Source organism: Dipteris shenzhenensis, chromosome 10, assembly GCF_047967505.1.
Source record: "Dipteris shenzhenensis isolate YYH24624 ecotype China chromosome 10, Dip_SZ_1.0, whole genome shotgun sequence".
In the NCBI taxonomy this organism is placed as follows: Eukaryota; Viridiplantae; Streptophyta; class Polypodiopsida; order Gleicheniales; family Dipteridaceae; genus Dipteris; species Dipteris shenzhenensis.
The window spans coordinates 16322776-16394864 of record NC_141605.1 but is presented as its reverse complement, the minus strand read 5'-3'; the positions used below and the strand labels follow the sequence as shown (position 1 = coordinate 16394864).

Genomic DNA, 72089 nt, shown 5'->3' with positions numbered 1-72089 from the left:
GGTAATGGCACTATGCCATTCTGAACAATTCAATTAGTTTGCCACTCTCATTCTATGTATATGTTAGTGTCAAGTACATTGGCAGTAGTGCCATGCTAACAGGGGAGATGGAAACAAATGTGGGACATTGGCACAGTGCCACTATCGACAAACTCTCATGGATTACAATGTCACTCTCTATCAGAATGGCATTGGTGCCGATCTCCCACATCAGTTTCCTTGGACCTTGGGAGCCACCCTAGTCCATGAGAGTTTGTGGAGATTGGCACTGGTGCCATTCTCCACAATCTCAATTAGTTTCCCACTCTCATTCTATGTCTATGTTAGTGTCAAGTAGATTGGCAAAGCAGCAGTGCCATGCTAACAGGGAAGATGCAAATAGATCTAGGAACATTTACATCGGCATAGTGCTACTATCCACAAACTCTCATGGATTACAATGTCACTCTCTATCAGAATTGCACTGGTGCCAATCTCCCACATATGTTTCCTTAGACCCTAGGAGCCACCCTAATCCATGAGAGTTTGTGGAGATTGGCACTGGTGCCATTCTCCACAATCTCAATTAGAATGCCACTCTCATTCTATGTCTAGTATGTAAGTGTCAAGTAGATTGGCAGCAGTACAATGTCACTCTCTATCAAAATGGCAATGGTGCCAGTCTCTCACATTTGTTTCTTCAGACACACTCACACACACAGAGGGAGAGAGAGAGAGAGAGAGAGAGAGAGAGAGAGAGAGAGAGAGAGATGGGGGGGGAGAGGGAGAGAGAGAGACAGAGAGAGGGTCATTTCTAGGGAATTCTAGAAAAATCTATTTGAGGATCATTAGATATTACTATTTTAGGGTTTCATGGAATAAATTGATTTCTGTAAGTTCTATATCAATTTTGTCACTTCTCTATCAATTCTATCTCTGGTCTCTCTAGAAAGCTTCCTTGAAAATGATTTTCATCATCTATATGCAAGTTTGAATAATTTGTTTTGAATCTCTTTCTATCTTTTCCCCTTTGTCTCTCTGTGTTAGTCTCTTGTATCTTTCCCCCTCTCTCTCTCTCTCTTTGTACGTGTGTGTGTGTCAATTCTCTATCAATTCTTTCTCTCTCTCTCTCTCCCTATCTCTGTCTCTGTGAGTTCTCTATTTGTCCCTCTGGTTGTCTATCCCTCACTTCTCTAGTTGTCAGTTCTCCCTCTCTCATTTCTCTATCTTTCTCTTACAGAGAGAGAGGGGGGGATCTAGCTAGATTGAGGGAGACAGAGAGAGAAGAAGACGAATAGAGAGAGAGGGAGAGGGAGAGGGAGAGGGAGAGGGAGAGAGGGGGATCTAGTTGGGGAGGGAGATTGAAAGAGGTAGAGGGAGAGAGAGGAGGGATCTAGTTGGAGGGGAAGACATAGAGAGAGGGGGAGAGAGAGGGGGGGGATCTAGCTTGCTGAGAAAGATAGAGAGAGGGGGGAAGATCTAGTTGCTCAAGAAGATAGAGAGAGGGGGGGGAAACAGAGAGAGATCAAGACAGACAGAGAGGGGGGGTGTCTAGCTTCAGAGGGAGACAGAGAGAGAAAGGGGAAGAGGTGGAGCTAGAGAAGGAGAGAGAGGGGGGATCTAGCTACTGCAAGTGTACACACAGAGAGAGAGAGAGAGAGAGAGAGAGAGAGAGAGAGAGAAGGAGGAGGGGGTGGCATGGAAAAGAGCTAGAGTGAGAGAGAGAGATAGGGGGTGGAGTTTGAGAGAGGAGAGAGTGTACAAAAGAAAGTGATATGGAAATTTGGGAAGTTCCCAACTCTCCTAATCGCATTTTTTGGTACACACACACACACAGACACACACACAGAGGGAAGTATATTTTAGCCCCCTCTCTATTACATTAGAGAAGTGAAAAGTCTTTTTGGAACTGTGGTTCCATTTCTTGTCTATTTCAACTTTAGAAAACACATGTTTTTCTGGAATTAAATTTCCATCACTTGACTATTACACCATTAGAGAGAGCATATGTCCTCGAAAGTGCCTACTATGGCATTGCCTTCGTGAAAACAAGCGGACTTAAATCTGCAAGCCATGCCTAACTAGGGTTGGCATTGCAAATCTCCTCATAGACTCTCCTCACAACTTGTTTCGAATCTTTCGCCGACTTGTTCAACAACTCTTTTTGCTCCTGGCTTTCCTCATCTTCACCATTTTTTTCAATACATCTTCTAGCCACCGCCATATCCTATACGAAAATTTAGCTCTTTAGCATAAGAAGTACGTGATTACAAGAAGCAAAAAAGAAAGCTAGAGATATTCACCTCTTCTGCTGAGTTCAAATCAATCAGCCATGTGCATAACATATCCTCCTCAAATGATTTTCCACTCATGGGTCCATACAAAAGGGATCTAAGATAGAATTTGAGTTCAGTAAATGAAGTCACGTAGTAACTGGCCATTGTCTTGGGCGGAAAGTGAGAGAAGGAGAGTGAGGGAGCGATAGTGAGGGATGCCAAGTAAGCCGCTCCTCTTTCAAGAGTGATAGAAAGTGAGGGAACAGACAATGACGTAAAGTGAAAGAAGCACCCTTTTTGAGGCAGTCTTATCCTCAGACCACTTTTGGTCAATTATTTATTTCAACTTTTGTATACTTTATGTTGTAGATCACTTTCCTTCACCTCTATCACTCGTTTTTCCCAAGATATACGTCCCAAGAGAGCGAGAGAGAGAGAGAGAGAGATGACACTCTCTATCAGAATGGCACTCTCTATCAGAGTGGCACTGGTGCCATTCTCTATCACAATGGCACTAGTGCCACTCTCATTCTATGTCTATGTCCATAGTACCATGCTGATAGGTAACATGAGAATAGATGTGGAACATTAGCACTCTCTTTCAGGATGGCACTCTCTATCAGAATGGCACTTGTGCCACTCTCATTCTATGTCTATGTCAGTGTCAAGTAGATTGTCAGTAGTGCCATGCTGATAGGGAAGATGGAAACAAATGTGGAACATTGGCACTCTCTATCAAGATGGCACTCTCTATTAGAATGGCACTGGTGCAACTCTCATTCTATGTCTATGTCAGTGTCAAGTAGATTGGCAGTAGTGCCATGCTAATAGGGAAGATAGAAACATATGTGGGAACATTTATGCATAACATTTTTGAGACATTGGCATTCTCTCTCAGGATGGCACTCTCTATCAGAATGGCACTGGTGCCACTCTCATTTGGGTCAATCACACAGAGAATCAAATCAATGCCCACTGAAGTTAGATTGTAGAAAATTCTCCATGTGAGTTTGTACAAAATGGCACTTGTGCCAATCTCATGCAATTCATGTACCTCCTTATTTTGTCACTACTCCAGTCCTTTGTTTTAGGATTTATAACATAACTACTAGACCTTGAGCTTTAATAATGTGATGCATATGAATTATTTTACCTTGGACCATATGAGCCATCTTAATTCATAAGAGTTTGTGGAGAATGGCACTGGTGCCAATCTCCACAATCTCAATTAGTTTGCTAGTCTCATTCTATGTCTATGTCAATGCCAAGTACATTGGCAGCAGTGCCATGCTAACAAGGTAGGTGAAAACAGACGTGGGAACATTTATGCATTAATTGTTTGAGACATTGGCACTGTGCCATCCTCTATTAGAATGACCTTGAGCTTTGGTAATGGGATGCATAGGATTTATTTTACCATAGACCTTGAGAGCCATCCTAATCCATGAGAGTTTGTAGAGAATGGCATTGGTGCCAATCTCCACAATCTCAACTAGTTTGCCACTCTCATTCTATGTTTATGTCAGTGTGAGTAGTAGATTGGCAGAGCAATGCCATGCTAATAGGAAAGGTGGAAAATAGAGAGAATGGCACTGGTGCCAATCTCATTTGTGTCAGTCACACACAGAATGAGATCAATGCCCCTTGAAGTTAGATTGTATAGAAATCTCCATGAGAGAATGGGACTTGTGCCAATCTCATGCAATTCATGTACCTCCTTATTTTGTCACTACTCCAATCCTTTGTTTTAGGATTTATATCATAGCTACTAGACCTTGAGATTTGATAATGTGATGAATAGGAATTATTTACCTTGGACCGTAGGAGCCACCCTAATCCATGAGAGTTTGTGGGGATTGGCACTGGTGCCATTCTTCACAATCTCAATTAGTTTGCCACTCATTCTATGGAAGATGGATATAGATGTGGAGCATTGGCACTCTCTATCAGGATGGCACTCTCTATCAGAATGGCACTAGTGCCACTCTCATTCTATGTCTATGTCAGCGTCAAGTAGATTGGTAGTAGTGCCATGCTGATAGCGAAGGTGGAAACAGATGTGGAACATTGACACTCTCTATTAGGATGTCACTCTCTATCAGAATGGCACAAGTGCCATTCTCTATCAGAATGGCATTGATGCCACTCTCATTCTATGTCTATGTCAGTGTTAAGTATATTGGCAATAGTGCCATGCTAACAGAGAATATGGAAACAGATGTGGGAACATTTATGCATAAGATTTTTAAGACATTGACACTCTTGATCAGGATGGCACCATCCATCAGGATGGCAATGGTGCCATTCTCTATGAGAATGGCACTGGTGCCACTCTCATTCTATGTCTATGTCAGTGTCAAATAGACTGGCAGAAGTGCCATGATGATAGGGAAGATGGAAATAAATGTGGGACATTTATGCATTACATTTTTGAGAGATTGGCACACTGCCACTATCCACAACTCTCATGGATGAGAATGGCACTGGTGCCAATCTCATTTGTGTTAGATTGTAGAGAATTCTCCATGTGAGTTTGTACAAAATGGCACTTGTGCTAATCTCATGCAATTCATGTACCTCCTTATTTTGTCACTAGACCCTAGGAGCCATCATAATCCATGAGAGTTTGTGAAGAATGGCAATGGTGCCAATCTCCACAATCACAATTAGTTTTCCACTTTCATTCTATGTCTATGTCAGTGTTAAGTACATTGGCAGCAATGCCATGTGAACATTTATGCATTATATTTTTAAGACATTGGCGATCTCTGTCAAGAAAGCACTCTCTATCAAGATGGCACTCTCTATCAAGATAGCACTCTCTATCAGGATAGCACTATCTATCAGGATAGCACTCTATCATGATAGCACTATCTATCAGGATGATGGCACTCTTTATCAGGAGAGCACTCTCACCATCAGAATGGAACTGGTGGCATTCTCTATTAGAATGTTAGTGGTCCCACTCTCATCCTATATCTACATTAGTGTCAAGTAGATTGGCAGCAGCAATGCCATGCTGTTAGGGAAGATTGAAACAGATGTGGAATATTTATGCATAACATTCTTGAGACATTGGCACAGTACCACTATCCACAAAATCTCATGGATTAGAATGGCACTCTCTATCATAATGGCACTAATACCAATCTCATTTTTGTCTATCATAAAGAGAATCATGCATGTGAGTTTGTACAGAATGGCACTTGTGCCAATCTTAGTCTACGTTAAGTAGATTGCCAACAATGACCAACCAAAAAACAAGGTGAAAATAGATCAACCAAATGAATTACCCATTTCAAAATCATGTTCTAGAGACTATTAGTGGTTCAAATCTCCCCCAAAATGATCTTATTTTCTCTCTTATCTCTAATTATTAGTAGTATAAATCTTTAAATATAACTCTCTCTAATTGCTCATGCAGGAATGGCTAAGGGAAAGAGAAAGGTTTTAGAGGTGAGAACTTTTGATGGAATCTCTGCTGGAAAGGGATGGTAATTGGACATATTCAGTAGTGGACTGCAGCGGCTCAAGAAGATCCATTGTTTTGTTAATCTCCTAGAAACTTCATTTGAAGATGTGGGGGAGGTTAAAGAGATACTAGAAGCTAATGTCCAAGAAACATATTGTCTTGAGGTTCGTCTCGATGGTTCTACAATGTATCTTTTGGATCCCACTTGCTATGACAATGCCAGGATGATATCCAATATGGATGACTCGATGGAATCTAAGGGATGGACCATTGACCATGAGAATTTAAATAACACTCAAATCTTGGATGCCTTTTCTGTAGTGTTAAAGACTTTAAAGGAAGATGATGCCATTTCTAATAAGAGATCAAAGAAACTCAAGAGAATTGAAGAAAAAAGCAAAGAGAACGCTGAGGAGAAAGAGTCAAGTCCACTATCTAGCACTGGAAAGCTAAAGAGAAGGTGTTTGCTTAACAAAGATATGACTGGGGATACAAGCACTCTCGGTGACAAGCCAAATGTATCTGGAATAGAAGACAGAATATTGCCACATGAGAAAGCAATGAAAAATATTGATTATAAAGCAATCCAAAAGAAAATTGAAAATTTTGAGAAGAAGGATACTAGCTTGTCAGGATTTATGGATTATACATAGTATTTCCGGGCTTGAGTACGAGTTGTCAGTTTTGGTTGTGAATTGCCATAAAGCACCAAGTCAATATGTGTATAGAACCTTGACTCTTTCCTATGTCAATGAATTGGTACACAAATTTGCTACTATGTCAAAACACCCGGCAACATGTGCATATCTCATGCCGTTCCACATGCACTCAAACACTCCAACGCACAAGGATGAGGTACATAAAGAAATATTGTGGGAATATAGTTATTGGATTCTTGCAAGATAGCACTCAATACTTGCAGCAAAAGTTTTCATGGAAAGTGCACCACAAGGAGAAGTGTTTGTTGCAAGGAAGAGCTTCTATACAAGGAGGAAGTCACGCATTGTTGTTAATGCTCCAATCAGTGTGAGCTACAAGATATCATCAATGGCTAACATGGAGGCTCAAATAGTTCTAAAGAACCTACCATACATTGACATCTTGCAGCATTTAAGGTCCCAATGGATTGCTTTTGGACGACCAAATAAATCGGTAGCCCCAGGACTTGTGAAAGGTCATGCAGATCGCCAAAATTGGGATGAAAGTATTCCTCTCTTTTTATTGCTATATTTGTTCATGAAATTTTCAAGTATATTTTTCAATTCAAGTTACAAGTTATTTTGGAGATTGGATCTAGTTATTTCACAAAAGAGACAGTTGTACTGGTGCTATTTTTCATAGAGAGAATCATGAGAATGGCACTAGTGCCACTCTCTCTTAACTGAGAATAATCAGATTGTCATCAATTTTGAAAGAATGCTATGGATGTCTAATTCAATCTCATCTATTGTATGTATTGTTTATGATTTTCTTTTCAGAATTTTGTGTCAATTGTAAATGTGTCAATGGGTGCCAACTTCGCCACCAGACACCCATATGGTGACCTATGAGGATGACATATATGAAAAATGGATACAAATTTTGAGATCAGTGCAAGAGAGAGGTCGTCAACCAACCATAACATATATGAGACACTTGTTGGGATTGGATGATGACAGTGTGAGAACGATCCAAGAGGAGATAGTCAGGCGACATTATACTCATCAAGTCCAAGCAAGACCACAAGGAAGTTACCGACATGGCTCAAAGGGCATTGGGAATGAAGCAAGACAAAGCACTTAGAGAGGAGCTTATGAAAGTATTCACCTCATGACATCCAAATCCCACCTTTGGAACATGGGATAACTTTGCAGGGTGCCATTCTCCATATTCTTAGAGGGAGAATGCCATGACAATTACATTGTACATAATGAATGCATTTCTTGGAATTATACTCCATTGGAATTATTGATGCATGGAAGGAGAGAGGGACAAATACTACAAATGAAAACATGACACCGAAAATGTGTACATTATTAGAAGTGGTATCAGGAGAGAGCAACTTTGAGGTCAATAAGGATGTTGGAATGAATGATGCAAGGAAGGAGAGAGAGATAATTAATACACAGGAGAACATGCCACTGGAAATGGGGACAACTACAAGAAACCTCATTGGCAATATATTTTTGGAAGTGGTGTCAAGAGCTAGCGAGTGTGAGGTCACCTAAGATCTCGGTGATGTTGGAATCAGTGATGCTTTGAAGAAAGCAGAGACAACTACTAGACAAGAAAACATGCTATTAGAATTGTGGACAACTACAAGCAACCCCAATAGCAATGCACTTTTGGAAGTGGTGTCAAGAGCTAGCGAATATGAGGTAAAATTGCATCTTTGTGATGAGCCAAACATAATTGAACACAGCGCACAAGGGAGCTTGGAGGAGTCAAGGTGTAGCAACTTTGCAGAGAGTCCAGATGTAATCCATCCAATTCCATCAAGCCAAGGATGACTATGATATTGGACTTGAATGGCTTATTATTAACACGTTGCTTGTTCAAGTCACCAATACACATGTCTGTTATGTATGGACACAATAGTTATATCCACCTGGGTGCACTGAATTTCTAAGGATCTTGTTACAAAAATCTAATGTAGGTATTTGGTCAACAACAATGGAGCATAATGTTATTGAAATGGTAGAAAATCTTGAAATATATGCAAAGGAAAACCTCCCTTTCTTTGTGATATGGGCTTAGCAAGGATGCTACTCTTACAGTAAGAGGAGGATAAATAGGCCCGACAAGGTTGGTGTTGAGGCTATGTTCAAACCATTAGCAAAAATATCGAAGACATTTGAATGTGATGCTAGGAGGACAATACTTATTGATGAATCTCCATACAAGGCTTGTATCAATCATCCATCAAATTGCATATTTCCTCTTACATTTAATGTGCAAGACAATGAAGATAACATTCTACTAGGTGAGTTGATGCCTTGCTTGCTACAACTTAAAGCGGCCAATAATGTGCGTATCGTGATTGAGAGTAATCGGTATGGGCAATTACCGGTGGTGGAGGGCCATAAAGATTTCAACTCATCCAGGAAGTTCTTGAAGAATGGAGTGATCAAAATCATCAATGGTTAATAATAGAATATAATACAGGAAAGCTTCCTCTTGGAGACTGGGCTAGATGTGATAAGAGAGAATTAGAGGGTGCATTCCATATGCCAAGTCATGGTGGTGGTGAATTCTTTCCTCAACTTAACATGTCACAAATAAATATGCTAAGGACTGCTCCACCCATCGATAGTATGAGTGCTATGCAAGCTTCTCATATGGCTATAGAACTAGGGTACAAAGGTCACTATATCAAGAAGCACATTACTAAGGCCTTTCTAAAGAGACTTCTAAATGCACATTTTACATGAAGGTACATATGCCAAATTTTCAATTGATTTTGTCTCAAGTTACTGTAATGTTTTTTGGGCGAATTGGGTTGTCGTTTGCCATGCAGATAGATATACTTTAAAATCTTGTCTAAGTATGTACATACCAGGATGTGATCCACTTGGAACACCAAAGTTTCCTATCCCCATTAAGGAAGTATTTCCGATAAAAAATGTGGATTTTGAGGTGCATGAGTCAACTATTACAGGTGCTGGCCACGGCTTATTTGTGCATGATCTCATTAAGAGAGGGACTACTATTCTCCATTACAGAGATGACAAATATGTGTATCAAGATTGGAAAAAATTGTGTGAGGTTAGACCAAGGCTAAAGAAGTACTCTATCCAAGAGGACCCTTATGTTTCTATGGAGGATATGGTGTACATTGTTGGCGATGTTTGGCACGGCAATGTGGCTGAGTATATCAACAACTGTAGATATACAAATTCAAAGCCATATGTTTGTTATGTATTTTCACCTTATTTACCACCTTGGTCCATCTCGAGGAGGAGAGAAGATGTTGCAGAATATGGATACATTTGTGTTGAAACCATAGACGTGTGAAACCATAGACGATATATGTGTAGGAGAGGAGCTACTTGGAGCTCTATGATTTTTGATACATGACATGTACTCATTTGAACATTCAAATACTAGCCAATTCATTTTTTTCTTTAAGTTTCAAGTTGTGGACTTTGAGATCTCTAGCTACAATAATGTGTCAACATAGTTAAGGCAATGATACATAGTTCATATTAACACTATGTGAATATTAAATGCTTTGTCATTGCCTCATATCATTGCATCAACTATAATCTTGCATACCTCCACTTAGTCCAGGGCTTCTTGGGATATGGACACCACTGAGGGTGATGACATGATGGAATGTTCACATGAATAGGTGTGGTTAAGGTACTAGATACTAAGGTGTTTATGAACACCACCAAGGTTCATGAGATGATTCCAACTCCTTAAATTCTATTCATTTGGCTTGTGTTTGTAGACTAAACAAATATATACCTGGTACCATTCTCCTTGGCATAGAATTATCAAGGAATGGCAGTGGTTGGATTCTTCCCTTTAAGTATATACTTTGACACAGTATAGCTTTATTAGGATAGTTCATTTTTTGATTACAATGTAGGCTTTTTTTATTAGGATAGTTCATTTTTTGCATGATTAGGATGTAAGAGCTATGATTAAAGGTGTTTATGAACACCATAAAGGTTCATGAGATGATGCTCACTCCATAGATTCCAAGCTATTTTAAAGACTATGACTTCAGAACCTATCTTTGTGCAAACAATTATGGAGGAATTGGATTCTTCCCAGAAATACTACAAAGTGAGAATTGAATGATAATTGGATTCTTCCCAGAAATACTACAAAGTGAGAATTGAATGATAATTGTTTTCACAATGAAATGTTTAAGTTTTTTAGCACAATATTGCATGGTTTGTGTTACGATGCAATTATCAAGGGAGAGCATAGTTAAAATTTCATGATTTTGTGAATGATAATGTAGTTGCTTTCTCATATTTCTATAGTTTTGATGGAGGAAGGCTACAATTTATCAAAATACTGCCAAGCTGAGAATTGGGATTTTCTTGAATTATCTAATACGGTCTTGGCCCGAAAAAGGGCAAAAATGCCCAGAATGGGGGATTTGCACAAAAACGCAATTTGGCCAGAGAGAGAGAGAGAGAGAGAGAGAGAGTATGATCTGCATTGGACTTCATGTATCCCATATTAGCAAAATGCTTTTGTTGATTCTACTGTACCAGCTTTGGGTGCTTGCTTTAAGCTGTAGAAACTTTTCTTTAGATGGAAAACCTTATTCTCCTTTCCTGGTTCAACATAACATGTTGGTTGTTGCATGTAGACTTCCTCGTCTAGGTAACCATTGAGAAATGCATTCTTGACATTGAGCTAGTACACATTCCATCTGATGAGTGTCGCTAGTGATATTAAGAACTGTATGGAATCCATCTTTGCTACTAGAGCATAAGTCTCATCATAGTCTTGACCATATTGCTGTGCAACAACTAGTCTAGCTTGGTATCTTTGAATATTGCTATCTAGATTGTACTTCACTTTGTATACCCATTTGTTTGCTATGGCCTTCTTTCCTGGTGGAGGGTTGTATAATTCCCAAGTATTATTCTTGTACAAAGCATCCATTTCTTCAATCATAGAACTTTGCAATTCTAGCTTGTCTACTGCATCTTCGAAGTATACTAGCCCTTCTGTAGCCATGATGGTAGTCATAAGAGCATAGTTGGTTGTTTCAACCTGAATTGCTTTGCCTTTCTGAGAATATGTCAATTTGGCTGGAGGTATGCTTTCCCTAGCAGACCGCGTCTGAGCTCCTGTGGCTCTGCTTGGGGTGTTTCTGGCAATTCTTTCTCTTCTTCATCAACCTTTTATGTAGATGACTGTGAAATCGGTGTGTCTATCTCCTGTGTGTTTGCAGTTGATGGGATCATACAACTTGTATGCTTTATTTTCTTCACTATAGCCAACCATGATGCATTTACATGACTTCGCATCCAATTTCGTGGGATGATCATCATGTATGTGGGCATATGCTATGTAACCAAGTATGCAAAGATGCCCAATGCATGGCTTGTGTCCAGTGAATGCTTCATAAGGTGTCATACCCTGAATCGGTTCAGTAGGAAGCCAATTAAGCAAGTAGTTTACAGTGGCTATTGCTTCTTCTCAATACTGATTCAGAAGATGCTTCTCACTAAGCATTGCTCTAGGCTCAGTGTACCATTCTTCCTTTTAGCTCTTGCATTCTGCTGAGGAGTATCTGCACAAGTGAATTGTCTTCGAATGTCGTGACTTCTGCAAAAGTTCATGAATGCTGAAGACATGTATTCACCTCCTCTGTCTGATCTCATGGCTTTGATCTTTCTCCCTGTCTGGTTTTCTACCATGGCTTTGAATTCTTAAAATCTAGGAAACACTTCAGATTTCTCTTCTAGAAAGTAGACCCAACAATATCTGATGTAGTCGTCAATGAAAGTCACATAGTAAAGTGAACCATTGATGCTGCGGGTATGGGCATAACCCCATACATTTGTATGTATCAAATAAAGAATACCTCATGCTTGAGAGGTGCTTCTGTGTCAAATTTAGTTCGCTTTTGTTTGACGAAGCAGCATGCTTCGCAAAATTTTCCAAGAAACTGTAGCTTAGAAATCCCAATTGCCATATTCTGATTCCTAAGCTCTAACAGGCTCTTAAAATTGACATGACCATATCTCTTGTGCCATTTTGCGGATAGTGGCATCTGTTGCGGTTGAGCTAACATGGCATGCAAATTTGATAATGTAGCTAGCATTCTATACAAGCATCCTTACTTGACACCTTTTCATACTAGCTGAAATCTTTTGGATTTGTCTCTGATAGTGCATTTATCTCGATCAAAGATGACTCAGTAGTTGTGTTCCGTTATTTGACCTATTGACAAGAGATTCTTGCTGATCTTTGGAACGTAGAGTACATCTTTCACCAATCCTTTCGTACCAGTGAAATTGTTCATAGGGATAATGCATGTCCCTTGGACTAGATTTGGTATATTATCTGCTGTGTAGATGACATTTTTTTGACCTTCTAATGGCTTCATCTCTGTGAACCATTCTTGATGATTTGTCATGTGAGATGATGCACCACTGTCGATGTACCAAGGATCCTGTTCTGCTTGGTCGACTTGATAGCTGAAATCCTCTTTTGGATTGCAATTAGTGTCTCGGTACACTGTATCAATCTTCTACATTTTCTCGTTTGCAAGAAACATATTCCCATGTTCATTTGCCAAATGATTGTGACTAGAATGTCCACCATGATGATTTCCTCTGCCACGAAAATTCCCTTGATTATTGCTAGATTGACCGCCTTGGTCGTACTGCTTCTTGCAGCAATCTCTTTCATATTGTCCAAACGTATGACAGTAGTTGCACTAGATGTTTGACACGTTGATGGATGCATTCCCTCATCCTTGGAATCTTCCTCGATTGGAATGATTTCCTCTTTGCTAATTCTGATGTTGCTGAGGATGATGTTGAGGATGATTCTAACTTTGTTGATGATGACCACTTCTTTGGAATGATCTGCCTCTGCCTCTGCTTCTGTCTGAAGCTGTGAATGCCTGATCATTAGAATGACCTTTGCGTGCATGAATGGCATGAGTCCTGAGTTCTTCACCAAGTAGGATTGACTGAAGTTCTTCCAGTGTCGGAATTTGCCGTTGGATGGCAATACTCTAGACTAGATTCTCACATCCCTCTCCTAGTCCATTCAGGATGACTTGAACCATTTCTGTTGGATTCATAGTCTCTCCTGCTATTGCAAGTTGATTGTTGTAGTCTTTGATCCTGAGTACATAAGCATGACTGGTTTCACTGCTGTTGCAGAAACTCTGGTTGATTGGTTTCTCAGTGTGAGACTTGGCCTCGTAGAGAGCTGCGAACATATCCCATGCTTCTTTCGATGTCTTGATGGTGTTGAGCTATCCTAGCATAACATCTTGCACATTCTGCTTGATTAAACGATATATGTACTTGTCTTTCTTATCCCATTCTTCTGCTACAGGTGTGAAAACCATTTGTGTAGCTGTAGATCCCGCTACTAGTGATGTGACAATAGGTGGAGTAGAGCTACTGCTTGCTGGATCGGTCCAATGGTCTAGGTGTATATCCATCGACATACTCACATTTGTCCTGAAGTACAAGAATGGTCTCCATTCAGTATTTCCATGTGCCATAGTTGGAGTTGTATAACTTAGCAGATGCCTCTAGATTGAGGTTGCTAGTCGTAGACATGGTGCAAGAAATGTACTCAAAGTGCCGTGAAAAAACAATGTCTGAATCAACTGCAAAAAACACTAACTGTGGCAAGTGAAATCTGAACTACTGGTGAAGGTAGAACTGCAATATATATAATCCGATCTATATCACAAGGCTGGTGGAAAATGATGCAAGGAATAGCCAAGAGACTTTACAAGGCTAAAATGATGTGCACAATGCTGTGAAATAGATGAATAGGCTTTACAATGATGGTATGTGTGTGTGAAACCAAATCATGTGCTATCTACCCACTGAACAATCGGCAATGCCTATAATCTCTTTTGTTTGGTTCTTTTTATGTGCTGGGTCACATGCGTTGATGTAGAGGCGAATGTACATGTAGGAAGTGGATTTGTCGGGCGAGGCTCAAAAGTGAGTGATACTTGTGCCGAAATATGCGCATGATGTGACAAGCTCTTAGAGCACAAAAAATCGATCGTTTTTTCTTTTTGGAGCGCCCTCAAATTCTTCCTGGATCAAGAGATACGACTTGATCTAGGTGGAGGGGCAAAAGGAGTGCAAATGTACTCAATAATGATGTGGCAGTCAAGGGGTCACATGCAATGACTGTGCCTAGCAGGGACTGTGCCTATGGAGCCTTGTGCTGAGGTGGCAGTTAGGTGCACATGTAGTGATTGTATGTGCCTGCAGAGGGGTAATTGTGCCTGTAGAGGGAGTCAGAGTGCCACGTGGCACTGATGAGGTGGCAGCTGATTGGTCTGATGATGTGGCAGTGAGGATAAGGGTGCCACATGTCACAATTTTGACCATACTTCACTAGGGTTAGCTTAATCGGGTTAACTTGACCCTGGGTTATGTAACCAATCCTATCCCTTGGTTGACCAAAGTCAAATACATCTAACCATGGTGAGATCAGAACCTGAGTTAGGTTGAGTCCTATCTGCCACGTGTCAACAGGGTGACCAACCCTGTGGCGTGGTGACCCTAAGGATAAGGCTTTGCCACGTGTCGATACCCGGGTTATCAGAATCTTTGGATACCGAGACGACGAATCTGTGGGAGATTCCGGTGACGGATTTTCATGGCTGGAGACATCTAGAGAAAGTCATCGTGGAGGCTATGGGAGCGTCGGCACTTTGGCACTGGAACATCGCGGAACGTAGAGGCATCTGGAACGTAGAGGTGCATGTGTTATAGACACTAGAGCTTTGGCTGGGCAAAAGGCAGTTGTAGGAGGTAGTCTCTTGCTGCTCAGGTCGTTTTGTTGACATACAGCGCTGCAGTCCGCTCGTTGCTGGCATCGCTTGTATGCATGTGCTGGAGCAGGGAGCTTGCTGTAGAGGGCGCTATAGTCTGGCGGAGTGAGTACCCTTTGGAGGTACAGCTGTCGTAGGAGCGGTTGCTGAGCTGAGTTGCTGCTCATTTGAAGATGGAGCTTGTGAGGAGCCGTGTGGTCAGCTTTGGTGCTTTGGCCACCTTTGGCTGAGTCTCATGGTTGATGAAGCTTTGGCCGCCTTTGGCTGGAGATCGTTAAGGCAAGCTGCCCCGTTGGAGAGCGTTGAGCCTGCTCATGAGGCTGGTCGATGTCGATGAAGATGGCCTTGCATCATGGTGTAGGAGCAGCCGTTGGAGCTTGGGCTTAGAGCCTTAGAGCTTCTATAGGGCTAGTAGTCTGCGCACAGGCTGTAGTTGTAGAGTAGCTTCGTTTCTTAGTTATGACATTGCTGCCAACTAAAGAGGCAATTTATGGCACCGTTTGAAGTAAGTTGCGAGGCTATAGTTGAGCTGAGTAGCTAAGCAATTGTAGTTGAGGTAGAGGTTGAAGATCAAGTCGGGGGCTCAGTCGGTTGAGTGTTGCCTGTGGTGGCTTTCAATCAAGGATGAAGTTCTCTCTCTCTCTCTCTCTCTCTCTCTCTCTCTCAAAACTATTAGGTTTCTCTTTCTCTCAGAAGTACCTATCTCTCTCTCTAAGAAGAAGAAGAAGAACAACAACTCCTCACAGATCTATCTCACAAACTAGATCTCTAAAAGGAATGAACTCTCTCTCTCACTGAATCTTACAAGGCAAAGAAGTGAAGAGTCACTCCCTATCTCTTACACTCAATATCTCTTTCTCACACCTCAAGAAGGTCTCTCTCTCTCTCTTTCTCACAAGAGACTATGAATGGATTTCCTATGAACGTAATTTTTCTCAAAGTGGATGGAAATTTTCTTCACATGAACAGAAGTCTCTCATAGAAGAGAACAATCGAGAAGCTCTCAATCTCTGAATCACTCTCACGCTCTCAAGGATCGCAATGCCTCAGCGGAACGCAAGGGAGCTCTGATACCATGACAAAATATGAAGAGGCAAGAGGAGAAGAGTAGAGATGAGGAGAGAGGGCACAACTAGAGAGCACACCACAAAATGACTAACTGTACACTAGATTTAGTTGAAAATGTAGAATATATACAAACCCATTTAGGGTTGGGGTTAGGACATCTAACCATTTCCTTTATAGCACTCTATTGGGTTAGTGCTATGCGCATATGATCACATGATGGTGCTATGCACACATGATCACATGATGTTGAGCGTGATCTCTCAACACTTCTCCTGTCAAGCACATGTAAGTGTGTTAGCATGAAAGTACAATGTACAATCTACAGGGTTTCCATATCTTTGCTTGAGAATCTTCTAAAATAATCTTTCCATATATCAATTCTTGATTGAAATATGAAAATTCTTATTGTCTATACAAAGTACTATACCCTATCACCACATCAATAAGGTTCTCAATGAAGCACTTAAAATACAACAAAAAATGCATTGCAAATAACCTTTATCTTCTTCTCCACAACCTCATAAAAAGTGGTAGAGAAAATGCACTAGTATCATTAGAGAATGGCTCTAGTGCCCCTCTCCAAATTTTGACAAATCTTTGCAAATAAATTCAATTCAAACACTTTGGAAAAACAAGCATTACAATGAATTGGGTCCATATCACACGAAACCAATATCAATTAAAAAGTGGCAATGTTATATTTTTGAAATGGTTGATACTACTATTTTTGAACTAGAATTGACATGCCATAGATCCCTTTACAATTCATCCAGAGACATAACAAGAGGAATATTAGCAATATCTTCGGTAGCTATAGGAGGCAAGGGTCCCATTGGCTCACCATCATCTTCTAAATCACGTGGTGGTGGCGCAGCAGCATGTGTTTGTAGTGGCTTTTCAATTCCAGACCAAAATCTGATCTTTGGATCATTGGTTAAAAGATCAGAACAAATGGACTCGACTTGTATGGCTTGTGCTTTTGTCATCACCAAGGACACCACTCTTCTTTCAGAGGATAATGCATGCCTTGTCACAACTTCTTTGGTAAAGAAGTCAACTACAAACTGATCATCCCTGCAAAAACATATGATGCTTTCTTTCATGATGCGTTCCTTGATGGCCTCCTGTAGCTCCTTTGTTTCCTCCTCATCATCACTATCAACCATGATATTATCCTCAAGTATATTGTAGGGCTTGGCAACTTTCAAGAGGTGATCAAAATCCGGCATATCCACCATCTGAGCTCAAGAATGTCAAAATGCCAAATGTTTCAGTCAGACCCATTAGCGTCTCATCTTCTGTGTGAATAACACACACGAATCTTCAACTCCAAGTTGAACACTCATCAATGGCATTCTTAAGATTGTCCATATCTGTCATATTCAAAAATGACAAAAGAACAAACTGTGATGAAGACACTGTGGACCACATTACACCTTCAATTAACTTCCCAAATGTAGCTTTATTCCAATCAATGTTTTTCGCAAATCCTTATGTAGTGTCAAGCACACACAAGCTGATTGCAAGTCCATCTAGAAAGTGTCGTGCATGATATTGTTCAATGGCATGTCAAGGATACCTGTTTTTTGCATTGGAATGTCATTTATCCATGATTTCTAGTTGTCAACTACAATGCTCTTTGTAATTGACTTACACAACAATGCTCTTTGTAATTGACTTATACGACCTAGTGGTTCTTCCATTTTAAGGCTTATCCAAAATATCAATGACAATGGTGTTCACTATTGGAGGCTTGCCCATTATTTTACTAGAGGTTGTCACTTGTAGAGGCTTACCCTAGCTAAAGGTGGTGCTCACAACTAGATGCGTATCCAAGTTGGTAGTAATGGTATTATGTGATAGATGCTTGCGCAAACACGTTCTTGATTGTTTAGCCATGAAGCTATAGGTGTTCACACTAATTGAGGCTTACACTTTATAAGAAGATTGACTAATTAGTTGCTTTTATGTTACAATGCTCACTTCAACACATGATGCTTGTAAAACTTGAATGATTGTAAACTCTTGTGTTAATGTTGACTTACCTTTGATTACATTTGCCACTTTGATTTGCTATTGAATTGTTAAAATGCTTTCAAATGTATATGCAATCACATAAGGCACTAAAACTTATGTTTGCTGCAAATTTTATTGAATTGAGCTATAGACAACGTTGATGAAGAATTGCTTTGAAAATCACCTAAATGTTCTAAAAACGATTGCACCTGATTCTAACATTATATGATCACATTGTGAGCAAGCTATTGCATTAAATGCCCAAATTTCTTTATGTTTAAAGATACCCAAATACATCCACCCATTAAGATGAAAAATCCCTCAAAACTTTGGCTTTCAATGTGAGAAAGCCACTTGCGAAGATATAACTATAAACTAGTCCAAAATCACCAAGATATAGCAAATTTGCTAAAAATAAGAAGTCATTGATCATTGATTGATGTGAATAATTTCATTGTTATGCCTTCATAGCCACATTTGATCATTAACACTCAAGCATATACAAATACCTCTTCTCCTTTACAAACTTAAATCCATTCTTTTGAAGCCACATGCTGTATTTGCAAATCTTTGAGAGAACCATTTGTCAAGAGCTTTTGCACTGTGTTCACCAGAAAACCTACAAACTATATACAATGAACCTGCAACATTTTTATTTTTTCCTGTAAAAAATATTTTCTCAATTTTGTAAAATCTGTAAAATTTTAAGCAATTTAGTTATATTTTAGCTTAAAAAACAACAAATACTCAAGAAAAACTTTCAAATTTTGACACCCAAAGTTGTGATTTGTTGAGAAAAATGTTTTCTGTGAACACTACTTTTGCATCACTAAGCTTTGTGTTTTGTGAGGAGAGACTTTACTCTCACCAATCGAGCCTTCATGTGGTTGGCAATATCAAAGTCTCATCTAGGCCAATTAATTCTTACTTTGATAAAGGAGCTATGATGATATGGTCTTCTTAAGGCTAGTATATGTGCATCCATGTGAGAGAGCAACACGTTTTATGTTCACCTTGCTAAGCTAATCAGAATGATGAACAAATTCCACCACCAATAATGATTACACGTGAAAAATATACCTCAAAATAGAGTGCAAGCATACGTAAATGCATGTGCTCTATAGGAGAAAGTGGGCTTGTTCATGCTATACTATGATATGAGGTCACCAAGGCACACTAAATGGGAGAACATAAATTGAGTGGAATAATTCATCTTGCAAGCACTCTTCATAATTGTAGTTTATAGAGCCACAAGAGATTCTCTCAAAGTTTGCTTTACTTAGTCCAAGTTGTTTAATGCAACTTGCAAGCACTCTTCATAATTGTAGTTTATAGAGCCACAAGGGATTCTCTCGATTGTCTTAATAAATACCAAACAACCACTTACTATTCAATAAAGTTTGCTTTGCTTTAGTCCAAGTTGTTGAATATATATATATCACACACACACACACACACACACACACACACACACACACACATATATATATATATATATCTCTATGATATGTATGTATGTATGTATGTATGTATATCCAAAACATTATCAAAACTTCTTGCATCCCGATTCATGACTAGCCACATATTTCCTCAATAGAAAATGGGTTCAGCACTGCTCAACTAAGTTGCTCCGTCAAAGATTATCGTCCCAAACCAAGAAAAAAAACAAAACAAAAGAAAATACAAAAGAAAGAAGGGATGCTCAGGACTACTACTAGCAGGGAAGGCTTGTCCTCAAAACAAATTATCATTACTAAAAAAATTCTCCAATGGAAGTTGACTTCAGTGACGATACATCTTGTACTCCTTCCTTCACTTATCGAACAATATTTCTATTACAGGAAATAAGAAAGACTTTGAAATACATTTTTATTAGTTTACAGATGTAGTTTTCAAACTCCAACAAAACTTGCCCACAACTAATTTCTAAGAATAGGAAAGATTTTGCAGTGTGGATCAAATCTCTTCAAATGACGCGCCTGAATGAGATGGTTATATTCGCGGCCAACTTCCTGGCTGTCCTCACCTGCCACTTCTCAAAGGCATCCATGTCAAACTCCATAACTCATTCAATTACCACAAATTGTTCAATGCAGGTCTGGAGAAAGAACAGCAGAATCACCATGGCGAAAGCTTGTGATGAGAAACAAACCCAATTGAAAGGAGACGTCACTCATATTAAATATATTACGTCATTTTCACCTGCATGGACCTGATAAAGCTGAAATATTCAAAGCAGCAGGAAGCTAATTCAATAATCAAGGTGGACAGGATCGACAACAAAGAACTGATCTGTGTCTTCAGAATGATGACCAAACACTCCAGTAATATATCAGGGATGTTACAAAATTGTACAGATGCAACTGGTTTTGCTTTGCTAGACATCCAAATCCACAGGTGTGGAAACACTTAGTTATTGAAGCAGCATCACATAGTTCTTGCAATTTCTTTTGGCTTCGCCAACTCTTTCTGGATACAATACTAGAAACTCACAGTGCCTCTGAAGGATGAGGGGGCAAACCTGCACACAGTGAGGCATCTGATCAGCAAAAGCAAGTCCCAGCTCGTTCAAATCCAAAAGGCACTGGTACTTTATGCATGATAATTCAAGCGCTACAAAAAACAAAACCAAAGCACATCCCACCTCATGCTACAATCTATATCATAAAATGCAGAATTCCATCCTATTCAAAGGCTTTAAATGTTATAAAGATTTCACAGCAATCACACTCTCCTGATTGCTAAAACATGTACAGTACCTCGTAATCACCAGGCTTGTGAAGGCGTCATGCCATTCCCATGAAAATTCCTATTAAACAAATGTAGCATTCCTTTCACAAACCATTGAATTTATTTTAACAAGCGAGCATCAAGCAACAAGCACATGAGCGACAAGCAGTGCTACAGTAGCAAATGGAAAGCACAAGCAAGATACAGGAAAGTACGCATAGTGACACATTAGTCTAGGAAAAAAGTCTTGTCCTGAAGACCCAGTACAACAGCAGTAGCATGAGAAGGTCTATAGTGGGAGAGGTGGAGGCCAAGCGCAGACTAGAGAAACAGCAGCAACCTGAGGCAGGCATGCACACTGACAATGTGGCTGAGGGTGGGCGTTCCGAGCTGCTTAATGATCTTACATCTCCTGCAGAAGCTTAACATACTGCTGCTTGTTATGCCTCTGTGACATTGAACAGGCTTACACGCAATATAATACGAGGTAAGGACAGCTGTATCGTGAAAACTGCACATTTTAACTGCGACATTCATGAAGCTTATACACAAATACAACAGCCATCACACTGTCATAACTTTGTGAAATTTTCAACCCATTCAACCAGCGCCCCCATTTCCATGTGGTATGAATTATGACAAGTACATGCTTTGTAATCTTAACTCCTTCCTTTCCACAACAGGTCAATCTCTTTGGTATTAATCAACTTCTAATCTCTTCTGCTTGCTTAAAGACATGAATCAAAGTGCCTTTTTAAATTCTTTTTCAAACACATCATCCCTTGCTTGGGCATCTTGGCACTCACTATGATGCCTGGGACTTTCCTCGTTCTTCTTTAAGGCCTTGTATCCACAAGTTTCAGAGATGTGCAAGGTGTCATGAATATTCAGTCAACCTTCTTTCCCCCTCACCCTACTTCTATCTTTAGACGACTGTCGCCACTCTCGTCACCCGCCCGCCTTCCAAAGCTCTTCTACCCCGTCCCCCTCCCCAACCTCTCTCTCTCTCTCTCTCTCTCTCTCTCTCTCTCCCCCCCCCCTTAGGTTCCCTATCAATCTCAAGTACATGTCGTGGTCCAGCTCCCCTCCTTGATTCCTTTTGATGCACCTCCAAGCCGTACCCCCTAGACTCCATTAACTTCCCTCAGTCCTCCCTCTTACCTTCTTCTAGCAATCCCACAGCTCCCTCACTAGGTTTTATCCCCTTTTTCAGCAACTAGGTCACAGACCCCATCCAGGCTAGCCAACCCACGAGAATGTCGGTGCATGGGCCCTGAAATTACACAAGTTGTGGAGACACACTCCCTAGTTCTCTAGGTTTCCATAATGATTTTGCAGCCCCTGATAGGGAACAACATAGGGGAAGTGGAGAGTTCCACTAGCCCCTTCTGGAGCTTTAAGATTGCAGCCACAAGGGAGGAGCAGTCAAACCCGAATCTTTTTAATCTTCTCAACATGCTCAAGGACTGGTTAGGCAAACAGGGTCACGCACTTGGATTGAACATGGACCAAAAGCCATCTTCTAGATTGCCTTCCCCAAGGACAGACTAACTTGGGTCTTATAGTGGCAATGATTTTCTTGGATGCACATGAGAAACTCACTAATGTCACTCCTTGGCCTCTAGCAGATTGGGAGAGTCACCTTCGACTCTAATTCATTGGGCCCACAAGGTGGGTCTGAAGCCAGTGATGCCCTTGGCACTGTGCCACAAACTACTACCCCTCCAAGCCCCAAGCCCCAGCGACATCTACCCGCCCCGCCTGGAAAAAATGGCTTCACTTGGCTAAATTGAGCTATAACAGTACCAAGCATACTTCCATAGGGATGAGCCAATTTGACGCACTGTATGGGTACAAAATTCATGTCCCTTCCACTATGCCTGATGGAAGCAGGCCATTGAGGATGAAGCTCATATGACAGCCCTACTTCAACAGTGCATATACGACATGATGAAAGCCCAAGCACGTATGAAGACCTATGCTGATGCTCATAGGAGGGAGCTTGAATTTGAAGTTGGGAATTATGTTTTTCTCTCAGACTTCATAAGTCAAGGTATGCCTCACTTAAGGGGAATACCAACGTTAAATTGGCTCACAGATATTATGGTCCCTACAAAGGGTTGCAGAAAACTGGTGACGTGGCTTATAGGCTGGAATTGCCGTCTTCCTCAAAGATACATGATGTATTTTCACATTTCTCTTTTAAAGAAGTATTTGGGCCCAACTGATCAGGTTTTGGAGGAGCTTCCTCCAATGGGTGGGCAGGGTCAAATTCAGTAAATATGTGAAAGCCTTATTGGATTCAGGGACAGGATACTCAGAAACAGATCTTATACTGAATATTGCATTAAATGGAGGGGCTTACCTGATGAGTCATCCTGGCAGCCATCATCAGGTAAGCCCCATCTGCTCAGCTGATCTCTTGACAGATTTGAGCCTCAGCCTGATATATGGATTTTCTGGAATCTCAATCCTACACGTATTGCAATGCTCTCTATACTCCCATCATTGTTGTGCAGACTAACATGTATCAAAGATGATTGTGTCATTTGGCCTTGCTGTCACAACATGTTCTGACCAGATATGAGTTACTTTTCCATTTCTATCATTGTAATTCCTTGTTACAGCAATTGCAAATTTGAGGGCAAATTTCTTTTGGGCCCGGTGACTGTAACAAAGGGTAAATGCACTTAGTTTTTAGAATGGTGGGCCTTTTAATGGCTTGTAAATAAGTAGTTCTTTAAGTAGGGGAGTCATAAGTTGCCACGTGGCAGCATAGGCTGGCCATCCCATAAGGAGACTTGTAATTAATGCCAGGCCCACACCTTACTATGTACCCATTCATTCTTTATGCAATCTTGTGATCACTCATTTGCAGCTGAGCTTGACTAGGTCTAGGCTGAACTAGGATGTCTTCTCCTAGCCTAGGAACCTCCCTTCCTAGCCCTGTTGCTGGTGCAGGCCCTCACTAGCTATGGATCTACACACAAGTCCAGGTACTTTGACGGTTCAGCTCATAAATTTCTGCAACCTACATGCTGTCCTTTACCTTTGCATTCATTTGCTGCCATTTCTACATTACTAGGCTGTTGAACAAGACCTTAACAGTATGTTGCAGGCTAGTTTAGCTACAGAGATACTCGATGTAGACCTTGGTGCTAAGGACCCAGTCACTGAAACCCATAATTCCGCTCCAGGATGTAGAGGATGCAGCCCTCCATAGGCAGCAGCTCAAACAAGACTTGCACACTGTGGCCCACATGCAGTTTCAATAGTGAAACATGAAATGCGTTATGGAATTTCGTTCTAGGGGTAACGCTAACTGATAGGCTACTTCCCGAACACTACAGACGATTCTGTAAGGGTCGTAATACCTATGATCCAGTTGGAGTTGCTCTTCTATCCTTGTGGACTCGTAATTGAGCCAAATTCCCATCATTAAATTCCAAACATGTCCTACATTCATTGTCATCATTCTTTTTCTTTGCTTGAGCATCCTGCAGTCTTTTTGGTCACTTGCAAAAGAGCATCCATCCTCTCCAGATCATCCCTTGCATGCTGATTTTTTACAACCACGTTTGTATTTGTGAAACCTTACATTCATGCATTGCCTCAAACGGGCTCATCCCAATAGACAAGTGATTGGTGCTATAGTAGAAAATTCAACAAGTTCAAACCATTTATCCCAAGACCTTTGAGTGTCACAGAAAATTTGCCTTCAGTTATCTTCCACCCATTTGTTCACCAACTTAAACTGGTCATCAATCTCAAGATGATATGCTTTACTGGGAGTGTCTATGCCATATGATGCCCCCTGCTGTAAATAGTTCCTCCAAAAATGACCCATAAATTTCACATCACTGTCACTTGCAATCTCCTCAGGGAACCCATAATGCTTATGATCAAGGAATTGTCAGGCAATCTGAAATGTTGAATGCCATGTCTTGGTGGGGATCAAATGGGCTTGTTTGATAAGAATGCCAGTCACTACACAAATCCTTCTTTGTAGAGGGCAGCCCAATAATGAAATCCATGGCTATATATGTCCACTTGCCTTCTGATGATCAAAGTGGTGGGATGTTGGGGGAAGGAGTGGCACATTGACCCTCCCAGTATCTCAAAGCAAGATGCCCCCAGATGGCGCCTCTGGCTTTGGGAGGCTAGGCCCTTGAGGAGGTCCAGTGGGATCCGGAAGAGTGGTTCTAGCCCTCCAAGGGCGACCTTGCCAAGTAGGTGGATGAGGTGCACTTCTTTTCCTACACCACACGGATTGGCAGGAGGCTTCAAATGGACTCTTCGATGTGGACCCCTTTGAGGGAGAGGCATTGGGTGGCCCAGAGAGTGCCCCGGGATGTCTGTTCCAAGTTTTGAACGCGCTTATGGTCCACTTTGCGGCCGAGGAAGATATCCTACTTTTCCTGGCTGGCTGTCCATGGAGGCTATTAAATTACACGGCGCAGCGGAACAGAAACTGAAAAAAGAATAGAGAGTACACAGCAAACTGGAGACGAATAAAATTTTCCTTCAATACTGATGTAGTACAGATGATGGCTCCGTCCAACCGTGCGCTCCCACAGTGGAGCTTAGATGGCGATCTAGACAGATACTAATGTGAAGAGCTACTAGCTGGAAGATCTCTGCTGGAAGATCTGATCTGATACAATGGACTGGGAAGGTCGCCTCTTTATAGCTATGAGGGCAGTAGTTGGATCAACGTAGTCGATGGAGCCGACCAGCCAACCTAGTCGGTGGAACCAACTAGTCGTCCATGGAATATTCAGGGGATATTCCCTATACCTTCGCATCGGGGGGCTTTCACCCCCGAACCCCCACCAAGGGGGCCAATTGGCCCCCAAACCCCAGTGACAGCAAGGGGCTCCCACACAATCAAGACAATGTGCCTCGTGCTGCTACCAACTTACCTACCTTGCCTAGCTCATAGGCTAGACTCACATAGATCAGCTTTCTACCATCAACGGTCTCATTGATAGACCTCATCTGACATGCAAGTCAGGATCCATCCAGTGTCCCGGGCTCACACAACCTTGGACCACTGGTGGTTACCAGGAGGGTGGGGCATTGAGCATTTCTAACAGAGGCTTGTCCATCGGACCGTGGTTGGAGCAAATGCGGGTTGAGGGGCAGTGCCATTGTTGCTCTGCTGGTTTTCTTTTCCTACACACACATATTGATAGGAGGCTTCAGATGGACTCTTCGATGTGGACCCCTTCAAGGGAGAGGCATTGGGTGGCCCAGAGAGTACCCCGAGATGTCCGTTCCAAGTTTAGGACGCAGTTATGGTCCAGTTTGCGGCTAAGGAAGATATCCTACTTTTTCTAGTTGGCCGCCCACAGAGGCTTGCCCATCGGACCGTGGTTGGAGCAAATGCAAGTGGAGGGGCAATGCCATTGTTGCTCTGCTGGTTTTCTGAAGACGATCCCGCATTGCATCTGGAGTTATCGTAGCGCAGTGAGGATTTGGATGGGAGCCCTCAGGATCATGACCCGTATGCAAAGTCTTCAAAGGGACTACACTTGGGGGATGGTGCCCTGGTTGACTGAGGGAGGACACGCGTTCCAGATTGATGAGATCTCCCTAGCTTACCGGATACAAGGAAAGAGCATTCAGAGGACAAAGCTCCATGAGGCAGTCCCTCCTGATAGCCTAGCTCCTCCTCCTCCTCTAGAGGACAGCATATGGGAGGTAGTAGCCAATATCACTGCGTGGAACATTTAGGTGGCTCGTGCAGTCTAGTGATGGGTGAGCATCCCCGGTTCCACCCTCGGCTACCTTGTTTGCCATATGGCAGGACATGATATCATCTACACCCTCCGCTCCACCTAGGAGCGTGGGACCCCAGGCTCTAGGGCGACTGCAATTCACCAGCTCTCGTAAAAGACAGCAGAGACACTCTCATTTGCTCTCCATCTCTCCCTCTCTCAACAGAGACACTAGGGCCCAGGACAACATGTCGGGCTGGACCCCCCCGAAGGTATTTTATTCCTTGAAGAGAATCTGTTACAAGAGTTCAACGTAGAGCTGTCTGATACATTCCCAAAAATCCAAAACGTGAATCATCCATTACAAGAGCTTCAAGCTCATTTCAAATTGGCAACATGCCACTTGTCTAAAATCTAGACTAAGTCCTATTACATGCCACTAAGGGCCACTCTGGAGTCTTCAAAGCACTTGGTCACACGAACCGCCTCCTAGATGCTTGTTAGGCTCCCGTAGTGCTTAGGAAAATAACTCTTCCTAGTACCTGCAACAATTAATTAAAGCGCACCACCATGGCACCCATTAATTATTAGTGCTTTGCATGAAATAACACACTGTGGACTAATTCTAGTCACGGTGGGCGTCCCCACTGAATACATGTGCACACCTAAACAAATATAAAAATATATATTTATTCTCTGATTGACCGGAGTCAACACCCTTGATTATAATTAAGGAGCTTTGACTGAGGGTTGAGGCGCCTTAATTATAGCCAAGTCTCTCTAACCGAAGTTGGCACAACTCTCCAACCAAAGTTGGCACATCTTGGTTAACCGGTGTTAACCCTCTTGGCGCATGCCAAGTCTTGTTGACCGAAGTCAACACTCTCTGACCGTAGTCAGCTCTGTGGTTCTCTGGTTAACCGCAATTAACCCTCTTGGTAATTACTTGACTAGAGTCAAGTATCTTTGATCGTAGTCAATCCTTTGACCATTAAAAGAATTCTTTGACCATAATTAACACATATAAAACTCTTTAATTATGATCAAATAAATGGTTAACTGTACTTTGACTTAGGATATTTACATTGTGGTGACATCCCCTCGGCTTCTATTCAATTGATCTCAACTGAAAAACTTCCTTGTAAACATCCAAAAGCTGTGGATGATCAGATAACATGTCTTCGTCCATCCACTTGGCATCTAATGCCGTATAGTTCTTGAATTTTACAAGATACCTGATAAAACTCCTTACCCTGAGGGCCTTTGCGTACAGTATGGTACACAATTTGCTCTGGCTGAAGGACCTCCTCCAGCTCATCCACTTCTGGTGGATCCTCTGATACTGGTTCTGTAGGCTCTGGTCCTTGGAATTTCTTTAGAAGACTCACATGGAATGCATTGTGAATCCTCCAATGCTCTGGCAATGCTAACCTGTATGCAACCTCGTTTATTCTTTCTGTAACCCTGAAAGGGCCATAGTATCTGGGAGATAACTTTGCATACACTCTCTGTTTGCCTTCAAACTTGCGGAGCCTAGCTTTTTCAAACTTCAAAAGTACCCAATCCCCTTCCTTGAGATCTAACTGTCTCCTATGCTTATCTGCAGCTCTTTTATGTTTCTCTTGAGACCTTTTGATTGCTGTCCGGACTTGGCTGTAAGCTGTCTGGAGGTCTCTCACAAACTGATCAGCTGCAAATATTTCATCTTTGGTCCTCAATATAGGTGGCAAAATCACCTTCCCATATATGACCTCAAAAGGGGCTTTCCCTGTAGAGCTATGTACTGTATTATTGTAAGCAAACTCTACCAATGGTAGATACTTTTCCCAGTCTGAACTTTGGTCACCCACGTAGCATTTCAGCATATCCAAAACTGTAGAATTTGCTACTTCACTTTGACTATCTGTCTGGGGATGGAAAGAAGAAGAGAAATTCAGATTTGTCCCCATGTTATCAAATAAAGCTCTCCAGAATAGACTGGTCATTCTGGGATCTCGATCACTAACAATGGACTTAGGCATACCATGATGCTTAAAGATCTGTGCCATGAAAAGCTTAGCCATATGATCTGCCTTTATGGTTTTGCGAACCAGAATGAAATGAGCTTGCTTGTTGAATCCATCAATGATAGTCCAAATCCCATCATTCCCTGACTTTGATCTTGGCAAATCAAAAATAAAGTCCATTGTAATACTTTCCCATGGTGCCTGAGGCACGGGAAGAGGCATAAGTAGGCCAAGTGCCTTCCGTCTGTCATACTTGACTTTCTGACACGTAAGGCATTCAGTAACAAACTGATGTATATCTTTCCACATCCCTAGCCAAAAGAAATACCTCTCTAGTGCTAGAGTTGTTGCTGTAATTCCTCTGTGTCCAACATAGGGAGGTGCATGGCATTCCTCCAAAATATTTTTCCTCATCTCCTGGGTGATGCATAGGCAATCATCTTTCATTAGATACCCATCTTTCAGGGAATAGTGACTAGTGGATTGCCCCTCTTGCATTTGCTGTAAAATTTCACCAAAATCTGCATCATTAGCATATTGCTCCCTCATGCCCTCTAGGTCCTGATGATAAGCAATAGTCACATTATTGACTTGGGGTCTTCGGGACAAGGCATCTGCCACTCTGTTCTGAATTCCTGGGGTATGGACAATCTGAAAATGATACATTGACAGCATATTTGCCCATTTCATATGCTTCTCGGAAAGCTTGGTCTGAGTCAAAAAGTATCTCAGACTTTGGTGATCTGTCTTAACAGTAAAATCTGCACCCTAAAGATAGTGCTTCCATGTATGGATGGCATGAATTACAGCCAATAACTCTTTCTCATAGATTCCTAGATATCTCTCTGCATCCCGAAGTCTCCTGCTTTCATAGGCCATACATGACCATTCTGATGCAATGCAGCCCCAACACATTCTCCACAAGCATCGCAATCAACATCAAAAGATTGATAAAGATCCGGGACTACAAGAATAGGCTCTGTAGTCAACTTCTCCTTGAGTGTATTGAATGCTTTCTTATGTGATATTCCCCATGTGAAGGCTGCATTTTTCTTAGTAAGGTCATGTAATGGAGCTGCGATATCAGCAAAATGCCTGATAAGCCTTCTGTAGTAAGAACACAGGCCTAGGAAACTTCAAACTTCATGCACAGTTTTCAGCTCTGGCCATTCCTGAATGGCATGGATCTTTGCTGGATCCATCTGTATCCCATTCTTGGATATTATATGCCCCAGATAATGGATTTCTTCCAAGAAGAATTCACTTTTCTTGCTGTTTGCATAGAGCTGATGATTTCTCAGCTCTTGAAACACTATAGCAAGATGTTCCCTGTGCTCTTCCTCTGTCTTTGAAAAAACTAGGATATCATCAAAGAAAGTACCCGTGAAATGCCTGTACTTTCGGAAGATGCGATCCATCATTCTATTGAATGTGGCTGGAGCATTTGTCAACCCAAAAGGCAACACTAAGTATTCATACTTGTGCACATCCTGAGGCTGTATCCTCACTTGGTGATAGCCACTCTTTAAGTCTATCCTGAAGCTCCATTTAACTGATCCACCACATCATCAATGCACGGAATAGAGAATCTATTCTTGATGGTCATTTTGTTCAGTGCGCGGTAATCGACGCACATATGAAATAAACCATCTTTCTTCTGTACTAGCAATAGAGGGGAACAAAAAGGAGACGAGCTGGGCTGAATCAACCCTTTCGACAGCAAGTCCTGTACCTGATCCATAATCTCCTCTCTCTGAGTCGCACTGACTCTATAAGGTGCTATGTTTGGTGGCTCACTACCAGGCATTAACTCTATCTGATGATTTTCTGGTCTCTCTAGGGGTAACTCCCCTGGCAAAGCATCGGAAAAGCAATCTTTAAAGTTTACAAGAAACTGAAACTTATCTTTGTCTGCATCATTCATTTCAGCATGCATATCATTCTCATTTTCTTTTACAAAAACCATGTACGCAGAAATTGCAGACTTTATTGCTTTACCACATGTAACATCAGATACAATGGGTATAGTGTCCCCTTTATTCCTGGCAACTAAACACTGATTTTTCCCCCTATGCACAAACTCCAACACTCTTTCAGGAAGAGTCAACTTCACTGCCTTGCGATGAAACCAAGGCATTCCCAAGACTACATCATGATGTTTCAGTGGAGAAATGAAGAAGTCTTCCTGATCCACATAACTCTGTACATGAAGACAGAGCTTCCCTATCAAGGGAGTGACTGGCATAGGATTCCCACAGAACATCTGATCGGCATCCAAAGCCCTGCCCAACTCCTCCATCTTTATTCCCAGCCTTAGGGCTAGGTCCTCTTATATAAAATTATCAGTAGCCCCTGGATCAAATAAAATTAGCGCTTGCTGGTCTCTGACTTTGCCCCATGATAGCAGCAATTCTCGTTCTTCCGGGTTTGAAACATGACCCAGTATGTCAGGAATTCCTTCTGCCATTGGCTTTTGCGGTCCTCGTGGCTTCTTTGCCTCTTTTCCCGTCGAAGTTGAAGGCTTTTTTGGGCACTGGGCAGCCACATGCCCCTCTTTACCGCACTTGAAGCATTTCCCATCTCTATGGAATTCAGCTATCTGTTCAGGGGTGAATGGAGATTTCCCTTTATAAGCCTTTGAAAACTGAGTACCCCTCGGCTTCTGAGGCTGAAACCCTTTCTTTTCAACCTTGGGGTACTCTTTCTTTTCTGATTTTGAAAAATCAGTTTTCTTTCTTTCGGCACGTCCTGCATGCAAGGATAGTACCGTGGATGGATCTTGTAACGGCACAAGACTAGCTACTGAAGCTGAATGCATAAGGTCTTGAATGTTCTTTGCCCCCAAAGCATTCACTACTACCTAGATTCTTGGAGTGAGACCTGCTCTATATTTTCTCATTTGGGTTCCTTTGGAGATCTTTTTGAAAGGTGCAACCTGCAAATAAGCATCCCAAATCTTTTGGTTGTACACATCCACTGTATCTCCTGCATCCATATGCAAACTGTCCCAATCTTGAAGAACATGGTCTCTAAACTGTTTAGGCATAAACTGTTGGTAGAAGGCTTTCTTGAAGTCCTTCCACTTCTTTGGGGCTGACCCATCTGTGGTCTGTGCACTCCACCGTGCACTAGCTGTCGCTGTCAAGTGCAAACTGACCATTCTTAACTAGGAGGATTCTGAAAACTTTTCTGTGCCGAATGCAGCATCAAACTGCCTGATGAACTGCAATGCTTTGTCTGTATGACCATACTGTCCATTGTAGGTCATAAACTTGACAGATTTACCTCCCTCTTTGAATTTCTTGGTCTCTCTGGAAGACTTTCTCTTCCTAGACTTGTGTTTCCTTCTTTTCCTGGATGGTTTATCTAATAAAGAAGAAGAATATACAGAAGTCGAACTTGGGGTAGACGGTGATGGACTAGGAGATCAGTGATGATGCCTCGATCTCTTCCTGCTATGAGACCGTCCCCTATGAGATCTCTCTTTCTCTGGTTGTACACGAGAGTGTGCCTCTGGCATCGGCACGTCATATACTGCATTGGGCATAGCTTCTGCTTGAAACAAATGCTGAGCCCTTGGATCCTTTCTGAGATTTTCCATCTCTTGTATACGAGTGCGTACCATCTGCTCAAATTCTTGCTGAGTTTGTTGCACACTTCTCTGATTTGGATGCGCATCCCTATCTTGTGAATCCCACTGGATAGGTGATTGAGCCATCTTCTTACAACTCGTCTGAGATCTGCAAATTTCTCGCACACACACTGTGTATGCAACTGATGCACGCTGCCTTCGCTTTTCAAAGAGAAAATTTACCTCAACAAGAGGTGTCTTGCATTCACAATCTATGCCAGTACTGGCTGTCAATTCAAGGCATATACCCACACAGTTGCCAAAGCATCAACAACTATATTGCCCTTTTTCTGGCTGCTGCAGATGGCTTCAAAAAGCATCTGTTTTTCCCTCTTTTCACTGCTCAAAGGCATGCATACTCTTTTTCTGCAAATCTCTGTTTTCTCTGCTTTTCTCTGCTTTTCTGCTGCTTTTCTGACAGTAAAAGTCTGCTTTCTCTGTTTCCTCTGCTTTTCTGCTGCTTTTCTGACAGTAAAAGTCTGCTTTCTCTGTTTTCTCTGTTTTCTCTGCTTTTCTGCTGCTTTTCTGACAGTAAAAGTCTGACAGGCAGGTGAAATCTGGTAGCAGAAACAGTCTCTTCAACTGTCCTTTTTTTTTTCCTTTTTTTTTTTGGAACAGTGACCAGATGAAGTAACTGACTGGTTACTCTAACCAGACTAACTGGCTCTAGTCTGACTGGATAGTTACTGTCTGGTCAAACTGATCAGACTGGTTCTGTTCTGGTCTGGTTTGGTTGGCTCCCAACTCGGCCTTAACCCACTGTGGTCTGGTTAACCAACTATAGTCTGTTTAACTACACCCAGACTTAGCTAGTCAAACCTGGTCTGGTTTGGTTGGGCCAACTAACTGGACCTCTAACCAGTCTACTAACCAAGGTTAGGTTAGATAAACCCAGGGTCTGCCACATCAGCTACCTGTCAGCCCGGCCACATCAGCACCCACCAAGTGTCAAGGCCACATCAGCTGCATGGGCTGCCACGTCATCATCGCACGTGTGGACCTGCTGGCTGCCACGTCAGCGCTGCCTATCTGCCACGTGTCCTCCTGCGCCACGTCAGCCTAAGGTTCCAAACCTTGGCTGACTGATGCGCGTCGCGTGTCGCACCGCCTCAATTTGTCCGTCAGCACCCGTCAGTGTCTCCGCCATTCGTCTACATATTTTCACACAGGGCTTGGAGAATAGTTCACGCCATCGGAACTAAGCGAAGTGCAGATTTGTAGTCATCTTCTGATACCGCTGGTGGAGGCAATGAAAAAGTCACTACGCGTGAGGGCGTCTCCCTCTGCGTGGTAATTGCCGGTGCTTGCAAGAGGCTTCCCGTAGCGTAATCCCAATGAGTAGGCACAGGCCCAATGCTTGTGATATGCACGGTATTTGCCGTAATCACGACGCCCAATTAGCGCTCAAGATAGACAAACACCTACGCCTTACTTTTCCTTGCTTGCCCTCTTCACGCAATAGCTTACTAATATGGCACGCGTACCCCTTCAGCAAGGTAGATGCTCGTTGCTAATACGTTGGGTGCAAAACTGCATCTCGGTTCTTCACCTGCAGGGCTCTTCAGCTAACCACCGATCAAAATCATGCTACTCTCCCAAGCGTCGCTTATCATCTCGAGAAACTCTCTTGCACTTGGATCGTCACAGTTTAGGAAAACTATGAGACCAGGCTCTGATACCAATGCAATTCACCAGCTCTCGTAAAAGACAGCAGAGACACTCTCATTTGCTCTCCCTCTCTCCCTCTCTCAACAGAGACACTAGGGCCCAGGACAACATGTCGGGCTGGACCCCCTCGAAGGTATTTTATTCCTTGAAGAGAATCTGTTACAAGAGTTCAGCGTAGAGCTGTCTGATACATTCCCAAAAAAACGTGAATCATCCATTACAAGAGCTTCAAGCTCATTTCAAATTGGCAACATGCCACTTGTCTAAAATCTAGACTAAGTCCTATTACATGCCACTAAGGGCCACTCTGGAGTCTTCAAAGCACTTGGTCACACGAACCGCCTCCTAGATGCTTGTTAGGCTCCCATAGTGCTTAGGAAAATAACTCTTCCTAGTACCTGCAACAATTAATTAAAGCGCACCACCATGGCACCCATTAATTGTTAGCGCTTTGCATGCAAATAACACATTGTGGACTAATTCTAGTCACGGTGGGCGTCCCCACTGAATACATGTGCACACCTAAACAAATATAAAAATATATATTTATTCTCTGATTGACCGGAGTCAACACTCTTGATTATAATTAAGGAGCTTTGACCGAGGGTTGAGGCGCCTTAATTATAGCCAAGTCTCTCTAACCGAAGTTGGCACAACTCTCCAACCAAAGTTGGCACATCTTGGTTAACCGGTGTTAACCCTCTTGGCGCATGCCAAGTCTTGTTGACCGAAGTCAACACTCTCTGACCGTAGTCAGCTCTGTGGTTCTCTGGTTAACCGCAGTTAACCCTCTTGGTAATAAACCAAGTCTCCCCGACTGAAGTCAAGGTTTACTTGACTAGAGTCAAGTATCTTTGACCGTAGTCAATCCTTTGACCATTAAAAGAATTCTTTGACCATAATTAACACATATAAAACTCTTTAATTATGATCAAATAAATGGTCAACTGTACTTTGACTTAGGATATTTACATTGTGGTGACAGCGACTGTCGCGAGGCGTGCTCGATTCTGCAAGGCTTGGCCTGCAGGGGTTTTTTACAGTTTCACTCCGCGAGGGATTCGCCGGTTGTATAGTCCCCCCACTTGGTTGTTAGCCCCAGTACCAAAGATCCCCTAGGTATTGAGCCAGGTTTCTCTGGAAAAGGCCGGTTTTTCTTACAGCATTTTCCTGGTTTTTTCCATACTCAGCACCTTCGAGGCTGCTGTTTTGTATGAAATCTTTCAAGCATTAATACAAGGTTCCCAAAAAAACAAAAAAAAAAAGTCTTTGTGATGCTCGTATGTCCTAGCATAGAGCAAGAATGCATCTCCCTCAACGCCATCAACTATATGGTGAATTTGGAACCCAACAGAAGCTTTGTTTCTCCTCTCATAGGTGTTTGTGATGTCTATATGTCTATCACAGGTGACACATTGGCTACATTAACAAGTGTTGATAGATCCTGAACAGGTGATTTTGTCCTATGCCGTGAGCCCTAGTCCACGGACAGTCAGGCACGAGCTACGTAGGTCAATCTCTCAAGCCTTAGTTCAAACCGCATTCACTGGTACCTATTGGATAAGTCAGCATGAGTAGTGTTTCCATCTTAGGATTAGTTAGACCTAGGTCTCACCTACATTAGGAGCCCCAGAGAGCCCCCCAAATGCTGACCATTGACTGGGGGAAGGCACCTATTCCAAGTCCCAAAATCTCCCCTAAAATGAGTCTAGAGGGCCTTTTATAGGAACAGGCTGGGCCTAATCGACCTACCAGTCGGCTGGATTTATTTTGAGACCTATAAAAGGGCCCTTGGGCCCCAGCCTTTATCATTCAACTCCAGCTCTCAGCAGCTCCTTGTAATGACAAAAGAAATCACTAATCCGTGATTAGTAGACATTAGAACATTAATATATATTATATGCCAATGGTGTAGCATGTATTTGTATTTATGATGGACACCGACCAAATTGTTATGGCGGCATATCATCTGAGTAGATAGGACTAGTCGAGCTGAAGCCACTACTTCAGACGGCATCAAATTTAGACATGTGACACTTATTTTATTAATAAAGATGTGCACCCACGTGTCTAGGTCCTGGGGACAATAGGAAGGGAAGGGTGCATTAAGGTGCACTGATGGTAGATGCATGGGTCATAGGGTAAGGGTAGGTCTAAATGGGAAGATGGAACTTGAGTGATCTCAAGGGACATTAACGACAGGGTATCACCCTTCATTGTGAATCTCACGTAGCATTCTCTCTATTCACCTTGCATTCATCCACCATCTCTCTCCCACCTTGCATGTAGGTCGAAAAGAGAAACAAGTAAGGTGCTCTTCCTCCACTGGAGGGCCAATTGGCATTCAAATTCTGCATGCATTGCTCACATTTGCATTCTTGATAAATCCGGTTCTTCGCACTCCTCTCCAGCCCCTTGTGCAGCCCCTGTGTACTCCTGAGATCCCCTATACAGCAGCAGCAAATCAGCAGTACAGATCAGCCTCTCTAGGAGGGTGTACACGTAGCACTACAGCAGGGTTTGGACTAGCAAACGGAGGGAGGTTTGGTGTCTGTTTCAGCAGCTTTTCTTTTGAGTTTTCCAGCTCTTTTGCACAGCTCTCATCTCTCAACTTTCACTAGTTCATCTCTGGTTGCGGATGCCTTTGTGGAATGTGGGCTTGCACATCTTCTATTGTCCCTACTATCTACCAACTTGGATACATGGCATTCAAGAGGAGTATATGCAGAAGTTGAGATCAAAGTAAAGACTACCATGTGTGTGTGTGCGCGCGTGTGTGTGAGCTTGAGAAACAGTCCAGCCACAACCAAGGCCTCAATGCTGCCCACACTAATGTTGTAGACCACTGTGAGGCTATCGAAGAGGCTAGTGCTGTCCATGGGCATGTGCTAGAACTGCGTGAGTGAGAGAGGTGAACAGAGGTGAAACTGAGGATGGAAAGAGCTGAGATATGAAGCTAGAAACTGACATCCACACACACATGCACACACACGGTCAGTCTTTACTTTGATCTTGCTGACATACAAGTGTTGATGCCACTTTTTTGAAGGCATGTAGGATTGACAACATCTCCTGGCCATAAATATGATAATTCAGCTCATTGCCATCAAACTTTCTGCTTTCAATAGCTATCACCCCATGCTATTGCCTTTAAACAGACCCCAAGCCTTTGTCACTGGCATTTGCCTCTACAATGAGCAACTATGAAAAGTCAAGGCATACAAACACTAGGGAATGACTCAGATCTTCAAAACTAACTTGCACTTCCTCTTACCACAAGAAGTCTATCTTCAAAAGATGCATGCGACAGCCTGACCTTTGAGCAAAATGGCATATATAAAGAGGCAAGGCCCAAAAACAATCTCAGCTGACGTTGATTGTGTCAATACAGCCACTCCCTCATGCATCACCTTTTAGACGTCCGAGAAATTTAACCTCCTCTGCAGGTCTGCTGACCTTAGCAAAGCTGAGGCCATGTCCAGCACCTGTTTGACATGTTTGATGTTCTTCTACTTTAAATGAGGATATCGTTAAAAGAAATTAGCACATATCCGAATAGAAGTCACTGCAATATCTTGTTCATCACTGCCTGAAAGGTGGCTGGTGCATCAGTCAATTCAAATGGCATGACCTTGAACTCGTACAAGCCCCCCTTGTTCATCCTCTTTCACCGTGATTGGTGGTAGCTTCAAATCTATCTTAGTGAAACTAAGCACCCTTGAGTTCATCCAACAAATCATCAATCTTGGGTTTCTCTACCACATTGTTAGTCCTACATGTGAGAGCCTTGTAGAAGTACAAGTAAGCAAGCGAACACTATGGAGAGAAGCAACTGCCTGATTGAGGGTAGAAGCTGAAACTCAATCTCTGCCTTCCCCCCTTTGAATCACCATGCACTCCTTGCTGTCACGTTTTAGAAAATTTGTGGGTTTACTGCACCGAGTTAAGGCCTGACACAATGTTGCATACACAAACACCCCTCTGCTCCTTGCCAATTTGATTACATAAGCTAGGTCTGACACAATGTTGCATACACAAACACCCCTCTTAACTCATTAAAAGACTTGTTGCAATGGAAAAGAATGCAGATGCTGCATTGGGGCCAAATGGCAGCCGTAGACATAACGCATTGGTACACAGGAAGATTCCACTAGTCCATGGATACACGTGACAGTCCACCTTTCATATGATAACAAGACGTTCTCTATCAAAAGCGTTAGGATCTCACGTCCACCACCTGGTTCCGGTCATGCTTAATTAGCCTCCATAACACCCATCTATCATTCCCCCCAAAAAAAACCTGAGATAGAGCCACCACCTAAGACAGACCACCAGATTCAATGCAACCCAGATTATATCTTTAGTTCATGTTTTTGCATGTTCTTGGCAGATCCATAGACTGCCCTTCCTCAACACAAAACATCTTACCTGAATCACCTTACCACACAGCCTCTTACCATTCTTCCCATTCCGACAGTAAATCCACAAAAAAATTTTCCAATAAGAAGTGCCCCTCAAATAGGCAGTATGTTGGTTCATTGCCCCGCCATAAGCCACCATATGAGGAGAGGATGTGACCCAAGCTCATTAAAGCATCCTTGCATTCTTGGCAGGTCTCCTTCTCTATGCCTGTCCTTCACTAGCATCCCTAGGCTCTACGTGAGCATTTTGACACCTGAGGTTTGAAGGTCAACTTTATCATTCCTTAACAGATCCAAACCAGCATGCAGAGCATAGACATGCTCATCGAGACCCTCTAAAGAGGAGTGTACTTGGACTAAGCACTATGGACTTCGCAAGGGATGGACACCCATTGGCATCGGTGTTTCCAGGCACACTTCTAGGACCTTAAAGAAAATTACTGCTGCTTAACTCATTTGTCTAACGAGTTGCCATGTATAGTGTGTCATTTTGACCACTAGCTTCTTCGATAAGTTGCAGGGCTTGCACATTATGATGCCGTCCAATCTCATACTTAGTAAGCTCACAGTTGCACGTCTGATCTTGTGTGTAGTCTCATTGGATAGGTCCCTTGGAGGTTGAGATCCATATGTCACAGGCATACCAATACTGACGTCTTTGTAACATTTTATTCATCTAGACTAGAATATTTATTAGAACGTGGTACATATATAGATTAGAGCTATGACATGAAGTTCAAAGTCTTACACTCAAAAAGCAAAGATTCCTTCAATATATCAAAAACTGACTGAAACAATTACAGCAAAACGTTCCCCCCAAAAAACGAGTCTAAGGCTGTTCTCACCAACTGCACCAGAAGAAGAGGCTCCGTCCACCTTAACAGCAGGCGACAGGTTGTGGGGGATCGCTGACGGGTGAGGTTGGTAACGATCCTTCTTCAAGGAGGTTGGCATACCCGAAAGCTCCTGCACAGCAAGTTATTAGGAAAATACGGAAAGGTTTGTCATGCCAAAGCAGTAATGGGAAACAATGGAAACAACTGTATTCTACCATCATCAGATGCAATCGCAGATGGCTGGGGCGCACACCCTCACCGATGCAAGTCATCACGAACTGAGAGTAATGAAAAAGAACGTCCGCAGCTGCCTGCTTTTTCTCATCAACCTGTAATAATTAAGGGGATTGATGAGATCCTTGTAAGACGAGGGTAGCAGAAATCTAACATTGAAGACTTGTTTAGAATGAGAGAAAGAATGCTGCCCGAGATGAATCTCAACTCAAAAAGGAAAATGGAAAACCAATTCCAACCTCGGAATCGTAAAATGGAAAACCAATTCCAACCTCGTAATCGTCCATATCTGTAGAACGTTCAACGATGAAATGGGAACAACTGTAGGCGTACTAATTTTTGAAAGAATTCGGAAAGTGCTATTGGGCACTGCCAGCTCCTACTATAGGAGAGTGGTTTTGGCCTGCCCCTTGGCACATGGGAAGAAATAGAATGGGAATGGGAAAAAGATGGTCCCATGTGCTAACAAAACCTATGCTGCCGTTGGCAGGCTTTCCGTCATGGCCCCACCTCCCAATCGAACTTGAATCCTCACTATTATCCAATTGGAGTTTCAGTGAGATTTGTCCAACAATTACTCAAACAACTTATGGCAAGAAACACAACATGCAATTATCTCCATCCTTACATAATAGATTTGCGAGAAGAATGAATACAAAAGTATGCTTTTGGGTCAATTTTGGAAGGAGTGTTTTAGCCCTTTAGAGCAATCTAAAGTCAAGGGCCTAAAATTGTACATGTGGCTTAAGGAGAGCTCACAAAAGTTTTGCTTTTCTAAAAAACATGTTTCAAACCCTTAGATCTTCATAAAGATCAACGCCTATGATCACGACACTTCAAACCCTTGGATCTTCGTAAAGATCAACGCCTATAATCACGACACATGGCTTAACATGGGCTTAGAAAAGGAAAACTTCCTTCTAGGTTGCCTACCGGTGAATGATATTTAATCATTCATAAGGCCTACCCAAAATCAAAAAAGTGAAAAAGAATACTCTGGAGATGGTGTGTAGGAAGATTCCAGGAGATAAAGGAGAGAGAGAAAGAGAGGGGAGGGGGGGGGAAGAGAGCAAGAGTAGAGGAAAAGGTAGAGGATTCCAAGGGAATTGGAGAAAAAGGTGGAGTATTCGAAGGAAAAGAAATAGAAACTAGAGGTGGACCATAAAATTTAGACTTTCACAAAAAGAAATCTTTGAATTTTGGCTTTCATGGAACAAACACCAGTCACTATAACTTGCCCCCGTGGGACATGCCAAGGGATGGGTTTAGGCGGAAGAGGACATATGGCATCATTTCATGTGTTTAGGAGGTGGAGACCACATGGGGACAAGGAGACATGTCATCCTCCCATGTTTTGGAATCCCTAAAAAAAAGGAACCCATTTTGGTTGCCAAGGTCTGGAGGCCATGGTCCAGGATGGGAGAAAAAGTGGCTACTCCCATTCTAAATCCATCCTAGACCATTTGGTCTAGGATGGGAGTAAAAGATTCCCATCCTAAACCCATGCTAGCCCCATCCATGTGCTAAGCCCTTACATGATGGTGCTTCATCTACAAAGCTAAATTTCCATTTATGGGCCTATCATTTTCTCCCTTTTCAAGGGCCTTGGTCAGTGGAAACAAGATCTCCACCATCCGATTAAAAGCCCTTCCAGATCAAATCAAGGATAAAAGGATGTCGGAGCATGGTAAAAAAACCCATTGGAACATCGAAAAACAACGCATTAGCCATTCTATATGCGAAAAACAAACCCGGGACAAAACCATTTTATATGTGGACAACCTCTCCATCGCAACTCGCCACATGGCAGCTTCTTGCATCGCGTTCTCTGCTCCACGCAAACCAGTCTGCACATTGACTCTACACCAGACTGCCAGACGTGGCAGAAATCATCGCGAGCTTGCAATCATGCACCTCATCACATATCCACCCCACTTGTCTGCGATTGGTCCACTGTTTGCTCGTCGCCACGTATCTAGATGTGTGCACCACTGTCACTCTGTCTGCCCTTGTTGCCCGCAACTGCCCGTGCCACCTCTACACAATCCATGCCATCTAGCAGTCATGATTACACCCGCCGCCAAGGTAAAAACGAACTACCCCATAGTAAAACCCCCTCTCGTTGGCCCTTGATGGTCGGGAAAGTGTCTTGGTTACACTTTTCCAGTCGGGAAGCCGCCAGCGAGAAATGCAGCTTGCGGCCTTCTGACTGCTCACCGCCTTCTTGGGGCTTCCCTCCCGAGAAATTAATGCCAAGGCACTTTCCCTCTAACATTTGTCTCTCTCTCTCTCTTCTTCTTCTGTTGCTTCTTCTCTCTCTCTCTCTCTCTCTTCTTCTTCTTTTTCTGCTTCTTCTTCTTCTTAGCTTTCAATTTTCATCAATCCTAGGGGTAATTCCCAAATCTGTATCAATATGGATATAGCTAAGGAGATGCCTAAGACCCTCATTATTTTGAATAGAAATGGTAGCACTTTTAGGGAGCAACCCTTGATTTACAAAAATCTGCCTAGCTCCTGCTTTTTGTGTGGTCTCCCCACACATGTTTAAAAATGTCCTCTAAAGAGGGGCAAGACCAAAGAGGCTGAGCCCTTTGTTGTTAAACAAGCTGCCCCTGCAGAGAGATGGATTCCCAAGCCTCCTATAGCACCACTGAATACCCAGCAGGATGATCAAAATTTCAAGAGGAACATTGGAAAGAGTAAGGATACTATTGTGACAACTATAGCCAACAAGGACTCTTTTGAACCGCTTAGAGACAAAGAGGATGTCCTTGAAGGAAGCAACAGATTGAGCCAAGATGACAACATCATTATAGAAGTTGGTTGGTCAAAGGAGTTTGAAGAGGATGTTAATAGAGAGGATGCCATTAAAGGGGTAGAGGAGAGTGAAGAGGAATCAGAAAAAGATCAACTGAAGGGTACTTCAGCTAACCAAAGGGGCTCCAATCAAGGCAAAGCTTCACTATGGTTCAACACAAAAGAAGACAATCTAAAGCTATTATTGTGCGAGTAAATAGCCACAACCCCAGGGCTAAGAAGGGGCAGAAAAAGAATGCCAGATAAACTAGTATCCTTCTTGACTCTTAATGTTAGAGGGTTAATGGACTCTGGTAGAGGTGAAGAGTTAGCTTTTTGGTTGAGGGCTAATTCTCTATCCCCTCTTTTTCGAGCATTACAAGAAGTCAAGGCCTGTGGAGACTTGCTAGAGACTAGGCTAAAAACTATAGATTAAAAGAAAAGTTTGGTATCGTGCCTCACATGTGGAGGGTAAGGGTGGGACTGCCATTGGAGTCTTGTCTCATTATAATGGAGGTGTCACTCAAGTCATTATAGATGACCAAAATAGATGAGTGATGCTGAAATGTCTTATCAACAATGAGATAAAATTTACATTAATTTATGTGTATGCCCCCAACCCAACAGCAAACAAAAAACTCTTATGGGATAATTACAGTGTGTAGATGGCAACTGTTTTACTATGGGGGATTTCAATATGGTTGAGATGAAGAGAGATAGATGGCTAGAAAAGGGCACAATCATTAGAGGTACTGAGTTGTTGTCTTGGGAAGAATGTAAAGAGCATTGGCAAATGGTAGATGCTGGTACAAATGGTGATTTTACCTGGTGTAATAGTCAAGTAGGAGTAAATAGGAGGGAAGCCAAATTAGATAGATTTTATGTTTCATAGTGTCATTTGAATAATCTTCTCTCTTCAAAAACCAAACTTTTTCCTCCCTAACTCTTTTAGACCACAAACCTATCTTACTAAGCTATGATTTTGGGTCTGGTTTTAGGGGCTCCTCTTGGTTCAAATCTGACCCAAAGCTTTTTGCCTTAAAGAGTGTGCAATCTTTGGTTAAGAAGGTCTGGAAAAATGCTTTTGCTAAAGGCATTTATGCTTCAAAATCTTGGTCTTTGGCTGTTGAAAATACTCAAAGCATCCTCAAGACAGCTAGAAAAAATAGAGCTAAGATCAGGGCTCGGAGAATGGACCTAATACATAACAATATTAAAATACTAGAACAACAAGCCAAAGCATGGGTTACAGTTGACAAATTATGGATTAAATAGGTTCCAGAGAAGATGTCTTGTCTTCTTGGCTCATTCTTCACAATGCAATATGGACAAATGCTAGAGGACTCAGAATAGGAAAGGGAGATGGGAAGTGTAAAAGATGCCTTGGCCCTCTAGAGGATATTTTTCATTTATTTGTAGCTTGTCCTTATGCCAAAAGAGCTTGGAAATTCATACAGATAGTGTGGATAGCCAATTAATCAGAAAGCTATATTGCTAGCAGATGCATACAAAACCAGGCATGAGCCTTGGTTCCAAATAATGGCACATGGTCTACGGTATATATGGATCTCTAGAAATAATTTTCAGTTTAATCATAAAGATTTATGTACTGATGCCTTGTTTGCTTCATCATGGGACATGAAAAAAGAAGACTTGAATTTCAGATAGGGGCCTACAATCTGGAACACACAAGGTTGAATTCTAACATTACAAAGCACAAGCATTGGTGTTTTATCTCTGATGAGGATGACAAGCTGCCTCATTATCTGCAGAGAAGACCTCCCACAGCTAACCCCAGTCCTGCTACTATTGAACCTTCTACACAAAACCCTTCTACCCAAAGTCATGATGATGCTATTCCCTCTTTTCAGCATTTTTCTCATGATTCTAATGAGATGTCTATTGATCCTATTCAGGTGTTCCTTCTACTGCTACTACCTCTGCTCACAGAGCAGGTCTCAATGAAGAGGCTACTAGCTTCTCCTTTCAAGTTCCTTCTGGGTCACATAACAAATTCTAAGGATCTAGTGCCACTACTCTTTTTGTAAGATGTTAGCTCTGTCCAAGGACAACACAGCTCTATTGGCTAAACTCAGATGATGTACAAAGGTTACTCAAAGATAATATAATATCTTCTTTTTTTTTTGCCCAAAATTTTTTTTTAAAAAATGAAAAAAATAGTATGACTAAATGTAAGCTGATGTCCTATAAACAATTCTCCAAATGTCCTATTATGAATTTCTTGCTAATGTTCCTTACAAGCTATCTATATAGAATACAACAAAGCTACTCTTATTGTTGTAGGCCATACTTGGCAAAAATCTGAATGAAAGATACAAGCATATCTCCAACCAAGGAGCTAGATATATTGATGGAATAGTGCTCCATCAAGCCTTAAAAGAGAAATGGCTAACCTGAATTCTCCTACTATTTTGGCAAAGCCAAAGAAGGTGGGGCATAGGGTCAATTGTTCCTCTATAGAGAGGGTAGTTGTATCAGTGTCAAGAAACTTCTCAAGCTTGTCACATACCATTAGGCATTGCATCAAAATTTCACAATAAGGAATGGAATCGTGGGAAGCAGTGGCGCCATACCAAAGCTTGATACACCTCTTCTTCCATAGGCTAGGGGCATCATCATTAGCACCCCCCCAAATGCATGTACTATGCTTAGTATACGGTAAAAGCTCATGTGAGGAGTTCCTTGGTGAATTAGGAGTGTATACCTATCTACTATTGTGAAGAGATATGTACAATTGATGCTGCAACAAGAAAGAATGAAAGTAGAAGTGTTTACCAGTACCTCACAGAGCCATTATCATATGCTAGCGGTTTGTTGATTGATCGTGTATGTTGGAGACTTGATCGACTTGGTCTCCTATGGTGATGCATTCAAGTAGACCACTCAAAAAGGCACTTGATACTCAGACGGGCTCGCTGGTCACCATTGGAGTGTTTCGACCGTGTACTCCATGAAATACTCAACAAGAAAAGCCTACAAGAGCTTGTAACCCCAACACGTACAAACAACAAGTTGCATATGCTTATAGCATTGATTAGTGCTTATGGCAAGACCATGGAGGATTATGGCATCGTGTTGCGTAAGGCATTGACTATTGCTTATGGCTTAGTCTCTGATGCCTAATAAACTTATGATAGGTTGGGTATGTGGGAGTCAAAAGTGGCTATTTTTATAGCTGTAGATTGACATTGCTCTCTCCCGAGGCAAATAGATAGTCTCTACTACATTCGTGACCTATGGATGCAATTGTAACTGGATATAGCTGCCTCTATTGTATGAAATCCTTAGCGGTGGCATTGGTTACCCATTCTCTCTGCATGTATAATGGTTCCTTGGCTAGTATGGGTGTATGTATTCTTGGAAAGGACCTTCATGCATCTCCTTTACGTGTGTATATGCTCTGCAAGCATTAACAATGAGCTAGTTACAAGTAAGATCAATGGCACATTCAAATCAATGGTCCATTAAGATCTATGGTAGTCTACCTTGTGAGCATGGGTCCACTTGATACTCATAGCATTTCTTGGGTGGCTATAGCCTCTCATAGATTCTCATGCACTGGCTATTGCTTCTCATGCATACAACACCAAGTACGATTGGAGCATCTCCTATGACTTGGGATACATACACTACTTCGTAGAGACTTCTATGGATTCTTTGATGATTATTACTCATATAAGCATTGCTTACCTATTCTAATAACAAGTGGATTGCATATGGGACTAATGGGTCAGAAGCTTAGCTCTCTGAAACCTATGGCTCGATCCCTTTTACACTCTTCTATTCTCTTATCAGCCATTCTCCTACTTATTTTCATGGGTGGTTGTAATACAAATGGTATCTGTGAGTGGAGTAAATTAAAGAAGACTCTAGTAGTAATATGTGTGGTATACTTGGCATTCTCTAATCGGCCATTCATGTTCATCAGTGGTGGTAATATGTGTGTAAGGATTATAGAATCTTTCCAATCTGTATGTTTTTCATGGATTGATATTTTATTTTACTTTGGACATCGATAAAAAGTCTAGTAATACTATGACACCTGTCTTCCCTTCTGGTTTAAGATATGATCCTAACTTAAGCTTGTTGGATGGTGGCAGGTATCAACATTGTTGGTTGAAGTGTGGTAGAAAGGTTCCCAATGCACATACCATTTCTACATTTCAGATGACATGGAACATGACACCTTATTTGTGCAGCATGCTTTTCTACAGCATTGGGAATGGATAAAAAAGGAAAATCTCCATGCATAAAATATAAAACATAGGGTGTGATCAGATGGTGCTACCTCTCAATCTAAATCAGCCTGTGGATTCTACTTTGTCTCAAGGTTTCAAATCATTGACCCAAATCTGTGACCGGTTTAGACATGATGTGGAATTTCTTTAGGTTTTAGCCATGGCAAGGGTGAACATGATGGATGTGGTGCTATCATTAAGCAAGATCTAATTAACATGGCCTCAAGAAAATCTCAATGATGCCCATGATGTTGTAACATGACTTACAGCCAACGTCTCCACAGGTACGCATTCAACATATAGTAAACAAAGCCTTAAGAATATTGTAGTACACAGAGTGCTCCATGAAATGAAAGTGGATGAAGTGCAAAGGAGAAGTCGGCACAATTGCAAGAAAATTAAAGGAGTTTGTAGTTTGCACAGCATATGGGGCTTTTCAAACCACCACCTAATTAAAACATGAAACTTTCTCATTTTTGCAGTGCATGCATCATAAGGGATCATGGAAATTGTGGGAACATTGCAACTGTGAAGACATGAGAGCGAGTTTAAGTTTTCCCTCTATGTTTAGATATATTAACAAACAATGGAGAGACAAACAATGACTCTCCATATTTTGGGGAGAGTTTTGATGACCTCACCGAGTGTCTGGAGGATGGGGATAACTTTGTAATTGTTACTGCCCCTGGCGAGAATGAGGAAGATGACCCATACTTTGTATTACAGTGCACAAAACCTAAGAACGAGCTTGAGGAAGCATTTAAGGATAATTGGCGAACAACCTAAGAGAAGTGGGATGTAGTAGTTGGAGCTTTTTGGTACAAAAGAACATCCAAAAGAGGCCACAATTATGAATTGCTACATAAGAGTCCACAAACATTTCTGTTCTCTTATCTAGTAATAGCTATTAAGTTCCAAATGCAACTGTGCCACAATGAAAGAAGGGCAAGAGTGTCTTAAATTGGATTTAGACACACATGAGAACATCTCAGGGTGTCGGAGTGGTGGACGAGGATGACTAAGATAGTACTAAGAAAATGTAGTCTCATTGCAAGAAAACAATATTCCACGTATCCTGGAAAATGAAAAATGTATTTGAGGCTATACTTTTTTAAGTAAATCCCAAACTAACCACTATGCTTGTTTTTTGTAAATCCCAAATGATAAATCCCCTGCTTGTTTTTAGTATATCCCAAAAAACACCATGCTGGTTTTATTAAATCCCATAATGAATCCACAAATCCTAAATGAAAGAATTGTATGCCATTCATCTTGTAATAGTAGAAGCAAACCATCACACTAGTGGTAGTTAATATCCTAGTGTGCAACCAACCACCGTGCTAGTGACCACTTATCCTGCACTACTGTCATGCTATCCCAAAATTCGTTGCAAAGTGCTATACTAAAACGGACTGTGGGAAGGCCTTCAGAATTATAAGGACCCATAGTTTGCAAAGTAGGTTGCTGAAGGCTCCCACTTTTTTGTTTTCACCCTTCTTTTTTTTTGTTTCAATTTCAACCTCATAACCACATTTTCATTTTGAGCGAAACCAATTCAAAATATATAAGAGTAAATCTTGGATGTATATTACTTTGGCCCTTTTTTGGTGCTGACCACCCCTCTAATATAGGATAAGTGGTCGCCAGCTGGTTGCACAATAGGATATTAACTACTACCAACGTGGTGGTTTGCTTCTACTATTACTAATGTTATTCTACTTGCACATTATCTTTGCATATCTTTGCTAGAGTTCCGACACATTGACATAAAAGACTATCCACCGAATGATGAGAGGTGGACATGTCAGGTCATACAAAAGAAGAATGAGAAGGTTGAGCTCAATGAACTCTCTTGCACACTTCATGAATGTCATACAATTCATTCATTTAGGATTTAGGATTCATTTAGGAGTTCACATAGATTTTTGTGACATCGTCCTAGTAATTAACTGGTAATTAACTATGGTAATTACCTACACTCTACTAAGAATGCAAGCCCAATGACTCGTAATTAATTATACTCTACTGAGCATGCAATCCCAATGACTGGTAATTAACTACACTCTACTAATCATGCAAGCTTGATGGTGGTAACTAGCAAGTGAGTAATTGTAGGTCCTCACATAGATTCTTGTGACATCACCCCATGTATTTGTGATGATTTTTGTAACTTCCATGTATGGAAGTCATTGCTTGAGCATTATCTTTGTATATCTTTGCTAGAGTTCCATCACGCTGACGAAGAAGACTACCCACCTCAACCAAATGATGAGAGGTGGACAATGTTAGGTTGTATGAAAGAAGAATGAGAAGGCCGAGCTCAATGAACTCTCTCCCTATATAAGTGCAGTGCAGACACAACTAAGAGCCCATTATGAAATCTAGCCCCAAAACTATGTACACCGATCCACCTACTAAAACTCTATGGCATACTTTAAAGACTTTGGAATGTTCATGTGTTGTATGACCTCCTCACAGAAATAGACCTAGAGATGGGGGAGGAAAATAGCTACAAGGAGGACATGCTTCGTAATTGGGTATTTGATAAAAGGTGGCAGATACAGTGAATATTCATTTCCATGGCTATCATTTTTCTTATTCCTTTAAGGTACTTGTCAAGCTCATGATGTAGGTCTCTTTGGTAGGACATGGCAGAGGCTTGACGATGTGTAGAGCATCGAGAGCATGATGAAGAAGACCCACAGTGAAAGGAGGAGTTACTATGGGTGTACAAGTAGGTAGAAAGTAGCAAGAAGTTGGTGAGAAGAGTGTGTGCTAAGGTCTGCGATAGTGCATTAGACTGGCCTAAGAAAAGTAAAAATCTTGTAGGCATTTCTTGGACTTGTGGACTTTCTCAGACTACCATCATCCATGATCTATGGTGGTCGTAATACCTGATTTTATGTTGACGTGCATCCATGTTAATACTTAAATGTCTCTAGAAAGACAGTTGGTTTATTCTTAGTGTCAATAATATGTGAGCGTAATATTTTGTGAGCATATACGAGTTATCTCAGGTCTGCCTGAGGAAACTCTTAACCGATCTTATTCACGACTGCTTAATACACAAGGTGGATGAAGCGATGAAATAGGACTACTCTCATGTCTTAAGTAGCCCGATCGCTAAAATCTGACAGCTAAAGATAACCAGCATAAAAGGGATTAATCAATCTCTTGTATGACAATCCTGGGTTGCCGAGGGATCCATTGTGAAATGGCTTCATCTTTCGTAGGACAATAGGTTGAAGAAATGTTGTTGCTACCATGGCTTTCCATCTATGTTCCTTCATTGCTCCTTCACTGGTTTGTATCGAAGAGCATGCAAATTTCAACAATCTTTCTACAACATCTCTACAATCACTTTTGGATATATTTATACTATTGGATATATATAGACATATAAATGTATATAGATATTCATCCATCTGACATTATGGTCTTTGTCCTATCAAAGGATCACTTCATTCACTTTAAGCTTTGTACAACATCACTTCAATCACTTTGTTTATTATCATGTCAAAGGATCACTTCAATCACTTTAAGCTTTGTACAACATCACTTCAATCACTTCGTCTATTGTCCTATCAAAGGATCACTTCGATCACTTTAAGCTTTGTACAACATCACTTCAATCACTTCATCTATAATATTGAATATATACAGACATATAGATATATGTTGATATTTGGTCTGACATTACGGTCCTTGGCCTGTCTTGACACTTTCCAAACTTAGAGCATTCTCTTGCCATGCTACCATCATCATAGCAACATCTCTTTCTCTCTCATTAGCATTATCCAACCACTTTATTTCAAATCTTCAACTCAGTTTAATCAAAATCTTTAATCTCACATTGTGGTCCTTGGCCTGCCGTTAAAGGACACTATCCAGTCACATAGCTAAGAAAACATCACTTCAATCACTTTGGAAATATTATAATATTGTATATATATACATATACATATATTATTATATGTATATATATATGTATATATATATATATATATATATGTATATATATATATATATATATATATGTATATATATATATATATATATATATATCTTAACAACTGCACTTACATTGAGAAATATGAAATCCTATAACTAATCCACAATTCCTAAACAAATGAATTGTTTGCCATTCATCTTATCTTGTAATAATAATAATAGAAGCAAACCACGACAATGGTGGTAGTTATATTCCTAGTGTGCAACCAACCACCACGCTAGCGACCAACCATCATGCTAGTGGTAGTTAAGTTAATATCCTAGAAATAATAGAAGCAAACCACTACGCTGGTGGCAGTTGATATCCTAGTGTGTACCAACCTCTGAGCTGCAACCAACTAGTGCTATATTAGAATGAATCGCATTGTTGTAAAGTGTTATCCTAAAAATAGATACATTGCCCAAGTAAATTTTGGAGAACATTAATAACTCAATAGATTACATATAGATTACATTTCAAAGACTCCTTTCCTTCAGGGGGCTGGTTCCACATGATCTTCAAGATCCTGTCACATCATTGCTAGCTCCTTGTCCGCGATGTCCCCATTGTTCTAACTTCTTCAAGCCTATCCGAGAGCTCCTTGATGCACTTCTCTGCTTCTTCTCTTCTATGCCTTTCCATGTCGACCATTTTTGCAGCGGCTTTAGCTTGCTCTCGTGCCTACAAGGCCCTCGGCTTCTGCTTGCTCTCATGCCTGCAAGGCCCTCACTTTTGCCTCCTCTACCTTGGCTTCTGCACCCTCCCTAAGAGCTTTCTCAAGTTGCACTGCCTTTGCTACATCGGTGGCTTTCTCTTGTAGAAAAGTGACCTTTTGAGACATCTTCTTATTATATTGCAAAAAAATCCCTTTGAGGGTAGATGTCATCAGGTGCATTGTAACTCAAGCGGACTGAGATGAAAATTTAGATTTTCCATCCATGCTATTCTTCAGGTTGGTTGTCACACTCTTGGAGATTGCCCTTGAGAAAGAGACATTGCATCCTTTCACTTGCTCTAGTGCTAGTCGAACCTTTCACGGTTCCTCTCGTATCAGGAAAGAAGTGCATTGTCTTCTTTAGCACATCTGGAGGTCTATTGGCAAGCTAGAAAGCTTGACTCCACCATCTTTACTAATATGATCATTGGGCTATACATATAGAATATCATGTCTCTTCCACTGCTTCTCGAAGAAGTGTGCTTGCAAATTGCCTCCAGGATTGCCTAGCATATTTTTAATCATGCTTTCATTGATGGTAATCTTTTGACCTTGACATACTATTTGTCCCTCCTCCACGTTCACCTCATGTACCAACTTGGTTGAGAGTGCTCTCAACGGAAGCAAGAACGGAAGAAGGAGAGAGAGAGAGACAGAGAGCCACACAAGTTTTGGTGGGTGCAGAACCACCCTAATCTTCTTTTTCATTCATTTATATATGTGTTTGAGTATTGTACATAACCGGGGTAAAGGCACAGTGACCTTTAATCCCCACAACCTCCCACTTAAAGGACAATGTGCCTTTAAGGGAGAACAACCAATGAGCATACTATCCAATGCCCATCAATACATGACAATACTTAAACCGTTGACTAGGTAGACTCTTCGTCAGCATATCTGCAGGGTTATCATCTATATGAACCTTGACAAGCTCTATGCGCTTGTCCTCAAGTACCTCCCTGATGAAATGGTACCTGACCTCAATGTGTTTGGTCTTTTCATGAAAGACCGGATTTCGTGCTAGCTGAATAGCACTCATGGAATCACTATGCAGGAATCACTATGCAATGTCGATACACCTGTATGAATCCCCAAATCTCCCACTAGCCAATCAAGCCATATAGCCTCCTTGCAACCCTCTGTGGCTACAACATACTCAGCCTCTGTGGTAGACAAAGCAACACACTTCTGTGCACGAGACATCCACGACACTGCACCACCTGCAAAGGTGAACACATAACCAGAAGTGGATCTCCTACTATCCACATGCCCTACATAGTCTGAATCTGTGTACCCAAGTACATGCATGTCTCCTTTACCAAAGCAGATGCACATCTCCTTGGTACCCTTCATGTACCTCATGATGCACTTAACTGCCTCCCAATGCCTCTTTCCTGGATTAGCCATATACCGGCTAACAACTCCCATTGCAAATGCAATGTCTGGTCTAGTAGCTATCATAGCATACATAAGACTCCCAACCGCTGATGCATAAGGAACCTTGGCCATCATGGCCCTTTCCTCATCTGATTTGGGACTATCTGTATGACTCAGTTTCACATATGGAGGCAATGGAGTACTCACTGCCTTCCCCCCCTCCATATTGAAACGCTGCAATACTTCTGTAACATACTCTTTTTGTGAAAGCCAAAGGAGTTTCCTACTCCGATCACGCGTGATGCGCATACCAAGAATATGACCTGCAAGTCCCAAATCCTTCATATCAAAGGCCTCATGCAACTTGGCCTTTAATGCATCTAGCTCATAAGTATTCTTGCTAGCCAATAGCATATCATCCACATATATTGCCAAGATTATCAGGCTATTATCCTTAGCCCTTTTAGTGTAGAGGCAGTGATCAATTTCACTCCTTCTAAAACCCTGGGACCGAATGAAAGCATCAAACTTTTGATACCATTCTCTAGGTGCTTGCTTAAGACCATAGAGACTCTTCTTCAGCTTGCAAACTAAATGCTCTTTGCCCTTTTCTTCAAAGCCTTCCGGTTGCACCATGTAAATTTCCTCATGCAAATCCCCATGTAAGAAAGCTGTCTTGACATCCATCTGCATAAGCTCCATATCCTCTGATGCCACTAGTCCAAGCATGCATCTAAGTGTGGTCATCTTCACAACCGGAGAGAATATCTCATCAAAGTCCACACCCTTCTCTTGCTTGAACCCTTTAGCGGCCAAACGGGCCTTGTACCTAGGCACATCATCACTTGTGACCTTCATTTTGTAGACCCATTTACATGGCAATGCTTTCTTTCCATGTGGCAAAGAAACCAAGTCCCAAGTCTTATTCTTCATAAGTGAACTCATCTCTGATTGCATAGCATACTCCCACTTGCGTTGATCCTCGCGCATCATAGCCTCTCTGTAGCAAGAAGGCTCCCCGCAATCAGTAAGCATCACATAGTCTACCCCTAGAACAAACCTATCAGGTGGTCTAGACACTCTAGATGATCTTCTCAAGGGCATTTCAGCTTGCTTTCCCACCTGCATATCAGCCACATTTGGCTCATCATTTCCACCAATAGATGATCCATCATCTACCCTTGATTGTATACCTGTGGGAGTACTTGGTGGTACCATTTCTTGCACATTTGGTGCATGGACAGCTTGCTGTCTATCAACATATGCAGGTGGATTCACATCCTGGAAAGTGATTCTCCTCATTTCCACATCCCTCATGGGTGCCTTATGCATCTTCTTCTCATTGAAGACCACATCATGGCTGCGTATGATCTTCTTTGCTTCTGGATCCCAGAGACGATAGCCCATCTCTTCACTTTCACCATAACCCAGACAGATGCATTTCCTAGACTTAGGATCTAGCTTCTTTCGAAGCTCTTTTGGCACATGTGCATATGCCTCACACCCAAATATACGCAAATGAGAGTAAGAGGGCTTCTTGCCACTCCATGCCTCTTCAGGAATACCACCATCCAGACTCTTACTAGGTGATCTATTGATCACATGCACTGCAGTCTTCATTGCCTCAGCCCAAAAAACACCAGAAAGACTTGCATTGGAAAGCATGCATTGCAACCTTTCTTGAATGGTACAGTTCATCTTTTCTGCAACTGGATTTTGCTCTGGAGTACGAGGGGATGTGAGCTCCCTCTTAATCCCATGTGTATCACAGAAATGCTGAAAGTCATGAGAGAGATACTCTCCACCATTGTCAGTCCGTAGGCATTTAAGCGTTCTACCTGACTGATTCTCAACCAAGGCCAGCCATTTCTAAAATACTTGGAACACATCACTCTTTCGAGCTACAGCATAAGCCCACACTTTCCTAGTTGCATCATCAATGAATGTCACATAGTATTCAGCCCCGCCTAATGACCATGTAGGCATGGGATCACATACGTCTGAATGCACCAAATCAAGTTTTTCAAACTCTTTCTTTCCCCTTCTTTTATGGGTTGATTTAGTCTGCTTCCCATAGAGACAGTGCTCACAAAATTCAAAATCAGAGAAACTCAAATGCGGTACATAACCCAAACGGCATAAGAGTTTCATTCCATTCTGGCTCATGTGCCCCAACCTGCAATGCCACAAAGAAGTGCTTGGCTACTTGGTTATTGCAACAACATGATCAAATACCCCTAATACATGTAAGGGATACAAAGTCCCACACTTGGCACCCCTAGCCAAAAGCATAGAGCCCTTCTGAATTTTCCAACTCTGAAAGCCAAAAGTGGTGTGAAAACCAGCATCATCTAGCTGACCCACTGAAATAAGACTCTTGGTCAGCTTAGGCACATGTCTCACATGTTTCAAAATAAATGTAGACCCATTTGCAAAAGAAAACTTTATGTCACTTGCTCCCACTATGTCACATGCATAGTCATTTCCAAGATGCACACAACCTGTCTTTCCACTGTCATAAGTGGAGAACCATTCCCTATGGGGAGTAACATGGAATGAAGCACCAGAATCCAAAATCCAATCCTGGGAATATGCATCATTTGAAGTGGTAAGCAACTCTACAGATAAAATAGACATGAAGAGAACGTCATTGTCACTATCATGTGTGACTGCATTGATCTCCTCGATCTTCACTTTTCCTTTGTCCTCCCTTGGACTCTCTTCCTTTCGATTTGCACCCCAATTTGCATTCTTTTTCTTATCCTTTTGCTCTCTTTTTAGCTTGTAGCAATCCTTTTTCATATGGCCCTTCTTGCCACAATGGTAACACTCAATGTTCTATGCCCTGGATGTGCTACGAGACTTCCCTCTTTCTTGGGACTTCCCCCTGAACTATGATCTGCCCCTTTGCACATTTAAGGCTGCATCTTGCTTGTTGCCATTCATAGACTTCTATCTAATCTCCTCGGCCAACAAGCTACCCACAACATCATCAAATTTCAGTACTCCACCAGGTGCAGAGTTACTGACAGTTGTACGGAAGGTATCCCATGAGGATGGCAATGAACATAAGAGAAATATTGCCTTAGTCTCCGCATCAAAATTCATCTTCTGAGCCTGAAGCTGGCTGAAAATAATATTGAATTCATTCAAGTGAGAAGCAGTGGAGACCCTTTCCTTCATCTGCAGCTCAAACAACCTCTTCATGAGGTAAACTTTATTAGAGGCAGTTTCCTTTTCATAAGTGGCACACAGTTTCTTCCACAAATCTTCCGTAGTCCGCTCATTTACTACTGTGAAATAAACTGACTCTGCAAGATGAAGTCTAATAGTAGACTTTGCTAATGCATCCAACTCATTCCAATCATCCTCAGACATATTTGCAGGCTTAGCTTCAATCCCTGCCAAGGGTTTAATCTGCTTCTTTTGAATAAGCACATCCCTTATCTGTTCTTTCCACAAAGAAAAGTTTGTCCCATCAAACTTTTTAATGTTGAAAAAGTTCTTTTCAGACATCGAAGAGGATGCCATAATGCAAATAAAACAAAATCCCAAATGCTAGTGCATACAAGAGAGAATCACACCAAATACCAGGTGCACCCAAATGTGTATGCCACAATAGAGTGAAATATCACCAAAACTCATGTCTCAAAGCATTTGACTCATGTGCATATACTATGCATCCATATGAGCAAATCAGGCCCAAAAGAAAATGCCAACTGCAATGGCAATCCAAAATGCCAATAAGTGCCAAATGACTCAAGCATAAACACCGTCCACTGGCATATGCATCAATAATATCTCATCCAACAGAGCATAGCACTATCAATGCATCACCTGCAATGTGTCAAAGCTGTCCCTCAGCATAAAATAGCATCCATGTGCAAAGCGTCCATAAAAATAGCATCCCACAAGGCAATTTGGGCCTTTCAGTGCATCCAATAAGGACTGCAATGCATCCAAATGGCCTATAAATCATCCACTGCAACCCAATGCACACCACGAATGAGCGTAACACTGCCCAAACTACAACCAGAGTGATCTGCATAAGGTATGCTCAAGAAATCATGGTCCCATGGTAATGACCGCTACTGAAAATAGAACCTGAGATGCCTCAAAACATGGGCACCATTGCATAATCGGACTCAGCAAGAAAATCTGCAAATATCTCTCTTCTGCTGGAACTCCAAAATCCCAACCAATGAGTGAGAAATGGGAGTCAACACTTATCCACTACCATGTGGCATAAATCTAAGGTTTCAAAACCTTAGAATGAAAAATGCATAACAGAGAGATGAAATCGAATACACAGAGATCTATAACTCTGAAAATCCTCCACCGAATCACGTAAAAATTGATAGGTAGGGGTTTTTGGGCATCCGGAATGCAATGGGACAGACGGTTTTGGAAACCGTGGTCTCAATCACTGGGTCCAACACACGGACTGAAAAACGTTTTTGGAAACAGAGCTGTTTGTAAACTCCACCAGAGTGTGAATGATGAGCAACATAGAAGTTTTAGGACCTCCTGAGTCCACCGGAACTGACAGATCTGCAAATGGTTGCTCCAAACTTGAGTTCCAACACCCGGGCAAAAAACGCAGAAACTGACACAGTGAGTCAGAAATCCACTGAAATGATCCCAGATTCAAGAATGAAGGTGTTTCCAAGCTCCTGAAGTGAAGTGGACACCAAAAGCAAGCAATAGTTGCCTCTACAAGTTAATACGGAGTCTCTGTCATCGAACGGAACAGGGAAAAGCTCAAAAAACGACTTTTTCTTTGAAACCACTTAACAGGCTCTCAAAACCACTTTGCAAAGCCAAAGTGACTTTTCCAAAGGTTCCTCCAAGGTCTCTGCACACTCGGATGCAAGTAAAGTCACCCACAAAGCTTCCCACAAAACTTCTCCTTCCTCCCACAGAGTTGCTGAGCTTCCAAGCATTCACGCACGCTCAGCTAGATCACTCGGGCTCTGATACCAGTTGAGAGTGCTCTCAACGGAAGCAAGAACGGAAGAAGGAGAGAGAGAGAGACAGAGAGCCACACAAGTTTTGGTGGGTGTAGAACCACCCTAATCTTCTTTTTCATTCATTTATATATGTGTTTGAGTATTGTACATAACCGGGGTAAAGGCACAGTGACCTTTAACCCCCACATTGGTGAAGTTGCTGGAGCATCTAAATGGGCTTTTGAAGAGTGAGTGAGGAGCTCCTAGATGTCACAATTTCAAGATCAGGGGAGAAGAGGCTCTCGCACTATGCTACAGAGGTGAGGGAAGATTGTGTGAGGAGCTCCTGGACTGTAAAGGGGGGGAGGAAAAATCATGTGAGCAGATTTCAAACTGTGCAAACACGTTTTGGAGCTTCGTGTGTCCAGGGGGATCCATTATGAGAGGGGATAGAAGGTGTAGGAAGAGTGCAAGGGAGAAAGAAATGGTCAAGAGGGATAGAGGGCAAAAAAGTGAAGGAAATGGAATAGTGGAGGCTTAATTTTGTAGTTCAAGTACAAGGGAGAAAGAAACGATCGAGAGGGATAGAAGAAAAAACAGTGAAGGGAATGGAATAGTTGAGGCTTAAGTTTGTAGCTCAATTACAAGGAGCTGCCAAGGTGAGAGCCACCACAGTTGGTTGGCCCAAATTTTAATTAATTCAAGGCAGGAGTACTTACCTGCATGGTAATGAGTGATTAGAGGTAATTAGGATTCATGATTTATGTTTGTGGTAATTACTGCCATCTTCCATCGGTGGTTGCATCTAAGATTACCAGCCATGTCAGTGGTAGCGGCTAAGATTCCACTAGGTTGGCCATTAACTACCAACTACTGTGGTGGCTCACAATTACTCACCTACTAGTTACCACCACCAAGCTTGCATGCATGATTACTACAGAGTGAAGTAAATTACCAGTCACTGGGCTTGCATGCACAGTACAATGCATGGTAATGAGTGATTAGGCCTCATGATTTACTTTTGTGGTAATTACTGCCCGGTGATGGTGGCTCTCATCAGCCATGGCTGTGGTGGCTAAGATTCCACTAGGCTGGCAGTTAATTACTAGCCACTGTAATGGCTCACAATTACTCACCTGCCAGCTACCACCACCGGCCTTGCATGATCAGTAGAGTATAGTTAATTACCAGTCACCAGGCTTGCATGCTCAGTAGAGTACTAGAGTGCATGGTAATGAGTGATTAGAGGTGATTAGGCTTCACAATTTATGTTTGTGGTAATTATTGCTCGATGGTGGTGACTCTCATCAACCACGTCTGTTGTGTCTAAGATTCCACCAGCCTGGCAGTTAATTACCAACCCTCACAATGGCTTGCAATCACTCACCTACCAATTACCACCATCAAGCATTTGCTTCATTATTACTAGCAATGTCGTTATTGATTGTCATTTCTCGTTGGTAGCGAGGTGGTGTCTCGGGTGGCACCTAAGATTCCACTGGGCTAGTAGTTAATTACGAGCCACCACGGTGGCCTATAATTAATACGTTCATGATTACTAGCCATGTTGTTATTAATTGTCATTTCTTGTTGGTAGCAAGGTGACGTCTTGGGTGGCACCTAAGATTCCACTAGGCTGGTAGTTAATTACGAGCCACCGCGGTGGCCTATAATTAATACGGATGGAACATGGTTGGATTTGGCTTCTAATGCTCTAAGTGATCTTTTGGCTCATTGGATGTAATCTTTTGGTCTCTAAGGGTCTCAACAATTGCTAAGTTTTTAAATTATGTAATCTCTTTTGTTCAATTTGAGGCTCTCAGTATGCACCGTTGTTAATTTTATATTTGAGGGGTTATGGTCGCTAGATGTAATCTTTTGGCCTCTAAGGCTCTCAGCAATTGTTGAGTTTTTATAGATGTAAGATCTTCTATTTAATTTTTTCTCAGTATAAGTTGTTAATTTTTATATAACCTATTATTGGATACAGATGTAATCTCTTTTGCTTAATTTTTACTCGATGAATTGTAGTTGATTATTTGGATGGCACCACCGGGCCTCTAGTCACCATGATGGCGCATAATACTTTTGCCTTCATTTAGAATTGATTGCAACAGGGACTACAATACCAATAAAGTAGGACTATAATTTCCTTGTTTTAGGACCAAAATACTCCCAAAATAGCTCCAACAACCCAGTGTTGATGGAGATACATCCAGTAAAATACAATTAAACTATTAGAAAATGCAATTGACAATATGGCCCTTGAGGGGTCCCCTCTAGGGGCAAGGGCTATATCGACATGCATTATACAATATATAGGATGCCACTGGGCAGATATGGCATGCTAATATGGCCCTTGCCCCTAAAGGGGATCCCTCAAGGGCCATATCGTCAATTGCATTTTCCTTGGTTGCATAAGGAAATACATTTTCCTTGGTGCACTAATATATATAACTCCAAGAACTAGTGAGGTGGTTGTCATAGATCTCCTTCTATTTGCTAGGGTGGTGGTCATCATAGATCTCCTCCTGTAATACATTAAAATACGTAATGGAGCCATAACTCTAAGAGCTAGCATGGTGGTCGCTCCAAGCCAACCTTGAAGCTGCTACAAAAGGCTCAGTGGTGACAGGTTGTTAGCCTAGAGATTGCATTGTGGCGGTATTTAGAATGATAGATTGCATCTCATTATTATGCCAGGAACCAGCATGGTGGTCTCTCCAAGCCAACCTTGAGTTTTCATGATCTACATGGGCATGTTGCCCAGTGATAACTGGAAAAGCTACAAAAAAAGGCTTCGCAACGATAGGTGATCAGAGAGACCGCTGTGGTGGTGTTGAGGATGATAGATTGAGTCTCATTATTATGACAAGAACTAGCGCGGTGGTCTTTCCAAGCCAACCTTGAATTTTCATGATCTTTATGGGTGCACTGCCCAGTGACAGGTGGCAAAGCTATGACAAAAGTCTACACAATGATAGGTGGTTAGGTCAGAGACTGTGCTGCATGAAGCAGTGCAAAGATGCATGATGTAGTGTAGAGATGCCATGTGTGTGGTGTCCAAAATAAATAGATTGCATCTCATTATTACGCCAGTGTGGCATCATGACATCAATAAAATTTTCAGCGAGAGCTCGGGTCTGTGCAAAATTCAAAATTTCACCCAAGAGCACATCACGTCGTGGCCCCAAAATGGCCCTGAAAATAGTTTCATGATTGGCTACACCCACCTTGTGAGTGGGTAGCCAAACTTCTTGTGAGCTTGTTTCTCTTGGCATGATCGTTTTGTGATATTGGTTCGGGTTTGGTAGCCCTTGCTTATTGTTTAGAGCTTTCACTTCTCTTGGTCCAAAAATTAATGCATCGATAAGCCTCCTTGTTAATAACTAGTCTATCGTGTATGTGATACAATAATTGCTCAGGACAAGACGTTCCTTCCAACCCCCGAGGACAACAAGTTTGTTGCATGAAACATATACACGTTAGTTTACCGTAGGCAATCGTTGTCTTCATAGACGGCATTCTTGCAACCTCTAGACAATGATGCCCATACTTGCTTTTAGCTCGATTGTACTCCACTTTCATGTGCTCCCAACCCTTTCATGGTGACTCGTCTTTTGGTTTTCCCCTTCCTGTGGAATTGCAAGTTTTGGCCTTGTAGGCTTTGGGTGCTTGTGCACCACGATTTGGCCTCACTGAAACATCGATGGTCTACCATCCCCACTTCCTTATGCTTGGGCATTACTTTTTAGATGTGGTGACCTGGTTCTCTCAGCTGTCCCATAAGCAACTTGAAGTGGTTGGCATTCCCCACCACAATGTAGCTTTGCCATTATTCAAACTTCACTTACGTGTTTGGAATGATCCCACATGCTCTTTCTGGCTCAACATCTTCTCCTTCCAAGAACGTCTTTTTGGTTTGACGAGTTCTTGTGGGTTTTGCATGCACACGTTTTTAGAAACCTTATCTTATGTGTTCAACCCTAATAAGGTTCAATTAAATAGTCAACCTTAGGGTTGACTAAATTTTTAATGCGTAATGTCCCTCTACCCAGTTTTTTAACTCCCTTGATACATGGGAAAAACTCTAGCATTCACTTATACTTCCTTATGCCTACACCCACCTTAGTTATATAAGGTTCTCTTTATATACATATGTGTGTGTGTGTGTGTGTGTATACATGTACATATAACTGTTAGATATCAATGCTCCACTCTCATGTAACTATGCGGGAACCAGCTAACTCTACTTGTAAGCCCCCCATATGAGGAGAAGACATTTGAGTAGCTCGGTTATCCGGTAGGTCCTGGTTTGGACACCAGATGGGGGCCATGTGTGGCCTGATGGCTGGACGGCTTCAGATAGAGTTGGCACATTGCCAATAGGCTACATGCAAGTGTGGGAAGGCATCCCTTGACTGACCGCACTGACGGTAGATGGAGCATTTCTCGGGGCAGCCCACTCTCGGGTTGCGAGGCCCGTTTGGAGCCTTAGATGATCCCGGATGGCTGTGGGCCGAATGGCAACCATAGGTTAGTTGCTCTGTTTTGTGCACCGGTTCTATCGTATGGTTGGTGGCCTATTTCGGGACCGATCCCCAGTCGACCATTTTGGGCGGACTGGGTCAGCCACCCAATTGAGCCTAACCGACTATGACTGGTGGCTATATAAGAGCAAGCCCGTGAAGCCCATTTGATCACTGGCTACAGCAACCCTGATTCCTTAGCATCCAGCCTCTGTCTTCTACTATTTCCGGCATGCCATCGAAGCTTCTTTCATAGGAGCGCACGATTGAGAGGTAGCGCCATCTATTGTATCATTTCTATAGTAATCAAATTTTTGATTCTCCGTACTATCTTGTTTTCTCTCTTGCGTATGAGATCCTGTTATCTGTTGAGCACAAATGTTGTATTATTTTCTTACATGGTATCAGAGCCTGGACTCTAGCAAGAAGATTTGGTAGTGTGTTTCTGTTTGCGAGCAGATTGTGAGAGATGGCCTAGCCCGCAAGACTGCGAATCCCACCATTCGGTGAAAGCGAAAAGTTGGATGGCTCTAACTATCCTCTCTGGAAGTTCAAGACGAAGACCATCCTAAGTCCATATGAGCTTTGGGAAACTGCTACTGGGGTGGATGTGAGGCCGGATGTAGCCAATGCAGGACAATAGATAGTACCAACTGCGGATGAGATTCTCGTGTGGATAAGAAGAAATGCAGATGCGCTGTGTTCTATTGTCTGCAGTGTTAATGATTCCGTCATGGCGTTAATTCAACATGTCACCACAGCGGAGGAGGCATGGACGGTCTTGAAAAATCAGTACGAGATCACGAATCAGACGCGGATTCAGAATCTGGAGACTCAACTCGCAAACAAGAAGTTGTCTAAGTCTGAAGCGGCAGAGAAGTTCATCACCAGGGTGAAGAATCTACATGATCAAATGACTGTGATTGGCATCACCATCACCAGTGAGAATCTAGCACGAAGGTGCATACGGATTCTCCACCAAAGTACGACGGTCTTGTTACGGCACTGAATATGTAGAACAAAAATCCACCCCTCAAATTTGAGGATTTCAACACGATGCTTTTGGAGGAGGAGATGCGTCAAAAGATGAGGACTGTGGCTTTCTGGACCGGATCAAAGAAAGTTAAGGGTAAGGACTCTGGTAACCCATCTTCTTCTGATGATAAAAAGAGAAAGAAGAAGATCAAGTGCTTCTATTACAACAAGGCAGGGCACAAGCAGAATGAGTGCCGAAAGAAGATTGCAGATGAGAAGAATAGAGTAAAGAAAGAGTCCAGCAACAGCACGCAAGCAGTACCAATAGAGCTGTTTGTCGCAATTGAGGAGATTTGCACGGAGGCAGTTCATGTACCTACAGATGAACCTTGGATCATTGACAGTGGTGCATCGCACCACATGACCAGTCGGAAGGATTGGTATACCTCTCTACAGCCGATAGGGAATGACATCATGGTAACAGTCGGCAATGATGCAAAATGTCCAGCAAAAGGAAAAGGTATGATTGCTCTCAAGTCAAATAGAGTTGTAAAACAGTTGTCCGATGTTCTTTATGTGCCAGATATCAAGAGGAACTTGTCGTCCGTTTCTGCGATCACGGATCGGGACTTAAAAGTTCAATTCAATAAGAATGGTGCACAGATCCTGGATCTTCAAGGAAAGGTCATTGGTAAAGGTACACGGCGCAACAACATTTATGAACTCTCAGCTTTCAGTGCTCGAGCGGATGTGAAGAACACTAACTTGTGCCATGAGAGGTTTGGTCATCCAAACCTTAGTTCTTTGAAGGAGATGCATAAAAGTGGAATGATTGCAGACCTACCAGAAATTTCAGATCTGCTCGATGTATGTGAAGCTTGCATGATGGTGGGCAAGCAGCATCGGCAGCCCTTTCCTAAAGAGGCCAGTAGAGCAAAGGCTCCTCTAGAGCTCGTTCACACGGACCTCTGCGGAAAGATGGAGACGGAAGCTTTGGGTGGTTCCTTCTACTTCATGACACTGATCGACGACTACGGTAGAAGGATATGGATATACTTCTTGAAGACGAAAGACGAGGCTTTTAGTAGGTTCAAGGAATGGCATGTAATGGTCGAGAAAGAATCAGGGAGGAAGGTGAAGAAGCTAAGATCAGACAAAGGTGGAGAGTTCACATCGACTGAATTCGAAAGTTACTGTAAAAGTCACGGAATCAAGAGGGAGAAACCCCCGCCACATACATCACAGCAAAATGGAGTAGCAGAACGCAAGATGCGTGTCATCTATGAAATGGGCCGGAGTATGATGAAAGGGAAAGATTTGCCAAAGACTTTCTAGGCTAAAGCATGTAACACTGCAGTTTACATCCTCAATCATAGCTACACGAAGGTTGTGAATGGGATGACTCCACTGCAAGCCTTTTCTGGTAAGAAACCTTCAGCTGCACATTTCAAAGTTTTTGGATGTGATTGTTTTATGCATGTCCCTGATGCTACCAGGACCAAATGGGAACCGAAGAGCCAGAAGTGTATTTTCTTGGGCTACAATGAAGAGGCGAAGGGTTACCGTCTCTATAACCCTGTTACCAAGAAGGTAATTGTAAGTCGCGATGTGGTCTTGTCAGAACAACCGCATCAATTGGAGGAGGATGCTTCCTTCCCAGACAACCAAGACCAGGATATCCATCCAGTACCACCAACAACAGCAGACTGAACTCCTCCAATGGTGCTTGGGAGGATTCAAGAAAAAGAAGATGAAGAAGAGCCTACAGAACCACAACGACAACGGCCATTCCCGAAGTGGGTAAAGTAGGCTTTGGATGGTAGAGAACCTCCAACCATTGAGCAGGAACCATCCGAACACTGCTGGTCCAAGAGATTAGAGGAGCAAAGAAGGGCGCAGGAACACTTGGTCAACTATGCTTTGATGACAGAAGTGATCTGTGCTGATGAACCCAAGTGTCTTGAAGAGGCACACGACGATGATAGGTGGATGGAGGCTATGCAGTCGGAGTATGGCTCCATAATGAAGAACAACACTTGGGACCTTGTGGATCGACCACCAAAATGCAAGGTAATCGGAACCAAGTGGGTGTACAAGACCAAGTACAAGTCCGACGGTACGTTGGATAAGTACAAGGCTCGGCTCGTGGCAAAAGGATTTGCACAGGTACATGGTTTTGATTATCAAGATACTTTTGCTCCCATAGCTCGACTAACCACAATTCGTAGTGTTTTGGCTTTAGCTACCCAGGGAAGTTGGCCCGTGTTTCAGATGGATGTGAAATCTGCCTTTCTAAATGGAGATCTCAAGGAGGAGGTATACGTGGAATAACCACCAGGTTTTGAGATCCCCGGTTCAGAAGGTAAAGTCTGCAAACTGAAGAAGGCACTTTACGGGTTGAAACAGGCCCCATGAGTGTGGTACCAGCGAATTGATGCCTACTTTCTGCAAAACGGGTTCAGGAGGAGCCCATCTGATGCAAATTTGTATATCTTCAGAGAAGGAGGCAGGTGTATGATCGTGGTCCTTTATGTGGACGACCTTGTCATAACAGGGAACCATGAAGAGAAGATCTCGCAGACGAAGCATTTGCTAGGAAGAGAGTTTGAAATGAGAGACCTCGGACTGATGCATTTTTGTTTGGGGATTGAAGTTTGGCAGGAGCCGAAACAGATCTTCATTTCACACCTGAAGTATGCTGGAGAGATACTGAAGGTATTTGGCATGGCCGAGTGCAAAACAGTTGGTACCCCTATGGAGGTTGACGCGAAGCTCTCAAACGAGGATTCATCACCACTAGTGGATGAAGCGAAGTACAGAAGGCTTATGGGCAGCTTGATTTACCTGTGCAACACACAGCCGAACATCAGTTTTGCGACTGGTGTACTAAGTAGGTTTTCCAATAAGCCTCGAGAGAACCATTGGAGGGCAGGGATGCGGGTGCTGAAATACATCAAAGGCACACTTGATTATGGCATCACCTATACCAAGGGCAACATCTTGATCGGATTCTGTGACTCGAATTGGGCAGGAGACGTGGATAGCAGGAGATCAGTGACAGGGTACTGTTTCTCACTTGGATTAGGAGTTGTGTCATGGGTCAGCAAGAAGCAACCCATAGTTGCTCTTTCTTCTATCGAGGCCGAGTACAAATCTACATGCTTTGCTTCTTGCGAAGCAGTGTGGTTGAGGAGGATTTTGGGGGACATGGGTGCAGTGCAGAACAAGCCTACGCATTTATCATGTGATAATCAGAGTTGCATGGTGATTGCAAAGAACCCGGTGTTCCATGCTCGCATAAAACACATTGAGATTCAATATCACTTTGTACGTGAGCTGATCATGGATGGAGAGGTCGACTTGGTATACTATCCGACTACAGAGAATGCTACGGACATCTTCACGAAGGCTCTTGGAAGAGACTTGCTGGAGAGGCATCTTCATCGACTTGGCATTGGGTCGAAAAATTAAGTTCACTTGCAGGTGGACATTGAGGGGGGGTGTTAGATATCAATGCTCCACTCTCGTGTAACTACGCGGGAACCAGCTAACTCTACTTGTAAGCCCCCCATATGAGGAGAAGGCATTTGAGTAGCTCGGTTATCTGGTAGACCAGATGGGGGCCATGTGTGGCCTGATGGCTAGACGGCTTCAGATAGAGTTGGCACACCACCAACTAGGCTACATGCAAGTGCAGGAAGCATCCCTTGACTGACTGCACTGAGGGTAGATGGAGCATTTCCCGGGGCAGCCCACTCTCGGGTTGCGGGGCCCGTTTGGAGCCTCAGATGATCTTGGATGGCTGTGGGGGGCCAAACGGAGACTATAGGTTAGTTGCTCTGTTTTGCGCACCGGTTCTATCGTATGGTCGGTGGCCTATTTCGGGACTGACCCCCAGTCGACCATTTTGGGTGGACTAGGTCAGCCACCCAATTGAGCCTAACTGACTACGACTGGTGGCTATATAAGAGCAAGCCCGTGAAGCCCATTTGATCACTGGCTACAGCAACCCTGATTCCTTAGCATCCAGCCTCCGTCTTCTACTGTTTCCAACACGCCATCAAAGCTTCTTTCATAGGAGTGCACGGTTGGGAGGAGCGCCATCTATTGTATCAGTTCTATAGTAATCAAATTTTTGATTCTCCATACTATCTTGTTTTCTCTCTTGCGTACGAGATCTTGTTATCTGTTGAGCACAGACGTTGTATTATTTTCTTACAATAACAGTATATATATATATATACACACACACACACATATACATACAAACATACGTACGTACGTACGTACATACGTACATACATACATACATACATACATACATATACATATACACATATAAATATGTATGTATATACATACATACATACATACATACATATATATACATACATATACATATATACATATATATACATACATACATACATACACACACATCCGTATATATATATCTATATATGTGCGTGTGTGTGTACACACACACACACACACATGTATATGTATATATATATGTAGGTATGTATGTATGTATGTATACATATATATATACACACACATACATATAAATAAATATATGTATATATATTATAAATAAATAAATAAATAAATATATAGATACATATACATATATATATATATATATATGTATATGTCCATATACATACACACACACACACACGCACACACACACATACACACACATATATGTGTACATGTGTATGTATATGTATATATGTGTGTGTGTGTCTGTGTGTGTGTGTCTCTCTATCTCTCTCTCTCTGTCTCTCTCTGTCTCTCTCTATCTTTATAAGACTCTCTTTTATATATAGATATATATTTTTATGCATTTAGCCATAGTTTAATGATGTTCTTTTTTACAATTATTGTTTGATTCTTTATTTATACTTAATTTATATGTCTTAATCTCAATACATATATTAGGCTATCTTCATAAATCTCTCTTTTATTTATTTAATTAATCCCCCCCTTATTTTATGGTCCCTATATTTTAATCATAGCCCTTGTGGGATTAAAATTTAAGTAAAAAAGTAATTAAAAATCTCGTTTAAAGAAAGAGTTAGCCCTTTCTCCCCCTCTAACTATAATTCCTTTTAATATGTATGTATGTATGTATGTATGCATGCATATATACATATATATATGCATTCTTTGGGTACGATTATTTTTTATCCTTATTTCTATTTTCCAATAGGTACTTTTAGAGAATCCTCCCCTTTTTAGCCCTTGTTAATTTTGTATTAATAGAGAGGGCATGGATGACCCCCCTCATCAAATCATGGACGCTTAATCATTAATCATTTTAAAGGTGTAAATGAGGATGTGGATGACCCCCTCTTCACTTATAGAACAATAGTTTTATCTCTTTATGCTAGTGTTAATTCCAAAAATTATATGTTGAATTTTCTTGCTCTTAATTCTTAAATTTACCCTTGACCTAACTTTCATTCGATTATTCTTAACCTAGCTATTAGTCCCCTAATTCTTTTTAGAGCTTTCCTTTTGTACCCAATTTATATTACAAATAATTTCATCTCTTATATACGTTCATTTTCAATTAATTCTTGGAAAATCTTTTTTTCATGTATTTTTAAAGTCTTAACCTAAGGAGTGGACTACCGTCTTGATATTGTGAGTTTTGTTATGGAATACCCCCATATTTACAATAAGTTCCAATAATTGTATTTCATTTATAAGGGTGTGTAATACCACCCTTGTTCCTCAAAAGAAGTTAACTATGTCTTATAAGGGAACGGGATCCTCGTTTTTTTACTTTTTAATTTTTGATGCCACATTTTTTAAATCATTTGATAGTCTTGGTAGGTGTCTTGCTCTATGATGTAAGTGATAACAAGCTTCGATTTATGGGCATTATCTGTATTCCCTCACAAACCATGATTTTTTAACACATTGTTTTGTCTGGTTGGTGGCAGGTAAGTGGACCCTAACCATAGAGCTTGGACTACCTGATGGATTCAACACTTTTTGTATCACTTTGTTACATATTGATTATGTAATGTTATACTGAAAAGTTTCTTATCCAACCTTATATGAGCTTCATGTGCTTGCTGTGTTATGAAAGGTTTTATTTTTAAAACACAAACGAACCCAAACATTGGTAACCCTTGTCCGGGTTAACTATGTTTCATGTTGGTAATCGTTGGTTGGTAGGTTTGCCATGTGATGCATGCCATATGCCATGTTGTTCACCAAACTCTTTTTAGGTCATGCAGGAATGTTGGAACAATTTCCTGCAACATCTTGGTTTCAAAGATGACATTGGTCCCCTCCTACACAAGGCATTCAAACCATTCTCCCATGATTTCCTAGCAACGAATTTCATTTAAAGCTAATACAACTCAAAAAGGAATCGAAAGGGAAGGACATACCTTTAGCTATCAGTATTGCACCCATAAATGATTGGTTACAGTTACTTTTACCTTCCAAAAGAAACCTCACATTGCCAATGCCTTGTTTGACTCCTTTCTTTGGAAACTCATTGACGTAAACACTTCAGATGAGCAGGACCTAGAGTTTACCTCAAGTTTCTCCCTTCCATTGTCAACAATCTCTTGCTAGTAAATAATATTCCCTTCATTCCCCTACTAGCACAGGTTGCTTGTGTTCCCTTATTCCAGTTGTCGATGTTGATGGTCTCGATCTAGTAAAAAAGGAAGCCTTAGCAAACTTAACCCAAGACTTTGCATCATCTGAGAGTTCTTATGATAATCCCCTTGCCAAGTTTGCCTCTTTCGTTCCCCTTCATAAGATTTGGGCTTTTGAGACCATTAACCACAATACCCCTTTCACTCTTGAGTCTCTCATTACCTTATGCAGCCTCTCCTCTGATGTTGTTGACTAGTGTAAAGTGTCTATGTGGCAAGGCAAACTCTTACTCTCTGCTTATCTTAATTTCACCCTCCCCCTATTTTCTCTCCAAACTTTTTATCATTCCAAGTTTGCTAACCATTGTGTCTATTTTTGTACCAAACAAAACCCTACTAAAAACTTTGACAACAAGAAGTATGTCAAGACCCTTTGGAATATCCACAAGCCATATATCAAGTATCGTTGTTCTACTCAGGATGGGTCTGGATGTACTTCCTTGATTATGTGGCTAGACCAAGTCCTTTGGTATATGATCCACAATCTCTATTACCTTTTTAAACTTGAGTTCCCCAAAGGTCAATTCTACGCCTCTATTGCGTGGGATGCCTCCATGCCTCCGTGCCCCTTGAGGTTAGGACTAGCCTTACTGCTTACCACTAGCAGCTTCTTGAAGGGGCTCGCAACCTAACCCATTCTTCTCCAAGTTCCCCTCTCCTCCCCAAGATCAACCATACCCCTCTTGCTCTTATCATTGAACAAATATTGAAGCCAAACCTTGCCATTGAGTCTTCGAGACTCATATCTTTCAAGAAATCCAAATTCTCTACTCTAGAAGGGTTGTCATCATCCCACTCCTCCAGGCGACCCATGCATGTATCCAAGAGATACAGTGACAACTCTGACATTGCCAAGCAAATCATAGTGCAATGATGGCCCCTAACGTATCTTGAGTATTCAAGTTGTGCTATGAATTCTCTTTTTGTGGAAATAAAAAATTCCAAAAGGTTCATTCACGTATGTTTCACCTCCAAAGCTAAGAGATATTTGCATAAAGATCACTGGATCCTACTTCACCATAAGATTTATAATGCTGAAGTGGAGAATTAAGGAGGGTATCCCATCATGTTAGGATGACCATGGCTCAAAGGTAACAAGTTAGATAAGCAATCATCACCTATGGTTCTCGTGATCTTACTAGTGAGGCCCTTATTCCTAAGAAGACTTGTCTATTAGAGATCGCTAAATGTAGCAATGAGGGAGCCTTATCAGGGACCGCCGACTCTGCTATTTATATTTACTTTTAGTTTTAAATATTTATAAAATTATATTTAATGAAAAAGTAAATTTGTTTTGTTTAATATATTGATTTTTTAAATATTATAATTTAGGTCTATTTTATCCTAAAAAGTAATTTTAATTTTATTACAGTCGCAACCCCATGAAGAAGATTGGTTTAGTTTGCACTTTTGGAAACTTTTCAAGATACCAATGTTTAAAAACATATAAATTACAATAAATTATACCTTAAGTTATTTGAAAATTAATAATATAATATGTATTTTTTTAATAATTAAAAAAATGAGAAATAAAAAAATCTTTCATAAATAATTGAAGAATATTAGTGAATCATAAACTAAGGAGTATGTACAAAATCCAAAACTTTAAATTTAGAAATTAGTGAATGAATTCGCAAGCTCGATTTTAGAAAATACATATTGGTGTGCTTTTGTCTTATATGTGTATCTTTGATGGGTATGATACTTTGTAGAGGCCTTATAGTTTTTTAGTTTAAGGCCTGTACAAAGTATCATTCGATTAGATATCATTTGCATAGTATTTTCTTGTTTCGTACCATGCATCATGCATGAGAATTGGAAATGTTACATTGGTGTGCTTCTAGCAAATATCTCCAAACCTTCGATGTACCAAGGTTTGGCTTCAATATTTGAGAATTGAAAATGTACCAAGGTGGATTTTGATGGAGATTGCTAAAAGTTGTGATCCCTCGAAACTATATATTTTCAATAACATTGGCTTTACATGGTCTTACACTTCAAGTATGGCCAAATGGTTCTATAATCCTTTGGACATGTTTACCACTTCCCAAAACACTTCTGGCATATGTATACAAAGCAAACGCTTGCCCCGTTTCTCAATGATGGATTCTTAAATGAGTCACATATCCTTACCATGGATATTTCTATATGCCATCACCCCAAGTTAATAGAGTTTCTTTCTAAAGGTCTTAACCACATTCCCCCACTTCCTCCTAACCCATTTGTGGCAATGGAAGATTTGTATAAGGCATGGTG

At 41.7% G+C, this 72089-nt stretch overlaps 1 protein-coding gene across 2 annotated transcripts; it reads right to left on the bottom strand.

Moving 5' to 3' along the window:
* Nucleotides 1-20591: 20591 nt before the first annotated feature.
* LOC147897468 (uncharacterized) lies at nucleotides 20592-40148 on the bottom strand. Of its 2 annotated transcripts, none has more exons than XM_087380799.1 (4): nucleotides 39796-40148; nucleotides 39538-39651; nucleotides 39332-39452; nucleotides 20592-20831 (listed from the first exon to the last, which is right to left on the bottom strand). In XM_087380799.1, exons 1-4 carry the CDS (start codon nucleotides 39841-39843, stop codon nucleotides 20800-20802), a joined length of 315 nt encoding a protein of 104 aa, XP_087236925.1. In that variant the 5' UTR covers nucleotides 39844-40148; the 3' UTR covers nucleotides 20592-20799. The 2 variants fall into 2 exon arrangements, with proteins under 2 accessions (XP_087236925.1, XP_087236926.1); XM_087380800.1 differs by having other exon boundaries at nucleotides 39829-40142.
* Between the last annotated feature and the right edge of the window lie 31941 nt (nucleotides 40149-72089).

Coding starts and splice junctions, on each gene's coding strand:
- LOC147897468 (XM_087380799.1), bottom strand. CDS start 39,843: ATGGACGATTACGAGGTTGGAATTGGTTTTCCATTTTACGATTCCGAG. Junction 39,453..39,537: donor TGCGATTGCATCTGATGATG/GTAGAATACAGT, acceptor CTTGCTGTGCAG/GAGCTTTCGGGTATGCCAAC. Junction 20,832..39,331: donor CTCTTCTTCTGGTGCAGTTG/GTGAGAACAGCC, acceptor CACTGTGTGCAG/GTTTGCCCCCTCATCCTTCA.